The following is a 72,089-nucleotide window of genomic DNA, read 5'->3' on the forward strand; positions in this document are numbered from 1 at the left end:
TTTAAAAAATATTTATTTATTTATTTGGCTGTGCTGGGTCTTAGTTTCAGTATGCAGGATATTTAGTTGTGGCATGTAGGATCTGGTTCCCTGACTAGAGATCTAACCCAGGCTCCCTGCATTGGGAGGTCAGACTCTTAGCTGCTGGACCACCAGGGAAGTCCCTGTCTCACTTTTTAAAGAACACATTTCTTCAGACTTAGGCCCTACCCAGATAATCCAGGATAAGTTCTCCTCTCAAAATCTTTATGAATATTTTTGGCTTAATATATACTGCAATATTCACAGATTTCAGGGATTAGAAGGTGGAAATAGCTTTCAGGGTCTACCATTCAGCCCACTGCAGTTGCATTGTCTAAATCTCTTGATATTCTCTGAACCACAACATGTAGGGTTTGCTCTACTTTCCGTGCCTTTTATAAAGCATGAAATTAAGAGGCCTGAGAAAAGGAAAAAGAAATCCAAAATTCCCAAAAAGCAGTTAGGGTTTCAGTCCTCTAATCTGAGACCCCTCCTTTTTTTCCTTTTTGAATTATCTATTTATCCTTTTTCCTAGAAGACAAACTAATGGGGAAAAATGTATATCAGAGCCAATTCTGATAATGCCAATTACCAAAGTTTTAGACAAAATATCTATAATGATTGAGTCTACTTTCATCAAAAACAGTAAATGTTACATCTGATTTACAAAAAAAAATAGAAACAATTTTTATAGAGGAAAAAACTGAAAGATAAATAATAATAGATATGATGTACGTTCTACACCATGAATATACTAAACATACAGGAAGAATATATATTTACAAAATATCAAGAATACCAACTAGTTCCTGATCTTAGAGGAAATGCTTTTAGGTTTTCACTGTTGAGAATGATATTACTTGAGTCAGTTGGAGTAAGGTTGATGAACCTAGATTCTGTTTTACAGAGTGAAGAAGTCAGAAAGAGAAAAACAAATACCATATATTAATGCATGCATATGGAATCCAGAAAAACAGTACTGTTGAAACTATTTACAGAGAAGAAATGGAGACACAGACGTAGATAACAGACTCGTGGGCACAGCGAGGGAAAGGGAGGTTAGGACAAATTGAGAAAGGAGCACTGACATATATACACTATCACGTGTAAAATACATAAGTAGTGGGAAGCTGCTGTATAACACAAGGAGCCCAGCTTGGTGCTCTGTGACAACCTAGAAGGGTAGAATTGGGGGGTGGGGCGGCGCTCAAGTGGGAAGGGATATATATATATATATACGACTGACTCACACTGTTGTATGGCAGAGACCAACACAACATTGTACAGAAATTATCCTCCAATAAAAAAAAAAAGAATACCAACTAAAGAAATTCAGTAAATCTGGAGCAGGTACAACAAAACCTATATTTTAATGGAACTCCATAGGTTAAGTCTGATACACATCCTCACTTAAAAGCCACAGGCCTTGCAGATGCTAGATTCAAATTAATAAGAAGTAAGGTTGTGGCCAAGAAAAGGTTTACAATAATAACTAAAATTATAACCGATAATGCTAAACTGCTTTTGCCTAATATTCTCAGGCAAAGTACCACCAGAACTCTGATAAATAGAAATATCATGGAGACCAAGAGCCTTGAGAAATCTCTAGATATTTTCCATTTAGGATACAATTTCTGACATTTTTATGTTACTAATATTTTGCCCATACAAATGTAACTTAGGGGAAAGTGAGCATCTCTTCTAATTAGACAACTCTTCCTGTGCATCTCATCAATAACAACACTAAATAAACATAATAGTTTCTAGCACTTTTTTCTAAGGTAAAAGAAAGAACAAATCTTTGACTGACTGAGGGCCCTTTGGAAAATATCAAAGATACCTTTAGGTGAAAAATATATCCTGAAAATTATTTTATTTCATTTTACATTTAGGATTCAACCTTAGGAAGGAAACAAAATCAAAAGTCAAGAAATTTGAATACTTAAAATAGGATAGTTGGTGAAAAGAAACAGTATTTGGCTATTCATATGAAGGGAACAATAAAGCATTTAAAAATAAACACAGAAGGTAACATGACTCTCAAGAACCTTAGCTACTTCAAAAGTGAGGAAGCTTTGTTTCCTTAAATAATCAAGGACATGATTAAAGTCAACACAAAGCACAGAAATTATTCTGGTAAAACATGAAATTTTTTTTATTTGGAAGATTACATAAAATAACCCTTCACATTGTAGGTGAAGAAAATAATAAATAGTGTCATGTACTATGCTAGGCCCTTGAAATACAAAATAAATGTGACATACTGTAAACCGTCCAAGATTTTACAGCCTAGGTAAGGAAACAGGTATGATTTTTTTTTTAAGTGAAAGAATGTGACAGAGATTGCTAGCTAGCTGTTTATCCCTTTCTCCCCATTATTTCTAAGTGATAAAATCTGATTTTCTTGGGTGGGAGGGTGTGGCTATGTACCCAAATAGGAAAAAAAAATGTAATTTCTCAGCCTTTCTTCGGAGAAGGCAATGGTAAGCCACTCCAGTACTCTTGCCTAGAAAATCACATGGACGGGGGAGCCTGGTGGGCTGCAGTCCATGGGGTCTCTACTAGTCGGACACGACTGAGCGACTTCACTTTCACTTTTCACTTTCACACATTGGAGAAGGAAATGGCAACCCACTCCAGTGTTCTTGCCCGGAGAATCCCAGGGACGGCGGAGCCTGGTCGGCTGCCGTCTGTGGGGTCGCACAGAGTCGGACACGACTGAGGCGACTTGGCGGCGGCTGCGGCGGCAGCCTTTCTTTCAAATAGGTGAGCCCATGTGACTAAACATAGGTCAATGGTATGTAGGTGGAAGTTGTTGGGTGGGGCCTCCTAGAAAGTTTCAAAATTTTGTCCGTGTGTATGTGTATGTGCACATACATGCACTGGGGTAGGGGAGGAGGAGTGAGGGTGCTTATGAAGTTGTTAAGCTGGAAGGCCATTTTGCATTACCTTTTTACTCATTCTTGCCTAGGACATGGGTGTGATGGCTGGAGCTACAGCAACTATAATGTTATATCGAGGAAATTGAGCTAGGAAGGCAGAGCTTGAGCTTGAAAAATAAAGCATAAAGATGAAAGGAGAAGCTGTAACAATATTGAACTGCCTACTTCTGGATTTCTTTTATATAATAGAATAATAATGGGTTTCTTAATGACATGCAAAAACAATTGTTAACTTATGCAACATATAATTATAATACAGTGAGATGCAAGGTCTAAAAGAGGTATGTATAAAGACCTATGAGTGCACATTTAAGGAAAGGATGCCTAGGAAAAAGGAGACTGGGAAGGTCTTCACAGAGGGAGTGACATTTGGCTTGGGATTTTAGAATATGCGTATCTGTCCACTAGGCCAGAAAAGATGGGCATTGTGTATCAACAGTGACACTGAAATTCCATACCATTTCTATGGTGAAACTGGTAAATGTTGCAAGATAGATGGAGGACTTAGAAAATGTTTTTATTAGAAATGGATAATGTGGTAGTTAATCATTTACAATCTTAGAAACCTTTAAGGGTTGATAGAAAATTTTTGAGAAATACCAACAGAGGGTACTGTTATAATAAAAATTAATTTCTACTCTCATACAATTTTCTTATTATTTCTGAAAATAAGTTATATTATTCTTCTGTATAATTCTATCCATTCCAATGCTTTAGTACTTCAAAATTTTTAATGAGTAATTCACCATTCTTTAATTGTTCTTACCAAGACTTCATTTAACAATGATTACAGATAAGTTAGGAAAGTGATTTCTTCTCTTCAATATACCTGGGTTAAGCAAGTTAACACAGTATTCTTTCCTATGCTATATTGACAATCTTGTACAGAACTAAAATACTGAACAAGTTCTATAAACATTGAGTTTTATTTGACGAATGTAGAAAGGACTTTTCAGAAATAACCAATAGTTTTCAGATCGGTATAAATTTTCAAATAATGATATTTTCCTCTTATGAAATAGGAAATGTTTATTTCAGTTACCAAATCAAAAACCACCACTTAAAAGACTTTCCATAATCTAATTTTTTCAAGGGAGGATAAAATCAATATATTTAGCAAAATAACAAGTAAAAAGGAATTGAAAGGGATCGAACCCAGGTCTACCACATTGCAGGTGGATTCTTTACCAGCTGAGCCACAGGGAAGCCCAAAATAATAAATAATAACATAGAATATACAAATGAATACATGTAAATAATAAATGAAAGGGAATTAATGATCAGAGGTCACACTAAAAGGAATATATTAAAATACACAGAGAAATAAGTTTTCAGATATGTTTGGGTCTTAATTTAGATGGAAGTTAACTGAAGGGATAATCCCAGTGAAAAAAATTGCCTTGGCTCTTTTAAGCCAGAAGAGTGGATTTAGCCAGCCATTTTGGTATGGTGCTTCTTCCAGCCCAGCGTTCCTCATGATGCACTCTGCATATAAGTTAAATAAGCAAGGTGACAATATACAGCCTTGATGTACTCCTTTTCCTATTTGAAATCAGTCTGTTGTTCCATGTACAGTTCTGACTGTTACTTCCTGACCTGCATACAGGTTTCTCAAGAGGCAGGTCAGGTGGTCTGGTATTCCCATCTCTTTCAGAATTTTCCACAGTTTACTGTGATCCACACAGTCAAAGGCTTTGGCATAGTCAATGAAGCAGAAATAGATGTTTTTCTGGAACTCTCTTGCTTTCTCCATGATCCAGAGGATGTTGGCAATTTGATCTCTGGTGCCTCTGCCTTTTCTAAAACCTGCTTGAACCTCTGGGAGTTCACGGTTCACATATTGCTGAAGCCTGGCTTGGAGAATTTTGAGCATGACTTTACTAGCGTGTGAGATGAGTGCAATTGTGCGGTAGTTTGAGCATTCTTTGGCATTGCCTTTCTTTGGGATTGGAATGAAGACTGACCTTTTCCAGTCCTGTGGCCACTGCTGAGTTTTCCAAATTTGCTGGCATATTGAGTGCAGCACTTTCACAGCATCATCTTTCAAGATTTGAAATAGCTCAACTGGAATTCCATTACCTCCACTAGCTTTATTCGTAGTGATGCTTTCTAAGGCCCACTTGACTTCACATTCCAAGATGTCTGGCTCTAGGTCAGTGAACACGTTATCATCACTATCTTGATCGTGAAGATCTGGGCTGGAAGAAGCACAAGCTGGAATCAAGATTGCTGGGAGAAATATCAATAAGCTCAGATATGCAGATGACACTACCCTTATGGCAGAAAGTGAAGAAGAACTCAAAAGCCTCTTGATGAAAGTGAAAGAGGAGAGTGAAAAGGTTGGCTTGAAGCTCAACATTCAGAAAACAAAGATCATGGCATCTGGTCCCATCACTTCATGGGAAATAGATGGAAAAACAGTGGAAACAGTGTCAGACTTTATTTTTCTGGGCTCCAAAATCACTGCAGATGCTGATTGCAGCCATGAAATTAAAAGACGCTTGCTCCTTGGAAGGAAAGTTATGACCAACCTAGATAGTATATTAAAAAGCAGAGACATTACTTTGCCAACCCAGGTCCGTCTAGTCAAGGTTATGGTTTTTCCCGTGGTCATGTATGGATGTGAGAGTTGGACTGTGAAGAAAGCTGATCGCCGAAGAATTGATGCTTTTGAACTGTGGTGCTGGAGAAGACTCTTGAGAGTCCCTTGGACTGCAAGGAGATCCAACCAGTCCATTCTAAAGGAGATCAATCCTGGGTGTTCATTGGAAGGACTGATGCTAAAGCTGCAACTCCAATACTTTGGCCACCTCATGCAACGAGTTGACTCACTGGAAAAGACTCTGATGCTGGGAAAGGTTGGGGGCGGGAGGAGAAGGGGACGACAGAGAATGAGATGGCTGGATGGCATCACCGACTCTGTGGACATGAGTTTGAGTGAACTCCGGGAGTTGGTGATGGACAGCGAGGCCTGGTGTGCTGTGATTCATGGGGTCGCGGAGAGTCGGACGTGACTAAGCGACTGAACTGAACTGAACTGAACTTTGGTATGGTGGTTTTATAAAGGCTCTATAATAGGATTTATGTGTTGGAGGAAGAAACTGAATGTGATGCCAGAAGCTAAGGATTTTGTATGTCTGCAAATGTAAATTTAAAAATCTAATGATTTTTAATCTGAACACTTTTTCAACCTGAACCCTATTCAACCAATACATACACACTTCTACAATATTATGATCAAGGTTTATAATAATGATCCCAATATGTCTTCTGAATTATACCAGAATTATTTTAGGATATGTTTTTATTATTTGCAAATTGGTAGTCTTGTCTGTTTTTTTTTTTTAACATTTCTAGATTAATCAGTGTATCCTTATCAGATACACAACCTTGGGCTTGTTCTTGGCCATGTTCAGTAACAGCTTACAGAAAACAGAAATGAAATAGCCACCAACTGATCAATTTAAGATTCATGCTATTAGAGCAGGAATATCTATCACAAAATAATTATAATCTAACCAAAATTTTAACAAGTCTCAAATAGCTTTTTCTAACGATTTTAAGTTTTTCCCCCATAGTTTGTAGTGAAAAAGAACTACAATGAAGCATGAATGAATTTACTTTCTAATTTGAGAGAATGTGGTCTGTTGATGTCAGCAAGACAAGAGAAGTTAGGAATAGGCTGGGCCTCATTTTCATTTGTTAGGTTGCAGGGGTGTGTGGGGAGCATGAGTCTTGTAACAGTACTGAAGCTTTTATTCTGCAGAGTACAATTATCCAGAAAAGGAAGCAGCTGTAGTTAGCTGCTAATACCCACAGCTGCTGGGGGAATCAGTCCATCTGATTTGTAAAGGGAGTGTGAACTGCTTCCCAGCAGTGTGTGTACCCTACAGTATAGAAACACTGTCATATGTGTATTAGGACCCCAGATGAGCCCTTAAAAACACATAACTGAAAAATACCACAGAAAGTACAGCAGAATTTGAACACAAACTACATATGACAGTTTCTAAAATTATGTTATGAGAACATCTGGGATGAGATACTGGGAACACATCTCCCTTTCTAAAACTGGGTTTAGGAATAAGGGATCTCCTCTCCCCTTACCTACTCTCTTTGCAAAGCAATAGCAGCTGGTGGTGGCTTCTGTGATCAGGGCAAGTTGCCCAGCAGTCAAAGAACCAGACTGGTAAGAATTTGAGGCAGATGAAGTCTCTGGAATGGGAATATGGGGTTTAGGATGAAAGGAGCTATAAGTGTAGGGTCTCTTTTTTATGTCTGAGATCTGCACCCAACCTCTCTACTTTATTTATACTGGCCCGAGAGACACCCCTGTCTGCTTGTTTTCCTTCTGTCAACACTTATGCTTTGTGCCAGGGAAGATTTCCTGACTTACGGAACTGGACTTCTCTCAGCTTTACCCCTATGCTGACACTTTCTAATAGTCTGACACTAGAAATAATGAGGGAAATTAAGATAAAAACTTTCTCATCCTATCTCTCTCCTTTATCTTTTTAAACTTAGCCACTGGACAATTCCACGGACAGAGGAACCTGGAGGGCTACAGTCCATTGGGTCGCATGACTGAGTGACTTACACACACACACACACACACAGACACACTTCTAAAAAAATTTTATAGGAGCATGTGCTGTGTGCTCAGTTGCTTAGTTGTGTCCAACTCTTTTCAACTACAAGGACTCTAGCCCACCAGGCTCCTCTGACCATGGGATTTCCCAGGCAAGAATACTGGCATAGTTGACCCACAATGTTGTGTCAGTGTGATGGCCTATATGGGAGAAGAATCTAAGCTTAGCCATTTTGAGTAGAAGACCAAGCCCAGGGACTTACTTGGCAGTCCAGTTATTAAGACGTCATCTTCCAATGCAGAGAGTACGAGTTCGATTCCCAGTGGGGAGGTGAGATCCCACATGTCTCATGACCAAAAAACCAAAAACATAAAACTGAAGCAGGGACTTCTCTGGTGATCCAGTGGCTAAGATTCCACACTCCAAATGCAGGGGGCTTGGGTTCAATCCCCAGTCAGGGAACTAGATCCTACATGCCATAGCTAAAAAAATCCTTGTGCCCAAGATTAAAGATTCTATGTGCCGAAACTAAGACCCAATACAGCCAAATAAATACATATTTCAAAAAATGCTGTAAAAAATTCAATAAAAACTTTTAAAAAATGGTCCACATTAAACACACACACACACACACACACACACACACACACACACACACACGTGCTATCGTTGAGAGTTGTGAAGAAAAAAAAGACAAGTTGATTCTTTGGCAATTCAAGCCCAAAGGCTTTCCTGGGTGTGCAGGGTAATGAGTTCTGAAGTACCAAAAGGGAGTAAAGCAGGTCAGGGAGCTACAAAATGGGTACAGGGGGTAGGGACAAAGCAGTACTTGGTTTACCTTCAGCAAACTTGGAGATTTATATTCTCTTTCCTTACCAGTCCCTTTACCATCAGCAGCCTTTCTCCTGGGGGGGAAAAAAAACATTGTGAACTGCCTGAGCATCAGTTGGGAAGTGGGAGTAGGTACGTGTGGAGCGAGAATAACAAGACCCTGGTACTGTAGGATCTGAGGGAAAAGAGGGGATTTCTTTTTTGTTTTTATCCAGGAAAGAGGAGATTTCCCTGTGCTCTGGGGCTGAGGTAGAAATACCTGATTCTACCTTCTGCTAATGTGGAAATTACTACCACTTTGGCTGGAGTCAGAATAGTATATTAAAAAGTCTATAGGTGCCATCCTAAACAAGCAAAATCTTTTATAATATCCAAGCTTTAGAGAATGATAAGGTGAGGTGGGGATCCTGGACCTTTTATCTCCAGTGGTCTTAGGAAGTATGGGCAGTAATAGGGCCTGTGTGGCACAGTGGGGCATAATAATTGAGTTCATTATGACTTAATATTTTAGTCATCTTTGCAGCCAGCCTTCAGGGGACAGACCCTTGCTTTATTGTCTGCCTCTGAAGAGAACTTAGCCTTCCTGACCTGCACGGATATTGAGGGGGCTCTTATGGAAAAGAAGAGCACTCACAAAGAATTTATAGGCATTTTCTCAGTGATATTTGAGAAGAGTCAGTCATATCTAAAAGGCCTTCCCTGGTAGCTCAGATGGTAAAGAATCTGCCTGCAACGCAGGAGACCTGGGTTTGATCCCTGGGTAGGGAAGATCCCCTGGAGTAGGGGATGGCGACCCACTCCAGTATTTTTGCCTGGAGAATTCCATGGACAGAGGAGCCTTGTGGGCTATGGTCCACAGAATCAGAAAGAGTCAGACACGACTGAGCAACTAACGCACATGAGACAAATCAGAGTTTTAAGTCTCGGTTCTATTTGTTAGTAGCTCTGAGTTACCTGCAGTCTCACAGTCCTGAATTTTCTTAGTCACTTAGAAAGACAAAGGAGGGGAGAGAAGAATAATACAACTACTATGAAGAGGAACTCAAAAGCCTCTTGATGAAAGTGAAAGAGGAGAGTGAAAAGGTTGGCTTGAAGCTCAACATTCAGAAAACAAAGATCATGGCATCTGGTCCCATCACTTCATGGGAAATAGATGGAAAAACAGTGGAAACAGTGTCAGACTTTATTTTTCTGGGCTCCAAAATCACTGCAGATGCTGATTGCAGCCATGAAATTAAAAGACGCTTGCTCCTTGGAAGGAAAGTTATGACCAACCTTGATAGTATATTAAAAAGCAGAGACATTACTTTGCCAACCAAGGTCTGTCTAGTCAAGGCTATGGTTTTTCCCGTGGTCATGTATGGATGTGAGAGTTGGACTGTGAAGAAGGCTGATCGCCGAAGAATCGATGCTTTTGAACTGTGGTGTTGGAGAAGACTCTTGAGAGTCCCTTATACTGCAAGGAGATCCAACCAGTCCATTCTAAGGGAGATCAATCCTGGATGTTCATTGGAGGGACTGATGCTAAAGCTGAAACTGCAATACTTTGGCCACCTCATGCGACGAGTTGACTCACTGGAAAAGACTCTGATGTTGGGAAAGGTTGGGGGCGGGAGGAGAAGGGGACGACGGAGAATGAGATGGCTGGATGGCATCACCGACTCTGTGGACATGAGTTTGAGTGTACTCCGGGAGTTGGTGATGGACAGGGAGGCCTGGCGTTCTGTGATTCATGGGGTCGCGGAGAGTCGGACACGACTGAGCGACTGAACTGAACTGAACTAATGATCATGAGGATTAAACAACAGAAACGGATGTAAAGCACTTAACAAAGTACCTGGTCCACAGATAATCAAATGTTAACCATGATTATCATTTACTATTTATCAGCTAGAAAGTCTTAACTGAGAAGACATATCCATCAACGTCAATAATTGTAATTTCTATTCCAATATACCACTTAACTCTTTGCTAGGCAATGTTCTAGGTGCTGCTTGCATATGACTTTTAAAATTCTCACTACAACTCTAGAGGTAGATCTTACTATTATACCCATTTTACAGATGAGGAAGTCAAGGAATAGCGTGATTAAATCCTTTAACCAAGATTCCATGGTTGGATAAATGGTAGAGTGGAGATTCAAACCCCAAAAGCCCGGTTTACAAAATCGGTACCCTTAACCATTGAGGCATGCGGTTAAATAGTCAGACAAGAACCAAAAGGAGATGGGAAATGGAGGATAGAAAATGCACAGGATCAAGGTGAACAGTCAAAAACAGCAAATTTAAAGTGTCAGTTGGTTCAGAAACTTAAAGGCATCATTGTGAACTGTTCATGTTGTCAACTTAACAAGTATATTAAGGTCTTATTTATAAATGAGTAGGTAAGCTTACCAGAGAAGGCAATGGCAAGCCACTCCAGTACTCTTGCCTGTAAAATCCTATGGATGTAGAAGCCTGGTAGGCTGCAGTCCATGGGGTCGCTAAGAGTCCGGTACGACTGAGCGACTTCACTTTCACTTTTCACTTTAATGCATTGGAGAAGGAAATGGCAACCCACTCCAGTGTTCTTGCCTGGAGAATCCCAGGGACAGGGGAGGCTGGTGGGCTGCCATCTCCGGGGTCGCACAGAGTCGGACACGACTAAAGTGACTTAGAAGCAGCAGTAGCAGATAAGCTTACAAGCCAATTTACAAGTAAGTTGCAAAAACGAGATAACTATAACTGAGGGACCTGCTCGCGTGCTAAATCGGGTCGGACTCTGTGCAACGCTACAGATTACAGCATGCCAGATTATTGGAGTGGGTTGCCATTCCTAGGGATCGACCCTGCGTTTCTTATGTTCCTGCATTAGCAGGCAGGTTCTCTACCACTAGTGCCACCTGGGACGCCTATAACTAGGGGTCCCGACTTTCACGTCTTTTACTACGTTTAAGTGTCGGGAATCTCCCCATAACGCAATCTGCGTGCCAGGGGTCATCGATAGGCCAATAAACATGGACGTGAAGGGGTTAATGCCGGAGCTTGGGGGTGGAACAAGCGGAAGCAAAGAGGATTGTGGGAGCTCCGTTGTACGTTGCCCCAGGGCATCCGGGAAATATGCAGTGCTCTTCTCTATTATGACCGATCATAAGTAAGGGCCACCGGCTGAGTCTGGCCACTGCCGGCACAGCTTTTCTCCGAGGCTGGAAAGCAAGGGCCGTCGGCCGGCATCAGGAGAGCAGAGGAGGCGGAAGTTTGTTTGTTTGGTCTTTTTTTTTTTTTTTTTGAGGCGGAAGTTTGTAACACTTGTTTTGGGCTGAAGGGGTAGGCACGTCCTGGCCTCCAGTCGCGCTGGAACAGGGGAACTGAAGTGAAAGGGGGTGAGGAGTCGGGGGAACTGATAGCCTGACGGACCCGGCGGCGAGACGTGATGACAAGGGTGTCGGAAGAGGGTATGTAATTATATGGTGTAGGTGATGAGTGTGTGAATCTTCTTTGTAGTGTTTGGAGATAGGGGAGGTGGCGAACAGATGAATGGAAGGTAAAATCAGCAGAGTGAAAAAACATTTTGTTGGCGGGGCACCGGTACATGCGAATTGTACCTATATCGAATGATTTTATTGGAGTGATTTTATTAAGCCCCTGGTTTCAGATTCTACTTTGGACGAGTTGACTCCCTTTTAACAAATTACCAAGCACTTGCGCTGTTTTGGGTGCTGCACTGGAAGCTCTGTATGAGGAAAGGAATTAACCTTTTTCTTCGACAATTACAGCCTGTCAGTTACAGTATGCATTTGGAGACAGGCAGTTACATTACAAGGAGATAAAGTGTTTTGAAAATCTATCGGGGGCTACAAACGCTCCAGAGGGTGCCATCTGGGATGATTTTTGATGTGATAATTTGACATATATTTTAAAGATAAAATAAACAGGGCAAAACCATGTGCAGTTTTCTCCAAGCACATTCCCTTCCTGGTTAGCTCAGCTATCTGGAGAGTGACTGAGTACCACGTAAGGCCCAAAACTCGTTTATACCTGGTGAGAGAATTTATCCATCACAGTGGCACTTCCAGGACCCCTGCTGGAGAGTCAGTCTTACCAGAGAGCAAGACCTCACTTTACGTGCATAGCCTGCAAGCTCTGCTGCTGCTGCTGCTAAGTCGCTTCAGTCGTGTCCGACTCTGTGCGACCCCATAGACGGAAGCCCAACAGGCTCCCTGTCCCTGGGATTCTCCAGGCAAGAACACTGGAGTGGGTTGCCATTTCCTGCTCCAATGCATGAAAGTGAAAAATGAAAGGGCAGTCGCTCAGTTGTGTTCGACTCTTAGCGACCCCATGGACTGCAGCCTACCAGGCTCCTCCATCCATAGGATTTTGCAGGCAAGAGTACTTGAGTGGGTTGCCATTGCCTTCCTCGAGCTCTGGGTAGGACTAAAATGGCAGAACTCAAGGGCTCTCTGGTCTAAACATTTGAAACGCTTCTGTGCCAGCTCTTTGGTTTTCTAGCAAACTCAGTTCACAGCTGGGAATTGTGGATTTACTTGAAATTCTAAGCAATCTTTTAAAACGTTTGAATCATCATACCTGCTGCTTTGTTTGCCAGAGAAACAGCAGTATAGCAGACAGTCCAAGTCAGTGCTTCTCAAACGTTCCTGTGCATCATAATCAGCTGGAGGACTTGCTAAAGCTCAGATTGCTGAATTCCACCAAAGAGTTGCTGATTCAGTGGGTCTGGCATTGGCCCCAAAATTTACCTTTCCTACAAGTTCACAGGAGTTGCTGATACTGCTCAATCTGGGTGTTCTGGGAGCACACTTAGAGAAGTACTAGTCTAAACAGAACTAAGATTAGTAACCAGAAAGGACATGTCTAGGGGAGAGTAAGCATATTCCTAAAGGTTAAACAAATCTGAATTAAACCATGGTAGATATGAAATAAAACAGATGTGTTTTGGTTGTTCATTTGTGTGTTTTAAATGGATGAGCAGAGATGAATCTTCTTGAACTAAACAAAGTAAGATTTGCATCAGTTTTTTTTTCACTCTTGGGGATCAGAGTTTCTTAAATCATTTAAAAAACACAATAGTTATTTTCTTTTCAGATCCCTTTCTGAGTTATGTTCAAATAGGTAGTTATTTGTGCTCCTCGGGTGGCTCTAGTGATAAAGAACTCTCCTGCCAATGCAGGAGACATAAGAGATATGGGTTCAAACACTGGGTTGGGAAGATTCTCTGGATGAGGGCATGGCAATCCATTCCAGTGTTCTTGCCTGGAGAATCCCATGGACAGAGGAGCCTGGTGGGGTACAGTCCATGGAGTCACAAAGAGGCAGACATTGATTGAAGCTACTTAGCACACAGGCACACACACAGCTAGTTATTTATAGAACTCCCACTTGTGTCATCACCAAAAAAAATGAGGTGTTCTAACTTCTGGTAATTATGTTTGAAGTTAAAAACTGAAAGGACAGTTGGGACAATCTAATCAACACAGAAATAGTTGTATAAGGAGCCAGAATTGAGATAGTGTGATAAGAAGTTTATTTTTTATTTTTTCACCCTCAATGAAATCCCTCCCTCTTCAGAAGAAATAATCAGTTTATTCACTCTAAAGCACAAAGGGAACCAGAAACCTTACTGTGCCAGAGATTAACATGAAACCTTCCTTTATAGATTGACCTAAACAGCCTACTGGAGGGTTGCTGTTGTTGTTAGGCACTAAATCATGTCCAACTCTTTTGTGACCCCATGGACTATAGCCCACCAGGCTCCTCTGTCCATGGGATTCCTCAGGCAAGAATACTGAAGTGGGTTGCCGTTTCCTTCTCCAGGGGGTCTTCCTTATTAGGGATGGAACCCAGGTCTCCTGCATTGGCAGGTAGATGCTTTCCTACTGTGTCACCAGGAAGTGGCAGTCCCTAGTTCTGTCTACCCTCCAAACTCTTCTATGGGCCTGAAAAAGATCAGGACACATTTTCAGAAATGTCACTCATTCTAGACCTGTTAGTGTTGGCTCCCAAATCTCTCCTCAGGCAAGTTATGAAGCAAAACAAAACCTCAAGACCAATCATGCAGACACACATAAAATGCACACAAAAAAGTCCAAATAAACTGGCTTAGGTCTCTGTGAGCTTTTTCAGTGACCAGCAAGATGCTAGGATGACGAGTGATCTGGATGTTTCAGAAGTCTGAAGGTCTTCCATTAAAAGGGAATCATCAGGACACTGCAGGGGTAGGAAAAAGTTTTCCTCTACTTTCTCAAGGTCCCTGGCTGGGTCTGAAAATTAAACTGACAAAGACAGATTAACAAGAGAGAAGCATGCAAATGTATTTAATGTAAGTTTTACATGACATGGGAGCTGTCACAGGGAAATAAAGACCCAGAGAAACTGAGTTCGGTATTTTATGCTGGCTTCCCAGGTGACATGACTTAGTGGCTAAACAAACAACAGAATTTTATGCTAGGTTTGACAAAGAGTGGGAAATCATGGAGAAATAAGACAAATTAAGGAGTACAAGGGAAGTATAGTAAACTGGGGGAGACTTAGCAAGTCCTGTTTGTTAGGATTTTCTCTGCATCCCTTTGTATTTGGAGAGAAAAAATATCCTCTCTGGATATAAGGAGGGAACCTCTCACATGAGGATTTTATGACCTGTTTCAGGAGAGAAGAGGGGTGAAGAGGTCAAGTGACCTTGTTTCTGCCATTTACTCAAACTCCTTCAGCTTTAAACTATTCAGTATGCCATGGCACCATATTTTGGGGTAGCATGTTCTGAACGCCATCAGTAATCACACACATGACTCTTGAATATCAATTAAATTTCACGTAGGGTTGCTGAGTTGTACACTGATTCCTCCCCTCCTCACCAGTCTTCATCTCTACCTAATTCACACTTAGTCTTATAGACAGTATAGTTTTCAATGGAATGTGAGGGGATAAAAAGGAATAAAAGAAACCTGTGTTAGTTTGAACTATGCATCACTGTGTCCTAAGTGATTCCTAAGTAGGAATGATTTAATTTTGTTGCTCGAACACTCAGTAGCTTATGGATCCTGAGAGCAGACCGATGGATGCTAAAGGGAATTTACGGCCAGGTGTGTCAGAGCAGCAAACACATGATCACTCCTGAATTCAGATTCAGACAAGATTTATTCTAATCCAGATTCCTGCTTGTTACAGCTGATTCCCTAAACAACTTTATTTTTTATTTTTGGCTGTGCTGGTTCTTCATTGTGACACGTGGGCTTCTCTAGTTGCAGCATGCAGGTTTAGTTGCCTTATGACATGTGGGATCCTAATTCCCCAACCAAGGATAAAACCCATGTCCCCTTCATTGGAAGGTAGATTCTTAACCACTGGACTGCCAGGAAGTCCCTAACTTTAAATCAGTATGTATCTCTAACCTGAAGTGGAGTGAGGTTTTCAATCCGGCACTTAACCACAAGGCTATGGATGTCATTGTTTTCTTTGGAATGTTTTTTCTGAGGATGAGAATTCTTACATCAAGTGAATGAGAACTATAAAGTAGAGGGGAGAAGGATAATTATCATAGTTAATGTCATATTGTTTCTTTGAAAAATAAGATTAGAAAAAACAAAGGAGGAAGAGGAGACACAAATATATTCTAGAATCTGGAATCTGCAACTGATGAGCCAGTTGCTAGATGTATAACTTACTGCTTTTCCCACAGTAGAGGCCTAAACAACCATGTGCCTGCAGCCAGGTTGCCCTTAGATCCTGTGACCTGTTGGAGACAGGAGAGTTATTGCTACTATGTATCATGATGACTTTTCTGTACTTGATAATATGGTGAAGAAACCCTGAGAACCTACTCTCATACACACACACATACATATATATAGTATCTATGGGAGCATTTTAATAGCGTTCAGAGATCCAAAGAACTCATATAATTGCCTTCCAAAACTGCATGTAAAAGTCTTACTGAAAGCTGGAGATCAGAAGATCAGAAATGGCCTTGCCAGAAATGTGTTTTCTAATTTCACAGTCCTTAGAGGAGTCACCAGTGCGCTACAGCTGAAGACCATCAGGAACATACCTGTGGTTGAGCAAGTCTGTTGCTTACTTAGTGAGTTGAAGCAGAATGCACACCACGGGGAGCTGGTGGAATATCTCAGAGGGTGTTAGAAAGAACTTATTATAGGATTTGGACTTGTATTAGGTGATTTGGGGAAGAATTTAAAGAAGTGAGGCTTCATTTTGAATTGCATTCTGTTACGAAGTAACAGCGGAGAAGGAAATGGCAACCCACTCCAGTATTCTTGCCTAGAGAATTCCGTGGACAGAGGAGCCTGGTGGGCTGCTGTCCATGGGGTCGCACAGAGTCAGACATGACTGAAGTGACTTAGCATGAATGCATGCATTGGAGAAGGAAATGGCAACCCACTCCAGTGTTCTTGCCTGGAGAATCCCAGCCTGGTGGGCTGCCGTCTATGGGGTCGCACAGAGTCGCACACAACTGAAGTGACTTAGCAGCAGCAGCAGCAGGAAGTAACAGATTATACATAGGGATAATTCCATGATTTGGTATCTTAATTAATCTTCTCTAGGAGAATAGACTATTGGAGAAGGAAATGGCAACCCACTCCAGTGTTCTTGCCTGGAGAATCCCAGGGACGGGGGAGCCTGGTGGGCTGCAGTCCACGGGGTCGCACAGAGTCAGACAAGACTGAAGTGACTTAGCAGCAGCAGCAGCAGGAGAATAGACTGGAAAGAGGCTCATTGGTAAAGTGGCAGCTATTAGCCAGGATAGGAGGGTGTTTTGGCCATTTTGTGGTTTGATCAAAGTTGGTGTTTTGTCTCTTTTCAGACATGGATGCAGTAGTCTTGATTTTGTCACAGAGTGGCCTTGTTTGATGTTTATGGTCTGTGAAATTGGTTACATTACACTTATCAGGGGAACACCAAGACCTAGCTGAGGGCCAGGACAGCTCCCATGAGTCAGTGGCTGATTTTCTCCTCAGAGTGATTAGTGCCAAGTCCAGCAGCCTATAGGAGACCAAATTTCCTTTCTGCCAGGAGCTTTATATAGCAGAGAAATGGTTATATGTGTTGAATAGGAAAGAGTTACCCTCTATCAGAACTTAGGAGCCTCAGTGAGAAATAGCAGTCTTCTAAGGTGGTTTTCCTAAAAAAAAAAAAAAATCATCGGAGTATACTTCAGCAAGATAAGTGGATGGGAGGGAAAACATTGTCTTTTTTGGAGATGGCCAGAACAGTATGTCTCATCCCACGCTCTCTTCTATAATGTGACCCTGCCCCTCTTCCATTGAGAAGTAGGGTTAACGTCCCCTCTACTTTAAATCTGGACAGACTTCTGTTGTCTAAATCAACAGAATAGGAAGAAATGAGACTCTGACTTCTGAGGCCATAAGAGGCAGCATGGCTTGTGACTTATCTTCAGGGACATTGATCTTTAGAGTCCTAAGCTGCCATGTAAGACATCTGGCTTCCTTGAGGCTGCCTTGTTTTGAGGAAGCCTAAGCCTATGGTGCGTAGAAGGCAATGGCAAGCCACTCCAGTACTCTTGCCTAGAAAATCCCATGGACAGAGGAGCCTGGTGGCCTACAGTCCATGGGGTCGCTACTAGTCGGACACGACTGAGCAACTTCACTTTCACTTTTCACTTTCATGCATTGGAGAAGGAAATGGCAACCCACTCCAGTGTTGTTGCCTGGAGAATCCCAGGGATGGCGGAGCCTGGTGGGCTTCAGTCTGTGGGGTCGCACAGAGTCGGACACAACTGAAGCGACTTAGCAGCAGCAGCAGCAAGCCTGTGGTGAGGCCACCTACAGGTCCTCTGGTCAACAGCCTCAGCTGACGTCCCAGCTAATAGCAAACATCAACCAGAAGACTAGATAACGAAGATACCTCTAGATGATTAGAGTCCCCCAGCTGCTGCGTCTTCCCAGCTGAGACTCCAGACATCATGGAGTAGAAGCAAGACATCCTGCCATATCCCGAGTTCCCAAACAGAATCTGAGAGCAAATTAAAAAGATCATTTTGCACCATTGAATTTTGGATTGGTTTATCACAAAGCAGCAATAATCCAAACATGGGTAGAAATGTTGGTTAACACCCAAGGAATGCAGTGAAAGGAGCAAGGAAGGCAAGTAATTGTAAGAGGGAAAACAGGCTAGTGACAAAACATTTTGCTTTGCAGTTGCTGCTGCTGCTGCTGCTGGGCTCTTTGATTTCAGAGACCCCAGAGCGGACAGAAGATGGAAGAGTTTCATTCTAAATGAAACTTCTGTAGATAATTGCATCTTCTTTTAAAATAAGATCTGGAACTATTTAGTTATTTCTTTAATTGAACATCTTGATTAAAACTAACAGATGTGGAGTTTTTCCACCTCATGCGACGAGTTGACTCACTGGAAAAGACTCTGATGCTGGGAGGGATTGGGGGCAGGAGGAGACAGCGATGACAGAGAATGAGATGGATGGATGGCATCACCAACTCGATGGACATGAGTTTGAGTGAACTCCGGGAGCTGGTAATGGACAGGGAGGCCTGGCGTGCTATAATTCATGGGGTCGCAAAAAGTCAGACACGACTGAGCGACTGAACTGAACTGAACTGAAGGAAACAAATAGTAACATTGATTACCAGTACTTGTAACCATGGGGCTTCCTTGGTGGCTCAGTCCCTAAAGAATCTGCCTGCAATGCAGAAAATGTGGATTCAATCCCTGGGTTTGGAAGATACCCTGGAGAAGGAAGTGGCAACCCACTCTAGTATATTTCCTGGGAAATCCCATGGACAGAGGAGCCTGGCAGGCTTCAGTCCATGGGGTCACACAGAGTCAGACACGACTGAGCAACTAAACCACCACCACTTAGTAACCAGAGGATGAGAGATGCTGGTCTCCTCTGTATCACTGCACGGGGCTGAAGGAAACCACAGTGTTATTTCCAATGACATGTATAGATGTTTTATTCTTTTAATCTGACAGAATATGGTTCACTTTTAAAGCTTCTGTATTTGTCTATATTTTATATCCACTGCGTAAGTCATTTAACCTGTAAGTTAGAAGTCCTAGTATTTTGTTGGAATTGTGTAATTGGTGAGCCCTCAATGATATTGGTTGTAAATGTTGAGTAAAACCATCAACTGACCTCATGGTTATGGGTCGAGAGCAGAATGTCTCAGTATCTTGGTTCCTTGTAAAAATGCATGTGAATTTGGTGTTTGACTCTTTCAATGTGTTCCAGTCACACTGAACACCCTTACTGGAACCTTGATCATCCATTTACTACTACTTGTTCTGCTTACTCCCTCTGTACATTCTTTCTTGAAATCTTTTGTAATACTAAAGGCCCAAGTCAGACAGTGCCACTTGTTTGGAAACCTAGATCTCGTGTTCTCTTGGTCACCTTTCCCTGTTTCACTTTTCTGTCACTTTCAGTTTTGCATTGTAGTTATCTGGAACTGTGTCTGACCTTCCTACTAGTCTGTGAGCCCCTGGAAAACAGAATCTATATTAGATTGATTTAGGAGTTCCCCACAACTCCAAAATGGATGTTTTGTTCATCTTTAGGGACTGAAGAGAGGACACCTGGGCCTGGACATGCTAATGAAGATCATACATCTAATTTGTAGCAGAGCTAGGGCCAGAACTCAGGTTTCCTAATGCACAGCTTGATGTTCTTTACTAGATGAAGAAGGAAAAGTGGGGAGAGGAAAAGAGGGACGAAGTGGTATGCTTCATGAGCACAAACCTTTGTATCTGTTTCATTCACTGCTGTATCCCCACTGCGTAGAACAGTGCCTGGCATGTAGTGCACACTCAAAAAATATTTACTGAAATAATAAGTGATTGGGGTAAATAGGCATTCAGCTACAGGGATGATGTGCAATGACCTTAGGGGGCATAGGTATTGTTTACTTATCACAAGTTCTTATCTCATGTGTTGTCCTGATGCGGGAAAGAAGAAACAGAAAGCCCCCAAAATCCAGCTTTTGCTGCACTGGTATTTTTCCACTGCTCTCTTGTACTACTTATCTTTCCCCAGTAGCAATTCTGAAGACTGTCAGACAGCTCCTACTGAGCTCTTTCATCAGTGTTCTGATAAAAAAAAATATGATGTACTGGGCACAAAATGTCTTCATTTTATGTAAAAACCTTCTTGGGAAAGTTAATATTTCTTTAAAAGAAAAAAAGGGCATAGCTCATTACTAATGGCTGCCTTTTATTGGGCTTGCTGGGGACATCCCAATGGGACAATGTGGCTGGAGTCTAGAGTTGCCCAAGAGGTCCTACTCTCTCAGTAGAGATGACCCCAGGTGATGGAGGCCATAGGTGTGGCTGAAAGACAAAGAGGATGGATAAAACACAGACCTTTTAGTCCCCTGTACTCGCTGTCCTGTGGTCATCATCCTGGTAACTCCTACTTCAAATCTCACTAAAGAAAATTCCCTGCTGTCCCCTCCCAATCTGATTTCTTCCTCCTTGTCTTTGCTTATTGTGTTCTGAAAAAGGTATCTTTTCCTTAGCTCTATTCTAATCTTTATTCTTAATTCTCACCCCCATGGCGAAAGTGATTTTCTACAAATTTATATAGGAAAATCATCTCCTTGTCAGTGTGATACCTGAAAGTACAGTTTCTAAGATATAAAATCTAAGGCAGGGATTTCCCTGGTGGTCCAGTGGCTAAGACTCCATGCTCTCAATGCAGAGGGCCTGGGTTCGATCCCTCATCAGGAAACAATTAATAGACCCCACAGGCCACAACCAAGAGTTCACATGCCACAACTAAAGATCCTATGTGCCACGGCTAAGACCTGGCACAGCCAAATAAATGAATTAATTAAAATAAAATTTTAAAGTGACTAAAATCCGGGGTGGAGGGAGTGGAACTAGGAAATGCACTTTGGCCTCAATTCAGTTCAGTCGCTCAGTAGTGTCTGACTCTTTGCAACCCCATGAATCACAGCACGCCAGGCCTCCCTGTCCATCACCAACTCCTGGAGTTCACTCAAACTCATGTCCATCGAGTTGGTGATGTCATCTAGCCATGTCATTCTCTGTCGTCCCCTTCTCCTCCTGCACTCAATCCCTCCCAGCATCAGAGTCTTTTCCAGTGAGTCAGCTCGTTGCATGAGGTGGCCAAAGTATTGGAGTTTCAGCTTCAGCATCAGTCCTTCCAATGAACACCCAGGATTGATCTCCTTTAGAATGGACTGGTTGGATCTCCTTGCAGTACAAGGGACTCTCAAGAGTCTTCTTCAGCACCAACAGTTCAAAAGCATCAATTCTTCGGTGATCAGCTTTCTTCATAGTCCAACTCTCACATCCATACATGACCACGGGAAAAACCATAGCCTCAACTAAACAGACCTGGGTTGGCAAAGTAATGTCTCTGCTTTTTAATATACTATCTAGGTTGGTCATAACTTTCCTCCCAAGGAGTAAGCGTCTTTTAATTTCATGGCTGCAATCACCATCTGCAGTGATTTTGGAGCCCCAAAAAATAAAGTCTGACACTGTTTCCACTGTTTCCCCATCTATTTCCCATGAAGTGATGGGACCAGATGCCATGATCTTTGTTTTCTGAATGTTGAGCTTCAAGCCAATTTTTTCACTCTCCTCTTTCACTTCCATCAAGAGGCTTTTGAGTTCCTCTTCACTTTCTGCCATAAGGGTGGTGTCATCTGCATATCTGAGGTTATTGATGTTTCTTCCGGCAATCTTGATTCCAGCTTGTGCTTCTTCCAGCCCAGCGTTCCTCATGATGTACTCTGCATATAAGTTAAATAAGCAGGGTGACAATATACAACCTTGACGTACTCCTTTTCCTATTTGGAACCAGTCTGTTGTTCCATGTCCAGTTCTAACTGTTGCTTCCTGACCTGCATACAGGTTTCTCAAGAGGCAGGTCAGGTGGTCTGGTATTCCCATCTCTTTCAGAATTTTCCACAGTTTATTGTGATCCACACAGTCAAAGGATTTGGCATAGTCAATGAAGCAGCTCAGTCTAGTCCAAAGCCACATGGTTTATAAGAACCCTCCATCTGAGGAGTTAAGGGCACTTGCTCTGATGAATAGCACAGCCTCTGGGGGAAGACTGCCTGTGTTGTAGTTTGGGCTCCATGCTCTGTAGGCTTTGGTGACTCTGGGCAAGTTATTCAACCTGTCTGTGCTGTAGTTTTCTTATCTGTGAAATAGAGATGTGTTAGGGGGATTTGCACAGAGAAGGCAATGGCAAGCCACTCCAGTACTCTTGCCTGGAAAATCCCATGGATGGAGGAGCCTGGTAGGCTGCAGTCCGTGGGGTCACTAAGGGTCGGACACGACTGAGCGACTTCACTTTCACTTTCACACATTGGAGAAGGAAATGGCAACCCACACCAGTGTTCTTGCCTGGAGAATCCCAGGGACGGGGGAGCCTGGTGGGCTTCCGTCTATGGGGTCACACAGAGTCGGACACGACTAAAGTGACTTAGCAGCAGCAGCAGCAGCAGGGGGATTTGCAGAGTTAATATAGGTGAAGCATTTAGGATGGTGCCTGGCAAACAGTAAGTGCTATTTATTTATTTTTAAATATTAGATTATAGTTGATTTGCAATACTGTGTTGGTTTTGGGTGTACAGCAAAGTGATTCAGTTATACATATACATATATCCATTGTTTTTCAGATTCTTTTCCCATATAGATTATTACAGAATATTGAGTAGGGTTCCCTGTGCTATACAGGTGGTCCTTGTTGATATCTATTTTATATATAGTGTGTATATGTTAATGCCAAACTCCTAATTTATCCCTCCCTGACCTTTCTCCTCTGGTAACCATAAGTATGTTTTTGAAGTCTGTGAATCGGTTTTGTTTTGAGTTGTTTGTTTGTTTGGTTTTGGCCACACTGTGTGGCATGCAAGACCTTAGTTCCCTGACTGGGAATCAAACCTGTGCCCCCTGCAGTGGAAGCACAGTCCTCACCACTAGACCACCAGGGAATTCCCCTGTTTCTGTTCTGAAATAAGTTCGTTTGTATCATTTCTTTTAGATTCCACATATTAGTGATAACATATGATATTTGTCTTTCTCTTTCTGATGTATTTCACTTAGTATGATAATCTATAGATTCATCCATGTTTAAACAATAAGTATTGTTTAAATGTTAGGTGTTATATCTGTCATTATTATTATCATTAAACTTATTAAAAGAGACTTTTGTGTGTATGTGCCATCAGGAGCTTAAGGGAAGATGTAAGTGGCACCCCACATGTAATAAATAAGTGTTGAAAGTGAAAGTGTTGTGTAGTTCAGTCGTGTCCAACTCTGTGACCCATGACCTGTAGCCCACAGGCTCCCCTGTCCATGGGATTTTCCAGCCAAGAATGCTGGAGTGTGCTGCCATTTCCTTCTCCAGGGGATCTTCCCCACTCAGGGATCGAACCCAGGTCTCCTGCATTGCAGGCAGATAGGTGTTAGAGAAGCCAAAAATGCTGAACAGACCTAAAGAATTAAGAAATTCTATCTAAGGAAGTTTTCAGGAGTTTTAATCTTTTACCAAAAACAAATCTCAGTTACAAGCCATTGCTTGTGATTTTGGAGTTATTCAAGACACAGTTGCCTAATCTAAGATTGGGAAGATTGACACCTGTGTTTTCCTCTAGTTTTATAATTTGATCTCTTATATTTAGGCCTTTGATCAATTTGGAGTTACTTTTTATATACAACATGAAGTGGGAGTCCAACTTCATTCTTTTACATGTTAATATCTAGTTGTTCCAGCGCCATCTGTTGAAAAGGCTATTCTTTCTTGAGTGGTCTTGGCACCCTTGTTGAAAATCAATCACTGTAAAAGTCTGAATTTATTTCTGGACCCTCAGTTCTATTTCTCTGATCTCTCTGTTTAACCTCCCCCAGTACCAGTCTTAATTACTATAGCTTTGGGGTATTTTTTGAAATCATGAACTATGAGTCATCTTCTTTTCATTTTTCCAAGATTGCTTTGGTTGTTCTGGACCCTTTGAATTTTCACGTGATTTTACGATCATCTCATCTGTTTCTGCAAGACAGCTAGAATTTTGATAGGGATTGCAGTGGATGTGTAGAAAAATTTATGGAGTATTGTCATATTAACAAATGGCAACCCACTCCAGTGTTTTTGCCTGGAGAATCCCAGCAATGGGGGAGCCTGGTGGGCTGCCATCTATGGGGTCGCACAGAGTCGGACACGACTGAAGCGACTTAGCAGCAGCAGCAGCAGCCATATTAACAATATTAAGCCTTCTGATTAATGGGCACAGGATTCTTTATATTTGGGGTCACAAAGAGTCAGGCATGACTGAGCGACTTTCCCTTTCATACTTTCTTACATATACAAGTCTTGCACATCTTTTGTTAAGTTGAAAGTGAAAGTCGGTCATGTCCAACTCTTTGCGACCCCATGGATGATACAGTCCATGGACCAGCTGAGCCACCAGGGAAGCTCAGAAATAGTGAAGTGGGTAGCCTATCCCTTCTCTAGCATATCTTCCTGACCCAGGAATCAAACTGGGGTCTCCTGCATTGCAGGCAGATTCTTTACCAGCTGAACTACCAAGGAAGCCCCTTTGTTAAATTAGTTCCTAAGTAATTTTTATGCTATTATAAATGGAATTGTTTCATTAATGCCCTGTTTGGAGTGTTCATTGCTAGTACAGTTGAATTTTGTATGTTGACCTGAAACCTTGCTGATTTTATTAATTATAATTGTATTTTTATGATTCCTTTGGATTTTATGTGTAAAAGATCATGCCACCTATAAATACTTCTTCTTTTCCAACATAGATGTTCTTTATATCTTTTTCTCCCTTCATTGCCCTGGCTAGAACCTCCAACACAATGTGAAATAGAAGTGTCAAGGATGGAAATCCTTGTCTTGTTTCTGGTTTTATGATGTGTCTAGGTGTGATTTTCTTTGAGTTTATCTTGGAATTTGTTGAGCTTCACAGATGTATAGATTCATGTTTTTCATCAGTTTTGGAGAATTTCAGGCATGTTTTCTTCAAATATACTTTCTGTCCCTTTCTCTTTCTCTCCTAGGACTCATTATGTATATGTTGGTATGCTCATAGGTCTCTGAAGCTCTGTGATTTTTTCTTTATTCTTTTTTCTTTCTGTTCCTCACTTGGGTCAATCTCAATTGACCTGTCTTCAATTTTGATGATTCTTTTTTCTGCCAGCTCAAATCTGATGTTAAACTCCTCCAATAAATGTTTATTATATATTTCAACTCCAGAATTTCTGTTTGGGTCTTTTTAAAAATAATTTGTCTATTTATTGGTATGACCTAAATTCAATTCCTTACGATTATACAGTGGAAGTGACAAATAGATTTAAGGGACTAGATCTGATAGACAGAGGGCCTGATGAATTATGGACGGAGGTTCATGACATTGTACAGGAGACAGGGATCAAGACCATCCTCAAGAAATAGAAATGCAAAAAAGGAAAATGGCTGTCTGAGGAGGCCTTACAAATAGCTGTGAAAAGAAGGGAAATGAAAAGCAAAGGGGAAAAGGAAAGATACATGCATTTGAATGCAGAATTCCAAAGAACAGCAAGGAGAGATAAGAAAGCCTTCCTCAGTGATCAGTGCAAAGAAAGAGAGGAAAACAGTAGAATGGGAAAGACTAGAGATCTCTTCAAGAAAGTTAGAGATACCAAGGGAACATTTCATGCAAAGATGGGCTCAATAAAGGACAGAAATGGTATGGACCTAAACAGGAGCAGAAGATATTAAGAAGAGGTAGCAAGAATACACAGAACTGTACAAAAAAAATCTTCATGACCCAGATAATCACGATGGTGATCACTCACCTACAGCCAGACATCCTGGAATGTGAAGTCAAGTGGGCCTTATGGAAGCATCACTACGAACAAAACTAGTGGAGGTGATGGAATTCCAATTGAGCTATTTCACATCCTAAAAGATGATGCTATGAAAGTGCTGCTCTCAATATGCCAGCAAATTGGGAGGATTCAGCAGTGGCCACGGAACTGGAAAAGGTCAGTTTTCATTCCAAACCCAAAGAAAGGCAATGCCAAAGAATGTTTAAAACTACCGTACAGTTGCACTCATCTCACACACTAGTAAAGTAATGCTCAAAATTCTCCAATCCAGGCTTCAACAATACGTGAACCATGAACTTGCAGATGTTCAAGCTGGTTTTAGAAAAGGCAGAGGAACCAGAGATCAAATTGCCAACATCCACTGGATCATGGAAAAAGCAAGAGAGTTCCAGAAAAATATCTATTTCTGCTTCAATGACTATGCCAAAGCCTTTGACTGTGTGGATCACAATAAACTGTGGAAAATTCTGAAAGAGATGGGAATACCAGACCACCTGACCTGCTTCTTGAGAAATCTGTATGCAGGTCAGGAAGCAACAGTTAGACTGGACATGGAACAACAGACTGGTTCCAGATAGGAAAAGGAGTACGTCAAGGTTGTATTTTGTAACCCTGCTTATTTAACTTATATGCAGAGTACATCATGAGAAACACTGGGCTGAGGAAGCACAAGCTGGAATCAAGATTGCTGGGAGAAATATCAATAACCTCAGATATGCAGATGACACCACCCTTATGCAAGAAAGTGAAGAAGAACTAAAGAGCCTCTTGATGAAAGTGAAGGAGGAGAGTGAAAAAGTTGGCTTAAAGCTCAACATTCAGAAAACTAAGATCATGGCATCCGGTCCCATGAGTTCATGGCAAATAGATGGGGAAACAGTGGCTGACTTTATTTTTTGGGCTCCAAAATAACTGCAGATAGTGACTGCAGCCATGAAAAGATGCTTGCTCCTTGGAAGAAAAGCTATGGTAAACCTAGATAGCATATTAAAAATCAGAGACATTACTTTGCCAACAGAGGTCTGTCTAGTCAAAGCTATGGTTTTTCCAGTAGTCATGTATGGATGTGAGAGCTGGACCATAAAGAAAGCTGAGCGCTGAAGAATTGATGCTTTTGAACTGTGGTGTTGGAGAAGACTCTTGAGAGTCCCTTGGACTGCAAAGAGATCCAACCAGTCTATCCCAAAGGAAATCAGTTCTGAATATTCATTGGAATGACTGATGCTGAACCTGAAACTCCAATACTTTGGCCACCTGATGCGAAGAACTGACTCAATGGAAAAGACCCTGATGCTGGGAAAGATTGAAGGCAGGAGGAGAAGGGGACGACAGAGGATGAGATGGTTGGATGGTATCACTGAGTTGATGGACATGAGTTTGAGTAAGCTCCAGGAGTTGGTGATGGGCAAGGAAGACTGGCCAGCTGCAGTCCATGGGGTCACAAAGAGTCAGACACAACTGAGCAACTGAACTGAACTGAATTTCTGTAAATTCTGTTTTTCCTGTTGTGTGTAGCCACTGAAGTCTTGCCCAGATACATTACTAAGCTTGTAGCTTAGCTGTCAGCTAAAAATTGGTGGGAGTTTTTCCACAGTGTCTTGAACCAATAACCCTCCCACTTATTACAGACCAGCTCTGCGTGTATTGTGGTACACTCTCAGTGCTCTGGTAAAGTGAAAGTGAAAGTGTTAATTACTCAGTCATGTCTGACTCTTTGACACCCTGTAAAGAGTAAAGACCCTGTAAAGACTCTTTGCGACCCTATAAAGAGCCTATAGTCTGCTAGGCTCCTCTATCCATGGGGCTCTCTAGGCAAGAGTACTGGAGTGGGTTGATATTCCCTTCTGTAGGGGATTGTCCCAACCCAGGTATTAAACACAGGTATTCTTCTTTGCAGGCAGATTATTTACCATCTGAGCCACCAGGGAATCCCCCAAGTGCTCTGGTAAGCAGTTTACAATTCTGTCTTAGCTTTCACTTTGTGTTTTCACAGACTCAAGGTTAGCCAGAGGTGAGAGATGGGAGCCTTCTATGTCTTTCTTGGGCAGGTACATAGCCCTTGACATGTGTGACTTTTAGATCCTTAGGAATGTATTGTGGCTTTTCAAAGACCTTTTTGGATATCTCATTCCCAAAATCTTAAGTTTTTTAATCAGTCTCTTATTTTCCCACCAGGTGGTGCTAGTGAAAAGAACACGCCTGCTAATGCAGGAGGCATAAGAAACGTGGGTTCAATCCCTGGGTCAGGAAGATTCCCTGGAGGAGGGCAAGGCAGCCCACTCCAGTGTTCTTGCCTGGATAATCCCCTGGACAGAGGAGTATGGTCCATAGTGTTGCAAAGAGTTGGACACAGCTTAAGTGACTTAGCACATTTTTCCCAACAGGTATCATGGTTTAGGCAGCTGTGATGTTAAACAATTGCCACTGAAACTTTTTGGCAAATGTCCCCGTAGATGGGGCTTTTCCCACTATCTCACGTTGTGCTGAGTCATGTTAAATAACTGCAAGCCATGGGAAGGAGATTTTTCATTGGGAGCTTACAGATCAAACAGTGATAGTGCTCTGAGGATGGGAGTTTTTCAGGTTGTTTTGAGACAGTAAAGCATCTGCCTGCAATGCAGGAGACCTAGGTTCGATCCCTGGGTCGGGAAGATCCCCTGGAGAAGGAAATGGCAAACCACTCCAGTATTCTTGCCTGGAAAATCCCATGGATGGAGGAGCCTGGTAGGTTACAGTTCTTGGGGTCGCAAAGAGTCTGACATGACTAAGCAACTTCACTTCACTTCACTCACTCTGCCCCCACCAGTGACTGTTAGGCTACTGGCTTTCATGGCCTTTACCATGGGTGTTGAGACTGCTGATTTTCAAGACTACCACTGGTCAAGAGAGAGGGGGGTTGAAATAGGGCAAGTTAAATGGCCTCAAAGATCAGTGTTTTTAACAAGACTCAGTAATTTTCTTTCTTTCTTTCTTTTTTTTTAGCCAAACCTCACAGCTTGAGGGATGTTAGTTCCCTGAGCAGGGTTTGAACCAGCACGCTCAGCAGTGAAAGAGCAGAGTCCTAACCACCAGAATTCCCAAAACTCAGTGGTTTTCTTGAATAAATGCTCCTCAGATTGGTGTCTGCAAACTTTTGAATCATTTCCAGAGTTCCCAAAACATTGACTTTAACACTTTTTGCAAGTGTTCTCATTGCTGTTTTGCAGAAGTGGATTTCCAGAGGTTCCTACGATGCCATTCTGAAAGCTCCTACTCATAGATTTTTATTCTCTTTAGGGTACAATTGGATCTCCATCTAAGGAAGTGTTAGTCACTCAGTTAGTCACTCGACTCTTTGCGACCCAATGGACTGTATCCCACCAGGCTCCTCTGTCCATGGGATTTCCCAGGCGAGAATTCTGGAGTGGGTTGGCATTTCTTTCTCCAAGGGATCTTCCTGACCCAGGGATTGGAGCCAGGGATTGAACCTGTGTCTCCTGCATTGCAGGCATATTCTTTACCATCTCAGCCACCAGGAAAGCCCTATCTTCATCTAAAATAACAATCTTATGTGGATGTTTGTGTCAGAACTTCTTAGCAGTAGACAAGATTTGGACGAACAATGACAATGCTGAAGATGGCCTCTTCCTGTGTCTTGAGAACTCTAAAAGTCTGTTCTGGACTGAGGCTGGGCTGTGGTCATGAGTAGGCCAGTGGGTGAAAACTGTGGGTAGCCAGTGGAGCTGATGTTGTCTTTTGTCCAACTAAGTCGTTTCATTCTGTGCTCATAGGCACTTGAAAACCTGGAGGTATATTTGAGCCAAACTTCTCCACAGATGGGCCACCACTTCCGCTTTACTGTTCTCCATATTTTCCAGAAAGTTTATTGGACATGGACCATTCCTTTAGAAGGAATTTGGGAGAGAATGATGTTAAAGGGGGCGAAACAAATGCTTACTGGATGAACCAATGAGTAGTGGGCTGGAGAAATCAGGGAAGGCTTCCTGCAGGAGGCATGGGTTTGATCTTATCCTGCAAGAATTGGTGCATGTTGGTTAGTTGAAAAAAATGTGTGGTGAGTAGGAAAGCAGTTAAATTTAATGCAACCAACTGAAATATATAATTAATTCCCCTCACTGAGCCACTGTAGGAATATACCTCAGGCTTATCCCTGGGGGAAAGCCAGAGACTAGGCAATGATAAAAAAATAAAATAAAATAATGAGGGAGGCAGTATGTCCTAGTGGTTAGGAATTCAGTTACTGATGTTAGACTGCTTAAGTTCAAGTCCCAGGCTTTCTGCTTATCTGCTTATTAGCTATGTGATCCTGGACAGTTTAATCTCTCTGGCCCTATTATCTTTATCTGTGACACAGGAATATCTTCCTGCCTCACAGGTTTGGTGAGAAGATTAAATGGGATAATGTATCAGTAATGCAAAATACAATGCCTTGTGCAGAGTAACTGCTCAGCAAAGGGCAGCAATATATTTTTTCTTACAGTTTTGAATATAATTGCAATAAAGTTTAAGGTATACAGTATGATATGATTTATGTATATCATGAAGTGATTATCGTAATGTTTAGTGAACATCCATCATCTCATATAGGTACAGAATTAAATTTAAAAAAATTTCCTTGTGATGAGAAAACTTAGGATTTACTCTCTTAACAACTTTTATATGTAACATATAGCAGTATTAATTGTATTTATCATGTTGTACATATATCAATAAGGCAGGCAGATTTTTAAAAATATTTATTTGGCTGCACTCGGTCTTATTAATAGTTGCAGCACTCAAGATCTTCAGTCTTTGTTGTGGCATGAAGGATCTTTTGATTGCAGCATGCGGGAGCTTTAGTTTTGGAATGAGAACTCTCAGTTGTGGCATGTGGGATCCAGTTCCCTGACTAGGGATCGAACCCTGCATTGGGAGCATGGAGTCTTAGCCACTGGACCACCAGGGAAGCCTGGAAGGTGAGATTTTTAATTCTGTGTTTACACATTTAACTGTTTAAATACTGAATTAGTTTTGTTCACTTTTGTGTCTCCCGTGCCTTAAACAAATTTGTTGGGTGAATGAATGCCCGCTGGTAAACAATCCTAATACAGCGAGAAGTGCTATAACAGTGATTGAATACAAGGTACTTTTCAGTACATGAGGGATAGGGTATGTTATGCTTAACTCTGAGCAGTTCAGGGAACATTTGGTTGAGAGGGGCTGTTCCCTTCTAGAATTTTCAGTGCAGTCAGATCTATCAGAGTCAACTGCATCCCGGAACTAGGTAAAGCGATGCTATGGAGCCACCAGGTGGCACTACTACACAGGGATTCAACCAGCAGAGGAGCCCTTTCCAGCCAAGCGTTCATGTTTCCGTCTGACGCAGTTTTTCTCTCCTCTCCACAGAAACTCAAGCTATGACTTCTTCCGTCTTGTTCTGCTGGTTTTGGAGCACTGCCATTCCTACCCAAGGCTCAGTTCAGTCACTCAGTCGTGTCCGATTGTTTGCGACTCCATAGACTGCAGCTGGCCAGGCTTCCCTGTCCATCACCAACTCCCAGAGCTTGCTCAAACTCATGTCCAAACCCAAGGCTACTTGGGAGCCATCTGATGCTTACGCTACTCTGTCTTTATCAGGCGAGAGGAGAGAGAGAGAGACAATGCTGAGTATATTTCCAGTTCTTTGCATTTTGAATTTCTAACTCCCATACCATTGCCTTGTTTCTCCTGCTCTGCCCTGGATGAAACTAAAACAGTAAGGGGAGAAGCAAAACTACCCTTTTTTGAAACAGCAGGCACTGTATCAGAAATGTTATATAGTCACATTGTTGAATGGCAATAGAACCCTGAGAGATTAATTTTGTCGTTTATTTTGTCCCTTATCTTGCTTCAGCAGTTATTAACATAGACGCTGCCAGTCTTATTTCTGCGATATCCCCCACCCAACACCACTGAATTATTTTCAGGCAAATCCCAGATAATTTTTCATTGCATAATTTCATTTTTAAATGCTTTCTTACATTTCTCTAAAAAATAAGGACTTTTAAACATCACAGTATCATTTATAACACTTTAAAAACCCCAAGAAATAATACCCTAATATTATCAAATATATACCTACTGTTCAAATTTACAGATGTATCATTTTAAAAACTGCATTTGGTTAATTCAAATCAGGATTCCAACAGAGTTCATACATTTAATTCATTTGATATGTGAGCTATGAACCATTTTACATAGAGGGAAACTTAGGACCAAGAGATAATCTGTTGAGTACTCAAAAACAATTCTCTATTGAATCAGACCTGGTACCAGTTGTTGGGGATGCAAAGATAAGAAAGAACCAAGTCTCTGCTTTAAGGAACTCAGCCTTATGCTCCTATGATGCTCTGTGAATGTATCTATCACAAGACTTAGTATGTTATTAGTGTGTGGCTTTTTTCTGTCATACCAGATAAGTGGCAGAAGACAGGGACCAGTTTGTGGTCAACATTGTATTCTTAATACCAAGTATAGTCCCTGGTACATAGTAGGTGTTTAACAACTATGAGGAAAGGAATAATTTCGTCGGAGTGGGCAGGGGGAACCAGTGAAGAGTTTCAAGCAGGGCAGCAGCATGTTAAGACTATCACTGTAGGTTGGTGGCACATGTCATCATTTGGATTGAAGGCATGAGAGACTGGAGGCAGAGAAGGGACCTTTGCTGGAGAGCCAGACTAAAGCAATAGTGGTGAGTATAGATAGGAAAACACAGACTGGAGAGTTACTGGGGATGTGAGTTTGGCGGTATTTGGTAATTTGTTAGATGTAGAGAATGAGTGTTTTTGGCTTTGATGATGGTGATGCCACAAATAGATTCACAGCAAAGAGGAGAAGCAAGTGGGGTGGAAGATGAGTTCCATTTTGGAGATGCTAAGTTGTGTCTGTGTGATCTTCAGGAGAATGTGTGAGACCAGAGCCCAGGTTGGAGGTCAGGAAAGAAGATCAGGGGAACACAGCGTTAAGGTTGAGCTTGAAAGCCTGATGGTGGGTGCCCTCACTGGCAAGAAGACATGCAGGGAGTAGACTCAGGAGGGAACTCTGGCACTTACCAAGGGAGTGGAGAATGAGAAGCCCATGAGAAGGATGAAAAAGGAACAGCCAGGGAGATTGGAAGAAAATCAGGAGAGTGTGTGGTGTCACAGAAGCCAAAAGAGGAAAAAGTTCAGGAGAGAGGGAGTGAGAGTGGTTGACACTCTTGAGGTAGGTAAACAGGTGGTGACAGAAGACAGCTCAGTGCTGTGGCCAGAGTGTGATCAGTCGTGAAGGAGTAGCAGGTGGTGGGCATCAAAAGGCCAGTTGGTCCCTCATCCAAAAGGGCCTTGGTTACCCACCTATGGAGTTACGCCTTCATTCTGTAGATAATGGAGAGTCATCAAGAGGTTTCAAAAATGAGTGACCTGGTCAGATTGGAGTGTTCCAGAAAAATCGGCTGAGGCAGGATGCTGCAGAGGATGTTGTGGAGGAATAGGATCTTTAGCAGGTAAAATTGGCAGGCACTGAAAATGGTAGCTAACACTCATTGAGCCCTTATGAGCCAGGCACTGCTCTCAGTGCTTATATGAATTATCTCACGTCATCTCACAACCCATCTATGGGGTAGGTAACGTTGTTGACCTCATTTTATGGCTGAGAAAGCTGAGGTACAGAGAGAGAAAACAATTTGCAGGTGATCAGAGAGCTGGTAAATGATAGAGCCTATATTCAAGTCCAGGTGGTTGGTTCTAATCCACTCTAACCTGTTTCACTGCATGCCAATCTTTTAGATTGGTTTGCCTTGATTAGATGTGAGGAGTGAGGGGGTTAGAATTCAGTTCAGTTCAGTCGCTCAGTAGTGTCCGACTCTTTGCGACCCCATGAATCAGAGCATGCCAGGCCTCCCTGTCCATCACCAACTCCCAGAGTTCATTCAAACTCACCTCCAACGATTCGGTGATGCCATCCAGCCATCTCATTCTCTGTCGTCCCCTTCTCCTCCTGCCCCCATTCCCTCCCAGCATCAGAGTCTTTTCCAGTGAGTCAACTCTTCGCATGAGGTGGCCAAAGTATTGGAGATTCAGCTTTAGCATCAGTCTTTCCAATGAACACCCAGGACTGATCTCCTTTAGAATGGACTAGTTGGATCTCCTTGCAGTCCAAGGGACTCTCAAGAGTCTTCTCCAACACCACACTTCAAAAGCATCAATTCTTTGGCGATCAGCTTTCTTCACAGTCCAATTCTCACATCCATACATGACCACTGGAAAAACCATAGACTTGACCAGACAGACCTGGGTTGGCAAAGTAATGTCTCTGCTTTTTAATATACTAACTAGGTTGGTCATAACTTTCCTTCCAAGGAGTAAGCGTCTTTTAATTTCATGGCTACAATCAGCATCTGCAGTGATTTTGGAGCCCCCCAAAATAAAGTCTGACACTGTTTCCACTGTTTCCCCATCTATTTCCCATTAAGTGATGGGACCAGATGCCATGATCTTTGTTTTCTGAATGTTGAGCTTCAAGCCAACATTTTCACTCTCCTCTTTCACTTTAATCAAGAGGCTTTTTAGTTCCTCTTCACTTTCTGTCATCAGGGTGGTGTCACCTGCATATCTGAGCTTATTGATATTTCTCCCAGCAGTCTTGATTCCAGCTTTTGCTTCTTCCAGCCCAGACTTCCTCATGATGTACTCTGCATATAAGTTAAATAAGCAGGGTGACAATATACAACCTTGACATATTCCTTTTCCTATTTGGAACCAGTCTGTTGTTCCATGTCCAGTTCTAACTGTTTCTTCCTGACCTGCATACAGGTTTCTCAAGAAGCAGGTCAGGTGGTCTGGGATTCCCATCTCTTTCAGAATTTTCCACAGTTTGTTGTGATCCACACAGTCAAAGGCTTTGGCATAGTCAATGAAGCAGAGATAGATGGTTTACTGGAACTCTCTTGCTTTCTCCATGATCCAGCAGATGTTGGCAATTTGATCTCTGGTTCCTCTGCCTTTTCTAAAACCAACTTGAATATCTGGAAGTTCACGGTTTACGTATTGTTGAAGCCTGGCTTGGAGAATTTTGAGCATGACTTTACTAGCATGTGAGATGATTGCAATTGTGTGGTAGTTTGAGCATTCTTTGGCATTGCCCTTCTTTGGGATTGGAATGAAGACTGACCTTTTCTACTCCTGTGGCCACTGCTGAGTTTTCCAAATTTGCTGGCATATTGAGTGCAGCACTTTCACAGCATCATCTTTCAGGAATTGAAATAGCTCAACTGAAATTCCATCACCTCCACTAGCTTTGTTCATAGTGATGCTTTTAAGGCCCACTTGACTTCACATTCCAAGATGTCTGGCTCTAGGTGAGTGATCACACCATCGTGATTATCTTGGTCGTGAAGATCTTTTTTGTACAGTTCTTCTGTGTATTCTTGCCACCTCTTCTTAATATCTTCTGCTCCTGTTTAGGTCCATACCATTTCTGTCCTTTATCGAGCCCATCTTTGCATGAAGTATTCTCTTGGTATCTCTAATTTTCTTGAGGAGATCTCTTGTCTTTCCTGTTCCTGTTGTTTTCCTTTATTTCTTTGCATTGATCACTGAAGAAGGCTTTCTTAACTCTCCTTGCTATTCTTCAGAACTCTGCGTTCATATGCTTATATCTTTCGTTTTCTCCTTTGCTTTTCGCTTCTCGTCTTTTCACAGCTATTTGTAAGGCCTCCTCAGACAGCCATTTTGCTTTTTTGTATTTCTTTTCCATGGGGATGGTCTTGGTCCCTGTCTCCTGTACAATGTCACGAACCTCCATCCATAGTTCATCAGGCACTCTATCAGATCTAGTCCCTTAAATCTATTTCTCACTTCCACTGTATAATCATAAGGAATTTGATTTAGGTCATATCTGAGTGGTCTAGTGGTTTTCCCTACTTTCTTCAATTTAAGTCTGAATTTGGCAATAAGGAGTTCATGATCTGAGCCACAGTCAGCTCCTGGTCTTGTTTTTGCTAACTGTATAGAACTTCTCCATCTTTGGCTGCAAAGAATATAATCAGTCTGGTTTTGGTGTTGACCATCTGGTGATGTCCACGTGTAGAGTCTTCTCTTGTGTTGTTGGAAGAGGGTGTTTGCTATGACCAGTGTGTTCTCTTGGCAAAACTCTATTAGCCTTTGCCCTGCTTCATTCCATGTTCCAAGGCCAAATTTACCTGTTACTCCAGGTGTTTCTTGACTTCCTCCTTTTGCATTCCAGTCCCCTATAATGAAAAGGACATCTTTTTTGGGTGTTGGTTCTATTTAGCTATGAGCTATCAGGCATCCAAAATAAGAACAGATTAAACAGGGTAGAGGGTTTCCGTGGTGGCTCAGTGGTAAAGAATCTGCCTGCCAAACAGGAGACATGAGTTTGATCCCTGGGTCAGGAAAATCCTCTGGAGAAGGAAATATTCTTCTTCAGCACATACTCTAGTATTCTTGACTGGGAAGTCTCCTCCCACAGAGGAGCCTGGTGGGCTATGGTCCATGGGGTTGCAAAGAGTTGGACACGACTGAGCAACTAAACAACACACAGGATAGAAATTCATTTCTCTTTCATTAAAGAAAGAAATTAATTAAACCCTAAAAGGCTTAATGGCCAGTCATCTCCACAATATGTCACTTGTCTCCATGGTACAGGATAGAGCTCCAGCCATCGTGTTCATGCTGTAAGCAGCAAAATGCCAGTTGGAGGGAAAGAAAGAACAGATACTGAGGACAACTGGCAGTCTGCTATAAGAGAAATTCCAGAACGCTGCCATGGGTGGTTGCAAGGAGGATGGAGTTACCAGCAGTGGAGGTAGAGAATACAGGAAACCTGTTAGGCCTGTACTATTTTTGTTTGCCAAGGTCTTTCCCCTCCCTTGGAAGCAAAACCCTCTGTTTTAGGGGAGTACTGCTCCTCTCCTGTCCAACAATGCCCGTTTTAGTTTGGGCTTCTAATCCAAGTACCCTATCATTTCCCTAGTCACAGTTGATCCGATGGGTTGATATACAGGCATGTGATCTCAGTCACAACAATCTGAATCCTTCTCTTCACTAACTTAAATGGGGGAAAATACTGTGTCCCACTTTTGTGGGACTGCTTGTAGATGTGTGGCCAGAGACTGTTGGTGGCCCTTTTACAACTACAAGGAGGAAGCGTGTCTGAGAGAATGCAATCAGCATGTAGAATGAACTGTAAATTCCTATTGGTGTTCAAGTTTCTGGTCTTGTCCTTGAGACCCATCTACATTCTTGCCCTTAGTATGATTAGGTAAGACTTCGGATAAATTCCCTCTTGTGCTCAAGTTAAAGCTGTATTTCTGTCAACTTGCACTCAGTAAAATCCTGATTAAAGCTGTGTTCTGAAAGTTAACTCTCGAATCAATGTAGATATGCTTAAGGTCTGTGTGTGTGTTTGGGGGTGGTGGTCCTAGTAAATAGCAACCAGAAGCAGAAAGATAATTTATGAGGCTGTTTTAATAGTCTATACAAGGAACAATGAGAATCTGAACTAAGGTGATATCAGTGGGTACTGTAGCTCCTGGCTGGGTTTGCCATGTCTCTTCTAGACCTTGAATCAGTTGCCCATATCTTCATACTGATCATCTCTACCTGAATGGATGGCATCACTAACCACTGGTTGGATGGCATCACCAACTCAATGGACATAAGTTTGAGCAAGTTCTGGGGGTTAGTGATGGACAGGGGAGCCCGGTGTGCTGTAGTCCAAGGGGTCGCAAAGAGACACGACTGAACTGAACTGAAACTGGATACAATGTAACATGTCCTTGTTCATTCTGAGGCTATTTTCCTCTATGTCTTTTGTTCTTCAGTCGCTGACTAGTGACCTACTGTTTGTAACCCCATGGCCAGCAGCACGCCAAGCCTTTCTGTACTTCACTATCTCCCAGAGTTTGCGCAAACTCTTGTCCATTGAATCAGTGATGCCATCCAACTGTCTCATCCTCTGTCATTCCCTTCTCCTCCTGCCCTCAGTGTTTCCCAGCATCAGAGTCTTTTCCAGTGAGTTAGCTCTTCACATCAGGTGGCCAGAGTATTGGAGCGTCAGCTTCAGCATCAGTCCTTCCAATGAATATTCAGGGTTGATTTCTTTTAGGATTGACTTGTTGGATCTCCTCGCAGTCCAAGGGGTTCTCAAGAGTCCTCTAAAACCACAGTTCAAAAGGATCAATTCTTCAGCACTCAGCCTTCTTTATGGTCCATCTCCATCCATACATGACTACTGGAAAAACCATAGCTTTGACAATACAGACCTTGTTGGCAAAGTCATGTTTCTGCTTTTTAATACGCTGCTTATGTTTTTCATAGCTTTTCTTCCAAGGAGCAAGCATCTTTTAATTTCATGGCTGCAGTCACCATCTGCAGTGATTTTGGAGCCCAAGAAAATAGTCTGTCTCTGTTTAGATTTCCCATCGATTTGCCATGAAATAAGGGAACCGGATGCCATAATCTTCATTTTTGAATGTTGAGATTTAAGCCAGCTTTTTATTTTCCTCTTTCACCTTCAAGAGGCTCTTTACTTCCTCTTCACTTTCTGCCATTAGGGTGGTGTCATCTGAATATCTGAGGTTATTGATGTTTCTCCCGACAATCTTGATCCCAGCTTGTGCTTCATCCAGCCCAGCATTTTGCATGATGTCCTCTGCATATAAGTTAAATAAGCAGGGTGACAATATACAGCCATGGCGTACTCCTTTCCAAATTTTAAACCAGTCCATTGTTCCATGTCTGGTTCTAACTGTTGCTTCTTGACCTCCATACAGGTTTCTCAGAAGGCAGGTAAGGTGGTCTGGTATTCCCATCTCTTTAAGAATTTTCCATAGTTTGTTGTGATCCACAGAGTCAAAGGCTTTAGCATAGTCAATGATGCATAAGTATATATTTTTATGGAATTCCCTTGCTTTTTCTATGATCCAGTGGATGTTGGCAATTTGATCTCTGGTTCTTCTGCCTTTTCTAAATCCAGCTTGTACTCTGGAAGTTCTCAGTTCATGTACTGCTGAAGTGTAGCATGAAGAATTTTGAGCATTACCTTGTTAACATGTGAAATGAGTGAAGTTATGCCGTAGTTTGAGTATTCTTTGGCATTGCCCTTCTTTGGGGTTGGAATGAAAACTGACCTTTTCCAGTTCTGTGGCCACTGCTGAGTATCCCAAATTTGCTGGCATATTGAGTGTAGCACTTTCATAGCATTATCTTTTAGGATTTGAAATAGCTCAGCTAGAATTACAACACTTCTACTAGCTTTATTCATAGTAAAAGTATCCTAAGTCTTCACACTCCAGGATGTCTGGCTCTAGGTGAGTGATCAAACCATCGTGGTTATCTGGGTTACTAAGACCGTTTTTGTACAGTTCTTCTGTATATTCTTGCTACCTCTTCTTAATATCTTCTGCTTCTTTTAGGTCCATATGGTTTCTGTCCTTTATTGTGCCCATCTTTGCATGAATGTTCCTTTAGTATCTCTAATTTTCTTGAACAGATCTCTAGTCTTTCCCATTCTATTGTTTTCCTCTACTTCTTTGCATTGTTCATTTAAGAAGGCTTTCTTATCTCTCCTTGCTATTCTCTGGAATTCTGCATTCAGATGCGTATATCTTTTCTTTTTGTCTTTGCCTTTCACTTCTTTTTTCAGCTATTTGAAAGGCCTCCTCTGACAACCATTTAGCCTTTTTGCATTTCTTTTTCTTGGGGATGGTTTTGATCACCATCTCCTACACAGTGTTACAAACCTCCATCCATAGTTCTTCAGGTACTCTATCAGATCTAATCCCTTGAATCTGTTTGTCCTTGGACATATGTGTAATCTCTGCTTAAAAACTCCTCTGTCTTAATTCTAACATCTAGATCTCTAGGGGCTGGTTTTCATTGATTACCTTTTTTTCTTCAGTATGGGTCACATTTATCTGTTTCCATATGCTCAGTCATTTGAATTTCTTGGAGGACATGTTGTAGAAAATCTGGATTCCATTGTGTCCCTCGGAAGAGTATTGATTTTTTTGTTTAGCAGGTAGTTAATGTGACAGAACTTAGATTCTATACTCAATTTCCCCTGCAGTAAGTAGCAGCAAAATTTCTATTCTGTTCTTTTAGTTTGAACCGTTGGGAAACTGCCCTGTGAGTGCATGGCCAAGTTTGAGGAACCTGTGGGACATCCAGTCTGAGTACATATGAGTCTGGATTAGTGGAGAGAGAGCTGGGATGGAGATGTATAATGCAGAATCTCTGGTGGCTAAGTGATAGATGAATCTATGGGTGTAGATGATATAACCAGATAATAGAGTAAGAAAACAATTGATAACAAGGCCCAATAGTTAAAGGAAAACCATAAGAAATGAGTCACTTTAGGAGACTAAGAAACAGCCAGAAAAATTCAAGGCACACAAGGAGACGTGGTATACAAAAAACAGGGGAGGAGAATTTCGTGAATGAGTTATTGGTCACTAGATTCCAGTTCAGCAGAAAAAGCAAGCAAAGCAGGTACTGAAAAGCAGGCATTGGATTTAACAACTAAGAGGTCTTCACCTCAGGGATCGCAGTTTCAGTAGCATGGGGCATTGCTACATTGCAGTTTGAGGAGTGTGAGTGTGTGGTAGACTTTATCCCATGTTCCCTGTTAACAGTTCCTCTCAGTAATCATACCCCTGTGTAGTCACCTGGTCTTGAATCTGGTGAGCTCTGTATATAAGTTTAACTGATAGAATGCAAGAAGTGATGCTGCTTGACTTACAATGTTGGGTCATAAGAAACCTTGCCACTTTCACTTTGGTCTTTTAGGGCTATGCGCAATCATTTAAGAAGTTTCATCACTTGTTAGAGAGACCATATGGAGAGATTGTGCGACAACATGGACAAAGCATGAAACTTAGCTGCACCCAGTGTTCCAGAAATCTCTACCAAGGCACCAGCCATAAAGGAAACCATCCTGGCTCCACCAGATCAACTTAGCCACCAGCTGGACATCACTAGGTGACTCCAGAGATGCCATATGGAGTGGGAAAATTGTCCAGTAAGACTTGCTCAAATTTCTCATCCACCCAGTCATGATAGTAATAGAATGCTTATTGTTTTCATTCCTGTGTTTGGGGGTGGCTTATTAAACAGCAGTGTATAACTGGAACATTGGACATTGAATCCCTGATAGCTCAGTTGGTAAAGAATCTGCCTGCAATGCAGGTGATCCTGGTTCGATTCCTGGGTCAGGAAGATCCACTGGAGGAGGGATGGGCTACCCACTCCTGTATTCTTGGGCTTCCCTTGTGGCTCAGCTGGTAAATCCACCTGCAATGGGGGAGATCTGGGTTCTATCCCTGGGTTGGGAAGATTCCCTGGAGAAGGAAATGGCTACCCACTCCAGTATTCTGGCCTGAAGAATTCCATGGACTGTACAGTCCATGGGGTCTCAAAGAGTCAGACATGACTGAGCGACTTTCACTTCACTTCACTTGGGCATTGAAATAATAGAGATTGTAAATGCATGTTATACTTCCAGTAAGCTTGGAAATGGAAAGATCAGATGGCAGCTAGAAGGTCTCATAAGATTGTGGGCAGATTTTTTTTTTAGGTAGTAGAGATTTGAGAATGCTTGCATGTTTTGGTGGAGGGAGCTAGGAGATGGAGAAAGTTGAAGATACAGAAGAGAGGGGAGATGATTGATGTGTGAGATTTTGAGAAGGGCAGGGATGAGATCCAAAACTCAAGTAGAGGAGCTGATGGCATAAGGGTATTTTAGTCTCTAAAATAAGAGATGTCTGCCCTCTTCTGGATGTTTAAAAATGTCAGGCTTTCCTATTACTGGAATTGAGAGAATATATGAATGTTAGTTAGACAGTAATGGATCTCCCAAGCATTGATGACTGTGGCACTTTCTTTGGCTTATTCACTTAACCTGGACCAGGAAGTGACTAGAATTTCCATCCTTAGCTCTATTTTTCCTGTTAACTAAGAGTTTTTTCTTTCTACTGAGAATGTTGTGAGCAGAAATAGGTATTGGGCTTGAGGATGGTAATGAAGATTTAGAAGAGCTGTCTTGAGAAGTGAGAGCAGGAACTGACTAAAATTTTGTGGATTGTGCCTGGTGGATTTCCATGCATTATTGGATTGAAAAGCTCAAAAATGAGAGAGTGCTGATCATTATACCTATGATATTTTCTTTAAGGATACACACACTGCAGCCCGCTAGGCTCCTTTGTCCATTGGATTTTCCAGGCAAGAATACTGGAGTGGATTGCCATGCTCTCCTCCAAGGGATCTTCCCTACCCAGGAATTGAACCTGAATCTCCTGTGTCTCCTGTGTTGGCAGGCACAGTCTTTATCACTGAGCCACCTGGGAAGCCTGATATTTTCTCTCAATTCTTAAAGTCATGGCATAAAGAGAAAAGACTATCCTTGCATGGATTCAGAGCTGATGTCTTAGGTGCAGGTTTGGTGAGAGTATTGGTCAGAGAGGTTAAAATGATTGATTATAAGACATAAAGTAAAAAATAAGGAAATGATAAGCCATACTGGGAGAAAAATGAAGGGATCAAGGAGGTCTTGATAAGGTTGAAGAATTAGTGCAGTGTGAATAAGAGAGAGAATGAGCTGGAGAGACAGAAGTAGACTAAACTGTTTCAAGGATAAAGAATTATAGGTGATCACAAAGTTCAGGGTATGAACATGGAAGAAAGTCATTGGAGACAGACAAGAAAATCAAGAGAATGAAAGGCCAGAGTACTGCATGAGTGAAAACATGGAACTTGAAATTACTTTAGGTAATGGGAAAACTTGAGGGTGGAAAAGAAGACATTAGTTGGGATGCCATATCCCTCAATGAAGGTAAGGGAGTGAACAGAGTTTAGAAGCTGACATAATAAGACTGTGATGTGGTTTACAGAGAAAAATGCATGTATTAGATAAGCTTCCTTCAGGCATGAGTTACGGTGATGTTGGTTGTGAGTTCAGTTTCTTGATTTAACAATAAGGTACATCCAGAAAAGGGAAGAGGAAATTTGCTGACCTATATGTAACACCATCCAGAAATCACTAAAATACTATCTGTTGTGTGCAATGAAACTATGGAAAAGTTTCATAGCTAGCTAAATTTGTGGATTCGTAAGATGGCAACCAAACTTTACAAAGCATAATAAACAACATTGTTTTGAGGCTGAGAGCCAAAGAAATTTAAGATCTTGTTACTGAGATCAGGAAAATGTTAGACTCTTCTCAGTATGATAAAGGAATGTTGCTGCTACTGCTGCTCCTTAGTCACTCCAGTTGTGTCCGACTCTTAGCAACCCCATGGACTGCAGCCTACCAGGCTCCGCCATCCATGAGATTTTCCAGGCAAGAGTACTGGAGTGGGGTGCCATTGCCTTCTCTGATGATAAAGGAATAGTGCATATATAATTCATTATTTTAAGAATTATAAAATGAGATGTCTTTATAAACAGAAACACAAGTGTACCTATGGCTAATTCTTATTCATGATTGACAGTAAACCACAAAACTCTGTAAAGCAATTATCCTTCAGTTTAAATAAATAAAGTGGCAAAAAAAGATTATATATTGATTGGTTGATGAGAATGTGACCAGGGGTTTGCAGGAACGTCACCCTATATGTTCACTAGGAGCAGTGGCTCAGTATTTGCTAGTTCACTGCTCAAGGTAATTTTATTGGACATAACTACCTCATATAATGAGAATTGATGTGTGTGTGTGTTGAAGTATTTTAATGCAAATTTCAGACATCCTAACATTTCCTTTGTAAATATTTCAGTATGTATCTCCAGCACAGTGATTCTCCAAGTGTGGTCTGAGGACCCTGGAGACACCTGACACCTGAAATCCGTTCAAAGTGCCTGGGAACTCCTCCTTTTTCCCACTATATATCTCCATAAGGTTACATTTTCTTCATATATGTCAACCAAAATAAGCACAACCATACCACAGTGATGAAGCAAGTAAGAGAGTCTAGCTGTCTTATATTAAGGCAAACATTACAGAGCTTTTCAAAATAGAAAACATTTCTAAATTATTTTTGTACTTTGGAAAATAGTTATTTTAATAAAATATGTTGTTTATGTTAACATGTAGTGGATTTATTGTTATTTTAATGAATTAATAAATATTTTGTATATTAATAAATTAATAAATGTATTATATTTATTAATATATTAATAAAGATGTATAAATAAATATATTTATAAATATATAAATTATATATTAATCTATATATTAATAGATATTTTCAGTTTTTATTTTGAATATAGTAAATATTAGTAGATTTGTAACCTATATAAGTGAAAGTCTTTAGGATCCAAGAAAATAGTAGTGATCTCTTTTTACTGTGCTCACATTTTAAACTATATTATAATAATCAGAATTTTTAAAAAGAAGCACTCGTGTACTTCCTTTGAACAGGTTTGCAAAACTTGCCAGAAGGAAGAGGAAGTTTTAAACTATTCCAGCTATGTATGAAAAGGAACTAGCACGGAATGATTCTAGTGATTAAAGTTACCAAGGCTACTTTCTGAAACTCTGGAAATCACACAACTTTTAAAAAAAAACCATTTTGTTTTTAAATAATTATGGCCTCACAGGAAGTTGCAAAAGCAGTGCTTAGAGGTCCATGTGCTTGTCATCAGGTTTCCCGAATGATGGTATCTTATGTAACTGTAAAATGTCAAGTCCAGGAAATTGATATTGGTACAGTATTGTTAATTAGATTATAGACCTTATTCAGTTGTCATCACTTTTTATGTACTTTCATTTTTGTGCGTGCATGTAGCTCTATATAGTTTTACCCCATGTATAGATTTGTATAACCACCACCACAGTCAATATATAAAACTGTTCAGTTATCTCAGTTATTCCTCTGGTGGCTCAGATGGTAAAGAATTTGCCTGCAATGTAGGAGACCCGAGTAAGATCTCTGGATCAGGAAGATCCCCTGGAGAAGGGAATGACGACCCACTTCAGCGTGGAGAATTTCATGGCAGAGGAACCTGGCAGGCTACAGTCCATGGGGGTCTCAAAGGGTCAAATAGGACTGAGTGACTAACACTTTCAGTTATCTCAAAAGTGTTCCCTTGTGCTACCCCTTTATATTCTCAGCCCGCAGCTCCATCCTTATAGCCTGGCAACAATTAATCTCTTTTCAGTCTCTATAGTTTGGCATTTATATAAATTGAATCCTATAATATGTAACCTTTGGGGATTGACTTTTTTCACTAAGTGAAATGCCCTGGGAGGTCCATCCTAGTCGCTATATTAATAGTTTGTCCCTTTTTATTGCTGAGTAGTATTCCACTGGATGGATGTACCAGAGTTTATTTATCCAGTCGCTAATTGAAGGGCATTTTGATTGTTTCCTGCTTTTGCTATTATGAATAAAGCTGCTCCGATTATTCATATACAGGATTTTTTGATCTTTTATTTTTAATTGGAGGGTAATTACAATATTTTGATGGTTTCTGCCATACATCAACATGAATCAGCCATAGCTATGTGTATGTCTCCTCCCTCTTTAACCTCTCTCCCACCTCCCTCCCCACCCCACCCCTTTAGGTTGTCACAGAGCACCTGATTTGAGCTCCCTGCATCATACAGCAAAATCCCACTGGCTATCTACTTTACATGTGGTAATATATATGTTTCAATGCTACTTTCTCAAATCATTCCCCTTCTCTCTCCCTCACTGTGTCCAAAAGTTTATTCTCTATGTCTGCATCTCCATTGCTGCCCTGTAGATAGGTTTATCCATACCATATTTCTAGATTTCATATATATGTATTAATACATGATATTTGTCTTTCTCCTCCTTACTTACTTCACTTTGCATAATAGGTTCTAAGTTCATCCACCTCATTAGAACAGACGCAAGTGCATTCTTTTTTATAGCTGAGTGATATTGCATTGTGTATATGCACCACAGCTTCTTCTCATTTCTCTGGGATAGATGCTCAAGAGTTTACTTGTGGGGTCATATGGTAAATGCATGTTTAGTTTTATAAGAAACTGCTAGGATGTTTCCTAGAGCCTTACTATTTTATATTCCTAGAAGTATTGTATAGAAGATCATATTTTCCACAGCTTTGCCACCATTTGGTATTACTATTTTATATTTTACCCATTCTACTGAGTACATAATCGTAGCTTATTGTGGTTTTTATTTGCATTAATCTAATTAGGTAATGATGTTGAACATCTTTTCATGTGCTTCTTTGCCATCCGTATGTCTTCTTTGGTGAGATTCTGTTCATGTATTTTGCTCATTATCATTTGTTTTTTACTGTTGAGTTGTGAGAATTTGTTATATATTCTAGATACCAATTATTTTTTGGATATGAGGTTTGCAGATATTTTCTCCAAATCTGTTGCTTGTCTTTTCATCCTCTTAACAGGCTGTATTACAGCACAAGAATTCTTAATTTTGGTGAAATCCAATTAATAATGTTTTTCCTTTGTTGTTCAGTCACTCAGTCATGTCCAGCTCTTTGTGACCCCATGGACTGCAGCATGCCAGGCTTCCCTGTACTTCACTGTCTCGCAGAGTTTGTTCAAACTCATGTCTGTTGAGTCAGTGATGCATCCAACCATCTTATCCTCTGTTTCCCCCTTCTCCTCCTGCCCTCAATCTTTCCCAGCATCAGGATTCTTTTCCAATGAGTCAGCTCTTTGCATCAGGTGGCCAGTGTTGTAGCTTCAGCTTTAACCTCAGTCCTTCCAATGGAATATTCAGGGTTGAATTCCTTTAGGATTAACTGGTTTGATCTCCAGGGAACTCTCAAGAGTCTTCTCCAGCACTACAGTTCAAAAGCATCAATTCTTCAGTGCTCAGCCTTCTTTATGGTCCAACTCTCAAATCCATACATGACTACTGGAAAAGCTATAGCTTTGCTATTCGGACATTTGTCGGCAGAGTGATGTCTCTGCTTTTTAGAACACTGTCTAGGTTTGTCATAGCTTTTCTTCTGAGGACCAGACATCTTTTAATTTCATGGCTGCAGTCACCATTGGCAGTGATTTTGGAGCCCAAGAAAATAAAATCTGCTACTGTTTCCATTTTTTCCCTATCTGTTTGCCATGAAGTGATGGGACCAGATGCCATGATCTTAGTTTTTTGAATATTGACTTTTAAGCCAGCTTTTTCACTCTCCTCTGTGACCTTCACCAGGAGGCTCTTTAGTTCCTCTTTGCTTTGTGCCATTAAAGTGGTATCATCTGCATATCTGAGGTTATTGATGTTTCTCCTGGCAATCTTGATTCAAGCTTGTGCTTTGTCCAGCCTGGCATTTTGCATGATACACTCTGCATATAAGTTAAATAAGCAGGATGACAGGATACAGCCTTGATGTACTCAAGTCTATTTTTCCATGTCCAGTTCTAACTGTTGCTTCTTGACCTGCATACAGGTTTCTCAGGAGACAGGCAAGGTGATTTGCTATTCCCATCTCTTTAAGAATTTTCCACAGTTTGTTGTGATGTATGTTATGGTTTTTGGTGTCTAGTCTTAGATCTTTTCAGCAAGATCGAGGTCCCAAAGATTTTCATGTTTTCCTACTAAAAGTTTTCCTACTGAAAGTTTTATAGTTTTATACCTAAGTCCATGTTTCATTTTTAGTTAGTTTTTGCATCTGATATGAGGTTCAGGTTGAAGTTTTTTTTATTTTTTTTGCCTGTGGATGTTCCATTGTTCAAGCACCATTTTTTAAACAGGTATTCTTCTATTGAAATTTTTACACCTTTGTCAAAATTCAGTTGGGTATATTTGTGTTGGTCTGTTTCTGGGTTCTTTCTTTGTTTCCTCTGACCTGTGTCTCCCATTCCTCTAATATCTCAAATATTAATGGTATAGCAAATGTCTCAATTTGCTATATCTATATAATAAATCTTATCATTAGGTAGAGTGATTCTTCTCAGTTTATTCTTTTTCAAAATTGTTTTAGCTATCATAGTTCCTATGAATTTCCTCACAAAGTTTAGAATAAGCTTCTCTATATCTATGAAAAATCTTCCTGGGTGTATGTGTGTGTGTACTCAGTCATATCCAACTCTTTGTGACCCCATGGACTGTAGTCTACTAGACTCCTCTGTCCATGAGATTTCCCAGGCAAGAATACTGGAGTAGGTTGTCATTTCCTATTCCAGGGGACCTTCCCAACCCAGGGATTAAGCCCACATCTCCTGAGACTCCTTCATGGGCAGGCAGATTCTTTACCACTCAGCCAACTGGGAAGCCCTGTAAATGCTTTGCTGCTAAGTCACTTCAGTCGTGTCCGACTCTGTGCGACCCCACAGACAGAAGCCCACCAGGCTCCCCCATCCCTGGGATTCTCCAGGCAAGAACACTGGAGTGGGTTGCCATTTCCTTCTCCAATGTGTGAAAGTGAAAAGTGAAAGTGAAGGCGCTCAGTCGTGTCCGACCCTTAGCGACCCCATGGACTGCAGCCTACCAGGCTCCTCCATCCATGGGATTTTCTAGGCAATAGTACTGGAGTGGCTTGCCATTGCCTTCTCCGGTAAATGCTTTACAGGTGTTTAATATTCTAATGAGTGCACTGTTGTTGTTTATTGACTAAGTCGTGTCTGACTCTTTGTGACCCCATGGACTGTAGCCCGCCAGGCTCCTCTGTCCGTGGGATTTCCCAGGCAAGAATACTGCAGTGGGTTTCCATTTCCTTCTCTAGAGGATCTTCATGACCCAGGGATGGAACCCACATCTCCTGCATTTCCTGCCTTGGCAGGCAGATTCTTTACCACTAAACCACTTGTACTAATTGTTTTAAACCTAGAGATCACTTTTGGGAGAATTGATGTCTTTACTATATTAAGTCTTCCAGTCAGTGAATACTGCATGTCTCTCTGAAAGGTGGCTGCTGAACCACAAAAGACGCCAAGATTCTTGGCCTCTGGAGGAGAAGAATTCAATCTGGGGCTAGAGATGAGGCTTGATCACTCAAAGCTTTTGTGTAATAAAGTTTTATTAAAGTATAAATGAGATAGAGAAAGCTGCTGACATAGACATCAGAAGGGGGCAGAAAGAATGCCCTGCTGCTAGTCTTTAGCTGGATATTATATAGCTACTAGCAGTCTGCTAATTAGAGAAAGGAAATGTCTCAAAACTCAGAGAATGTCACCAGGGTCCTCACCCACAACATGTACTGAGATAACATTGGCACCAGGTGAGTCATCCTGGACCATGAAACAATTGACATAAATCTTGAAGAAAGGCAGATTTCCAAACAAATATGTAGTTTCATTAACATAGATTAGGAGAACAATGTATGAGTATAACATACTAGTTTTCAAGTCAGTTCTGAGCCTTTCAGTTCAGTTCAGTCGCTCAGTCATGTCTGACTCTGCGACCCCATGAATCACAGCACGCCAGGCCTCCCTGTCCATCACCAACACCCGGAGTTCACTCAAACTCATGTCCACAGAGTCGGTGATGCCATCCAGCCATCTCATTCTCTGTCGTCCCCGACTCCTCCCACCCCCAATCCCTCCTAGCATCAGAGTCTTTTCCAGTGAGTCAACTCGTCACATGAGGTGGCCAAAGTATTGCAGTTTCAGCTTTAGCATCAGTCCTTCCAATGAACACCCAGGATTGATCTCCTTTAGAATGGACTGGTTGGATCTCCTTGCAGTACAAGGGACTCTCAAGAGTCTTCTCCAACACCACACTTCAAAAGCATCAATTCTTCGGTGATCAGCTTTCTTCACAGTCCAACTCTCACATCCATACATGACCACGGGAAAAACCATAGCCTTGACTAGACGGACCTTGGTTGGCAAAGTAATGTCTCTGCTTTTTAATACACTACCCAGGTTGGTCATAACCTTCCTTCCAAGGAGTAAGCGTCTTTTAATTTCATGGCTGCAATCAGCATCTGCAGTGATTTTGGAGCCTGAAAAAAATAAAGTATGACACTGTTTCCACTGTTTCCCCATCTATTTCCCATGAAGTGATAAGACCAGATGCCATGATCTTTGTTTTCTGAATGTTGAGCTTCAAGCCAACCTTTTCATTCTCTTCTTTCACTTTCATCAAGAGACTTTTGAGTTCCTCTTCACTTTCTGCCACAAGGGTGGTGTCCTCTGTATATCTGAGGTTATTGATATTTCTCCCGGCAATCTTGATTCCAGCTTGTGCTTCTTCCAGCCCAGCGTTCCTCATGATGTACTCTGCATATAAGTTAAATAAGCAGGGTGACAATATACAACCTTGACGTACTCCTTTCCTATTTGGAACCAGTCTGTTGTTCCATGTCCAGTTCTGACTGTTGCTTCCTGACCTGCATACAGGTTTCTCAAGAGGCAGGTCAGGTGGTCTGGTATTCCCATCTCTTTCAGAATGTTCCACAGTTTATTGTGATCCACACAGTCAAAGGCTTTGGCATAGTCAATAAAGCAGAAATAGATGTTTTTCTGGAACTCTCTTGCTTTCTCCATGATCCAGCGGATGTTGGCAATTTGATCTCTGGTGCCTCTGCCTTTTCTAAAACCTGCTTGAACATCTGGAAGTTCACGGTTCACATATTGCTGAAGCCTGGCTTGGAGAATTTTGAGCATGACTTTACTAGCATGTGAGATGAGTGCAATTGTGCGGTAGTTTGAGCATTCTTTGGCATTGCCTTTCTTTGGGATTGGAATGAAGACTGCCCTTTTCCAGTCCTGTGGCCACTGCTGAGTTTTCCAAATTTGCTGGCATATTGAGTGCAGCATTTTCACAGCATCATCTTTTAGGATTTGAAATAGCTCAATTGGAATTCCATCACATCCACTAACTTTGTTCGTAGTGATGCTCTCTAAGGCCCACTTGACTTCACATTCCTAGATGTCTGGCTCCAGGTGAGTGATCACACCATCGTGATTATCTTGATCGTGAAGATTTTTGTACAGTTCTTCTGTGTATTCTTGCCACCTCTTCTTAATATCTTCTGCTTCTGTTAGGTCCATGCCATTTCTGTCCTTTATTGAGCCCATCTTTGCATGAAATGTTCCCTTGTTATCTCTGATTTTCTTGAAGAGATCTCTTGTCTTTCCTATTCTGCTGTTTTCCTCTATTTCTTTGCATTGATCACTGAGGAAGGCTTTCTTATCTCTCCTTGCTATTCTTTGGAACTCTACATTCACATGCTTATATCTCCTTTTCTCCTTTGCTTTTCTCCTTTGCTTTTCACTTCTCGTCTTTTCACAGCTATTTGTAAGGCCTCCTCAGACAGCCATTTTGCTTTTTTGCATTTCTTTTCCATGGGGATGGTGTTGGTCCCTATCTCCTGTACAATCTCTTGAACCTCCATCCATAGTTCATCAGGAACTCTTATCTATCAGATCTAGTCCCTTAAATCTATTTTGTTACTTCCACTGTATAATCATGAGGGATTTGATTTAGGTCATATCTGAATGGTCTTTAGGTGGAACCAAATTGAAGACAGAGTCTAGGATAAATACATTGTACATTAACATAGCTTAAGACAAACATTTCCATAAGAAAAATGCATTGGTTAAGTCAAGGTTTGAGAAAAGTTAAGTTCAGGTGGAACCAGGTGTCATTATGGCAACACAGAATTTTAAGAGAAACCTCTTTTTAAATTTGTATAAAGAAGGGGAAAAGATACAACACTAGTTTGTTTCCTCCTGCCTTTTAAGAGAGAGAAAATGTCTGACACTTGCAGCTTATTTCCTCCGTTTGGAGACCCCTGGCCTTCCTGTTATCCTCTCATTTCCATTCATTTAAATCTTTGCTTTTTTGCTTGCTTGCTTTCATCAGTTTGGGAAGGGATATAGTTACAAAACTTCTAGGTTCTTGGTGGCTTAAGCTCTGTAAACTCTGGAGCCTTAGTTGCCTCCTTTGTGGTGACAGCTCCCTCATAAGAACGTGATGAGGATTTAAAGAGACACTGCAGGTGTAAGTCCTGCCTCTGACATGTTTATTTTCCTTCTTATTGATCCTGTTTTTAGCTTTTGGGCCTCTCACACCCTGTCTGTGAACCCACATGGCAATAATAGTGGGACTGACTTCCAAAGGGTTGTTGTGAGAAACTAATGTGAAAATTGAAGTAAAACACTGAAGGGACTGCCAGATACAGAGTAAGGGCACCATGAGCAGTGGCTATGTTAGTATTATATGAATGTAGGGAGGTAAAACTGTAATTTCTCCCTGATAGTTTCACTGAAAGAAACTGTTGACAGAAATCAAATATCTAGTCCAAAGACCTGCCAGCACAAGGCAGGTTGCAGGATCTTGCTGATGGTTTGGGAGAGTGTAGGAAGTTCATCTCAACACAGCAGACAACATGAAAGAAATTCTCAGAGCCAAGTGCCTGCTATGACCTGATATTTATATATTTGTTTTTGTGTAAAAGCAGATCTGGAAGAACATAACCAGACTAGACTGTGGGGAATCAGATTAGCTTTCACTTTTACTTTGTTCCTTTCTGTATTTGAAAGCTATTTTATTTTAATTGAGCATATGCTACACTGAACAATGTTAAAACAAATTATTTAAAGGCCAGCCAATAAATTAGCCAATCAGCAAATTACCCAAATGAATCTCAGGGCAGTTTCACTCACACTTCTCTTCCATTCAGCTTCCTGCCTGGCTCTTGAACTCCTGGCCTCCATGGCTTAGCAGCTCCCATTTCCCAGAGTTCCTTCTGCAGAGAAGTAAAGCTGCTATCTTCGTCTAGATGCAGGCCATCTCAGCTGGATCCAGAGAGCCTCACTCCCTTCCCCAGCTAAACAAGTATCCCTGCAGGTGTGTTCCTAAGCAAAGACAGTTCCTGTTCCAAGAGGAACTATTTGGTTAGCTCTTAAAGGAGTTTTATTCTCACCCTCTTCTACATGGATAAAGGAGCCTAAGTCTACTGAGTTTAATAAAGTTCCCTGTGAAGAGGCTGAGAAGGAGGGCTTAGGTAATCCATCTACAAGCCTGTTAAGAAAGTTTGGAGAGAAGCGTTTGATGCAGTTGTAATGGTATTCTGTGGCACAGTGCACTGGGTACTCTAAAGCTTTGCAAATGCTCACACATTTAATTCTTACCACAACCCTTTGAGGGATTTCCTGTTATTATTCCTGTTTAGCAATGAGGAAGGTGAAGCACAGAGCACAAATTCATACAGTTTGTAACGAAAAGAGCCAGGGTTTCAAGACTGTGCAAATCATGTCCCTCCTCTCTTGATCAAACTGCCCAACCCCTCCATAGGGAACCTGACTGGCCACTTTTATACAAAGTACAATATTCATATTGGAATCACAGTATCACTACTCAAAGAGTTCAGACAGTGCCCAATAACCCAGCCAGTACCCAATTCCCAAAAGCTAGATTCAAGAATATGGTTTAGTCAGTACAGTGTAGCAACATGTCCTACTTGAAACTAAATTTCTGATTATCTTTTTCATCCATATGTTCTTGAGGGTAGTTGCATTTTCAGAAAAGGAGGACGTAGGGTAGCCAAACAAAAAAACCAAACAAATTTCTCATTCCAGAAAATGCAAGTGAGATCATCCTTTTTTTTTAGTTCAGTACCTCAAGATGTGATATTTCGCTAAGGTGATGGTAAAATGGTTGGAACTTGTGGATCTAGAAGTCTACAGAAACCTGTGACTGTCTTGAGGCTGCATTCTGCCATTGGTCTTCAGCCAGAGAAGTGCCTGAAACTGCTGGAAATGGATAATTAAACATGTAGAACTGAATGATAATTAAAGATCTGAGTTTCAGCCAAGCTTGTAGAATACACCTCAAACAATATTCAAAAGCAAATTTAAAGCCAAAGAGTGTATATTTTAAATGAAGACTGCAAAAGAGACTGAAAATATATGCAGAATATGTCCAATAATTTAGTTAAGGTATAAGGGAACATGTAAAGATAAGAGTAGAAATCAATGAAGTGGAAAATAAACAATAGAAAAGTCAGCTAAACCAAATTTGTCCAAAAGACTAGTAAACTTCTGGAAAAATCTACTGAGAATAAAGAGAAAATTTTAAAAAACGTATTCCAAATGCCACTAGATTGTACACTTAAAATGGGAGATTTTATGTTATATGAATTTTACCCCAATAAAAAATATTCAGAATGGAAAAAAGGGAAGTATAAGTATGGATAGAGTACAGAAGAATCATACCATTTGATATGATATTTAGTAAGTGCTGTAAAAATAACCCATTAAAAATATGAGGAATTATAGATGAATCAAGATGCAAAAATGTTGATAAATCTTGAAGCTGGGTGATGGGAAATGGGGGTTCATTATACCATTCGCTACATCTTTGTGTGTATTTGAAAAGTTCCATGAAAAAAGTTTAGCTACAACTCCCCAAACTATTTGAAAATTTAGGTAATTTTGTGATTTCTTAGAGCTAATTTGCCTTTAAATATTACATGTTAAAGTCTATAGTAGCTCAGGGTTAAAGTGTCTTACAGGCACATTAAGAAATGAGGAAGGTTGATGATTAAGATTCCCAAAACATCACACTATTACTTCACCACCAACTAGTCAGAAGCAAGTCACTGAGCTGTAGGCCTTACCCCAAGTGTTGCCTTTAACCATTCCCTGCAGGCCACTGGGAAGTTCAGTCTTTGAGGATGAGCTGCCCGTTTTCCTTGCTTGGTGCCCTGCAATAAACACTGTACTTGTATCACAATCAGTGTTGGTAGATTGGCCTTGCTGAGTGAGTGAATGGTGCAGGAGTTTGGTATCATTAGTTCTAAATGTTAAAAAAAAAATGTTGGAGATTCATATTTGAGTTGTAAAGCTCTAAAGAAAAACCATAAAATAATAATTAATAATAAAAGTCATAGCTATAACTATCATGAGAGTGGTTTCCTTTAGGGGAAAGTCAACAGGTTGCAATTTTACAGTGGCTCAAAGGGATTTCAGGAGTTCTGGTAATGTTTTATTTCTTGATCTTTGTGGTGGTTTGCTGTACAATAATTTATTAAGGTGTATATTTACATGTTATGCTTTCTGTTTTTCTCCCTCTTAAATAAAAATGTTTTAGAACCTGGAGATAATATTAGGATCTATATCGGTTTATTATGAGAATGAAATGAAACCATGTTGAGCTCTTAGAATATGCCTGGTACTGTGTAAGACCTTAGTAAATGTTCAGTTCAGTTCAGTCGCTTAGTCGTGTCCAACTCTTTGCGACCCCATGAACCACAGCACTCCAGGCCTCCCTGTCCATCACTAACTCCCGGAGTTCACTCAAACTCATGCCCATCGAGTCGGTGATGCCATTCAGCCATCTCATTCTCTGCCGTCCCTGTCTCCTCCTACCCCCAATCCCTCCTAGCATCAGACTCTTTTCCAGTGAGTCAACTCATCACATGAGGTGGCCAAAGTATTGGAGTTTCAGCTTTAGCATAAGTCCTTCCAATGAACACCCAGGATTGATCTCTTTTAGAATGGACTGGTTGGATTTCCTTGCAGTCCAATGGACTCTCAAGAGTCTTCTCCAGAACCACAGTTCAAAAGCTATCTACAATAAAAGTTTGCTATTATTATTGTTTTATTATTTGTTGCTAATATTTCTCAGCTTGCTGTTAGTCTTTTATTTCTGACAATGCTATCTTTTGTTATTGGCCTTTACTGTATAATTTCTTTCATCACTCCTAACCATAGAAAGTCTTCTGCAGTCCAGAGATTTAATAAATATTTATTTTCTTACAGTTTTAAATGGTGTTAGTTTTGAACATTTGATTCTGTTCATTCCCTTCTTAACAACAATATATTATTAAAAATTAGTGCATACATGCATAAAATCTGCATTTATTTCTCAAATTTATCTGGAATTCATATTTAATGTCGTGATAGAAAGTAAACAGATCGTTTTTGCAGTCAGGTAATTAAGTCCCCCAAGCACCACTAATTGAACAATTCATCTCTCCCCCACTGACTTCTGTGGCTTTCACCTCTTGCATATGTTAAATTTACAACCATTTGCACTTAAAACATAGAAATGGTATGTGACAGTACAACTGAAGGAGGGGGAGGGGATGTTGCCAGGCAACTGCAACCTGGAGAGAAAGAGAAAGAAAGGTACAAAAGTCTTTTTTTGTGTGTCAAAGAAAGGTTCCTTAAAGATTCCATCCCTGAGTGTGACACACAAGCCACTTACTCTTATGACGTTTGGCTAATCACTTCCTGTGCGTAGACCTCAGTCTCCTCATGTGTCATGCACAGATAGTGACAGCATCTACATCATACAGGACGGAGCCTGAGAGCTAACCTGAGTAAGCTATGGAGTCAGTCAGCCAGCCAGGAGTGTCATCCACAGTTCATCATGAACTAGGTGCATGATCCTAGGTCATTTCCTACCTTTCTGGCTTGTTTCCTCATCTGAAATATGTGATGTGCATGCATGCTCAGTTGCTCAGTTGTGTCCAACTCATTGTGACCCCATGGACTGTAGTCCGCCAGGTTCCTCTGTCGATGGGATTATCCAGGCAAGAATACAGGAATGGGTTGTCATTTCCTTCTCCAGAAATATGTGGCAGTTAATAGTAATTAAATTAATATTAATAGTAAATTAGAAATAGTAATAGCTACCCTCTGAGGTTGCTATGAAGATTAAAGAGCTATATTCCGTTAAAGGGCTTAGAACAGGAGTTCTGACACATAATACGCTTTTAGTAAGTCACAGTTGTGGTGATTTTAATTTCTGTCACTATTATTATGGAACAGTCAGGAAGAGAAAGAAGTTGGACAAAGAAGACTGAGAGGCATCAAAAACATCTTAGAAGGGGAAACTATGAGACTGGGGTGTCAGAGAAGATTTTATCTAGAAGGAGGGAAATAATGCAAAAGAAGGTCATTCAAAGACTAGCTTCTTCTGACAAAAGACTCATTTCATCTCTCAGCATCTAATAAGATTAGGGAGAAAGAAAGGAAGAAAACCCATAATCTTAAATGAAACCTATCAGACAAAAAATTATCTAAAAGCTTTCTTTTGGCTATTAGCCTCAGTCTGATCTGAATGCTGATGTCTCCCATGTCTTCCAAACAGGGAAAATACATACTTCCTACATTAAAAAAAAGCCAGCGTCATGTGAAATGAAATAAACTCACAGATTTGCATCATTTTGTAGAAATAAAACTTTAGACATCTAATTTCAAGTTTAAATGACATAGAAGAGGATAGAGACTGGAAGAAAAGAGGGATGAATTAGAGGTTATCAAAGAAGTGGTCTATGCTGAATCCCCAAGCTAACTCCAGTGTAAAGGAGGGCACTGGTTGGTGTAGCATTTATTTATTTTTCTTTATACTCTGTCTGGTCCCAGAGAGAAATTATGACGGCATAAATTTAATTTGTGTAAATCAGTCAACAAGTGATTATGGACTAAAATTGAGAAAAGGTGAGTAGAAAGAGGAGTGATATTTTAATCTAGGATAAACAGGGGCAGATTCTTTCCAAGGGCAGATTTAGAGGATAGAATGGAGGCTATAAGCCTATAAAAGTCTGAGAATGTTGGGCTCCCCTGTGGCTTTGGGGGCCTGATTGGAGCTACATCCTGCCCTGTGGTGGGGGAGGGGTCCCCTGTATTTTCACGTGCCCTGGCATCCAGATTGTTTTTCATCTTTCCCCAGTGATTTCTATTTCTTGGGTCAGAGGGAGGTTTGCTGGGAGTTCTTGGGCTTCTGGTGTCCCCTAGCATGAAGCCAGGGACGTCCCAAGCCTCCTGGTACTGAACTCTAATGAGCAGCTGCTTTCTCTGTAGTTGAGGGGGAGGCAGAGAGTAGTGTCAACCCAAAGGGTAGTCTTGTTGCTACGGGGTGTTGTTCAGAAGCATTAGTAGTAGCAATTTAAGGAATCTGCTCAGAGAAGGGAACACCGCCCCTTCCCAAAGTGAACAGGAATGGAGCCCCTGAAATACCCATTTCCTATTATTGCCCCCTCTCCTGGCTGTCAGCAAATTTCTCAAGATGTATTAGCTAAGAAAGCACTGGGGCATTATTTTAAAATATATATTTATTTATTTATTTATTTGGTTGTGCAAGGTCTTAGTTGCAGCACACAGGATCTTTTAGTTGAGGCATGTGAACTCTTCGTTGTGGCATATAGGATATAGTTCCCTGACCAGGAATTGAAACCCAGGCCCCCTGCATTGGGAGCACAGAGTCTAAGCCACTGGACCACCAGGTAAGTCCAATGGACACAGATTTAGTTCAATGCCATAGGTCAGTTGTGATAGGGGACTCTTTGGGAGATAGCTCCTTTCAGCTTCCGTTTTCCTCATCTGTAAATGAGGTTGATAAAACTCCACCTCACAGTATGAGTTCTCCCATTTATAGCTTCTGTATTTAGTTTTCTTATTATTTTCCTTCTGTATTCCTAAAAGTAATATCACACAGAGACAGCAAACTTGATGCTTATAAATTGACATAGAAGTCCACAACATATATTGTCTGGTGAAAAAATACACAGCATAGAATAACACTTATATTTGATCACTTTTATCTGTATATAATATCTATCTTGGTACACAGGAATAGGGAGATACCTAGAAGGCCATTCATCCAAGGACTGACAACGGTTTTGCAAGGGTGGGGAGTTTCAGGTAATTTGCACTTCAGTTTTTGTAGTTTCCTTCAGTCTTTGAAGGTTTAACAGTAACTTGTATTCCTTTCACAAAAGGAACAAAATCATCAAGGAAATAGACACACACATAGATCCTTAGGCAGATGGAGGGAGAAGCAGGGACAGAGGTCAGGCTGTCTTCTTCATTTTACTGGTATCCACAACTTCTTCCCCAAAGAAAGCCACTTTGTGGATTAATTCATGCACATAGAAGCCTCCCCCAGCCTACTCTAGTTTTCCCCATCAGCAGTCTCTGAATACAGTTAAGGGTCCACTTAGGGCTGGGTCTAGCACCTTACTGTGGCTCAGAGACGTCAGTGTGTTTGTCTGGGATCTCTTTTGATGTCTCCTCTGTATGTGTCAGCTCTTGCAGGCTGATGATCAGATTCTCAAAACACCTGGGCCTTGTTGCTCTTACTGTCACTGGTTCCCTTTGAGTGGCCCTTCTCACCACAGTATGAACAGTGGATTGTATATTTTCTCTTCCTGGATCTACGTATATCCCCAGGACCATTATTCTTATATGCAGAACCACCACTGGTAGAAGGAGATTGAGTCTGAGAATTGTTAAGGGAATCAATGACCAGTATTTGATCCTGAAGTCTGGCCCTGGCCCTGACCCTGAGGGGAGGGGCACCTATGGATGTAAGTGGAGGGTTCTGAGACTCCACCAGGATCACATCCTCATGTGAGTCATTAAGGGTATCATCTACTTCTATCACATCGCAATCAGCAGTGCTGATGGCTGTTGACTGGGTGCCCTGAAATGCCAAGGGGCTTGCTGCCCTCTCCATGATTAACTCAGATCTTTTGGCCTGCTTCTGTTTCATAGAAGTGTCATTCCAATCCTCTTCCTCCCTTATCATTCTGATTAACTCCAGGAAATTGGGGAGACACCACTGCTCATTTGCATACACCCTGAGAAGATTCTTCAGCCTGAAGCACAGCTCAGTTCCTAAAAGGAGCTGGTGCAGGTGTGTCTGATTTGCATCTTTCTCAGCTATGATCCCAGCCTGAATAGCATTCTGTAGCTGCGCCTCTAAACGGATCACATAAAGGGAGGCTTTCTCCCCTTGTGCCTGCAATGTATTAAAAAATTTGCCATGGGCAGTGACACTGCTTTCAGAATCCTCAAACACCAACTTCATGGCACACAAGAAATTTGCCACACTGAAGTTGGGGTTGGCTGCCCTCAGTAAACGCATCACCTCCTGTGCGAGGCCCCTCAGGGTTTTCATCAAGCGCTCGAGCTTTTCCTATTCAGACATATTCCAATCTGGCAGGGCCCCATTGACTTGTTCCAGCCATTTTCAAAGGTTTCTTCCTCCTGGGCTGGCACCACCCTCCCGGAGAATTTCATCTTTCCTTCTGCCATGTTGACCCTTGAAGGACCAAGACTCCCCTCCCGCTCTGGGACCTCAACATGGAATGGGTCCAGGGTGGCAAGGCTGTATTCTGCCGCCAGTTGTTACCCACACGTGCAATGATCCTGGCCATGACTGACGATGATCATCTATATGAATGTAACAAAATGCTCAGGCTTTCTAGAAAAGCCTAATCTGCAGGAGAAACCCCCAAATCAACGTTCCTGGGCTCAATCTTCCTTGTATCTCAGTAGGATCTGTAAAGAAAAGGAGGGGGGGGAAGGTTAGTAAGGTAGTAAACTGCATGGAAGCAGTTTGCAGTCACTTCCTTTACGTTCCTGAACACCCTGCGGGTTTGGGCTGCTGCTGCTGCTGCTAAGTCACTTCAGTCGTGTCCGACTCTGTGTGACCCCATAGACGGAAGCCCACCAGGCTCCCCCGTCCCTGGGATTCTCCAGGCAAGAACACTGGAGTGGGTTGCCATTTCCTTCTCCAATGTGTGAAAGTGAAAAGTGAAAGTGAAGTCACTCAGTCGTGTCCGACCCTTAGCGACCCCACGGACTGCAGCCTACCAGGCTCCTCCATCCATGGGATTTTCTAGGCAAGAGTACTGGAGTGGCTTGCCATTGCCTTCTCCGCGGGTTTGGGCTACTGCCCTGAAAATATCCTGCAGGAAACTGGCAATTACAACCTTCAGGAGTTAATGGGTGTTCCCGTGCCAGTAAGGTGCTTTTCAGATCTACAACTATCCTCTCTCGAGAATCCTCCAGGAAGGAAGGCAACTGCGGCTTAGAATTCTAGGTGAAATAGTGCGTCTCAAAATAGAGGGCAGTGGTCTAAGTCTCACAGATTTGTGGTAGCAAATAAGATCTCTATGAAACTGATGGTTTCAGGCCTCAACCACACCCCCTTCTCAAAGTTTCCCGCATTATTTCTCAGATTCCTATATGAGCTTGGAAACAAGTGCGCACCTTTATTTCACGATCTGTTTCTGCAACAAGTGCTTGCGTTAGAAAGCTGGATTCCGAGGTAGGTTGGCCTCTGCCCACGCGAGATTGCAGATCCCAGTCTTCAGGCCATGGCGGCGGCCAAAGCAGGGCAGAGAAGGGAAGGGTTAGGAGTCTCATCCCTCATCTCGCACCCTCCACAGTAGCCAGACGGAGAATTCCCTCTCCCACCTTGTGAATACAAGCCAAAGCGACCCCCTATTACATACCCCCTAACCCACTCTGGGAAATCGTTGTCCTACCAGCTCCGCGATCAGCCTCACAGAAATCGAGTTCGAATTCAACTTTGGCGGCCTGCCACGGAGAGAGGGAATGGGAGTTGGACACACACACCCACATATGCTTCACCAGGAACGGACCAGGAGGTGCAAAGGGGTTTCAAGGCAGACAGCTTGCGATCCCCCCTGCTTCCCAACCCCCTGACTATACCCCTGAAAACGCCCTCCCGTCAGTCTAGGCAAATCCTACCCATATGGCATCATTCAGTGGAACCCACCTCTGGCCTCTGCGCAGCCGGGCCGCGGGAGTGCTCCTTCGGCTGCCTTTCAGTCCTCGCGATTCGGTAAACAGAGAGCCTCCCAATCCTGATGGAGCTCTTCCCTCCTCTCTCCGGGCCAGGCAATCGCACCCTTTTACCTGTGCTCGGCCGGTGGACAGAGAATGCTCCGGCGTGGACAGTGTGGATGCCGCCTTCCGTTCTCCGTGGCCATACAGGGAAAAAGGATGACGCCTCCTCTACCGCTAAGCAACTCGGAACCGCCAGACGGAGCCTCTTCGCCCAGCTTTGGGTAGCTGAGTCGAGGCAGCTCGGTTCCCAAGGCAGCAGCGGCCGCCCCCGCCCACTCGCTGGGCGCTCCCAGCAGCCGCCGCTTCTTTTAACCTCTGCTGGTTGAGACAAAAGAGCATGAGGAGTCGGCTGACGAGGCCAATCAGCGGGGCGAGGGGGCGGCCTCCCCGCGCAGCCTCCTGCTCAGGGCCATTGCTAGCAAAAAGGAGTAGCTGGCCGGCGGGGGCTGCAGCACACAGGCGCGGGAGCCGGTGCGGTGTCAAGTGCAGCTCGGACTCTCGGACCCTGCCGACTGGCATTTTACCGTGAGTTTGCTGCTTGCCCCTAGCTTTCTTTCTCTTTCACCTCTTCCACCTCTGCTGTGCTCCACGCTTTGAGACCGTGTGTCTTCAACACGAGGTGGGACAGACATCAAGCGAACAGTAAAAGTTCCTCACCTTTGTACAGAGGGAAGGGGGGACAAGCATTTACCGAGCGCTTTCTACGTGCAAATGGGCTTGCACGGACAACTCGTTTATTCTTCTCAACACCCTTGCAAAGGAAGTAGCAATATGCCCATTTAACAGAGAGGGGACTTAAGCACCCAGTCATTATGCTTAGGAAGTGCAGAGGTAAGAGCTCACACTCAAGTCTACAAGTCTGATTTCAAAGGCTGCCCCCTACTCCTCTCTACTCTCAGATAGAGGGTTAGTTGAGAAAAGCCAAAGCCAAAGTGGAGATGGGAAGGCCCATTTGGAACTATATAGAATTAGTGAGCAACGACTATTATCTTCATTTTACAGATGAGGAAACAGGCACAAGGTTAGGGGGCTTGCCCCACATCACACAGCAAATAAATATCAGCATCCGGTTTTATTCTGTTGTTTTCCAAATACCAACTCTTTGCCCATCTGAGCTGCCTAGAGGGCATTTTTTTTACATGAGTGGTCTTAAACCAGCTCAGCTGCAGTCTTAGTGTGCTGGTAGTTCTGAGGGAGGGCTTAGAGAGGCAACGCAAAGAAGGATAGGGGAAGAGGTAGGAAACTTGTATGGTACCCATTGTACAGAAGAAGAAAACTGAGGCTTTTTTCATTCTCTGTTTTACACTACAACAAGCTGCTTGCTTTTTCTTTCAGTAAAACATTATTTTTACAGCTTATGACCTGAAAGGAGACAAGACTCAGAGAGGTAAAATGACTTGCCTGAAATTAAAAAGTGAAACCAGAACTTGTATCGTATCTCTCTGACACCAGAATCCATGCTATTAACCAAAGTATCGGTATGAAGCTGGTTGCCTCAGAATCATTTTTAAAAACTTGTTAAAAATACAGATTCCTAAGCTCTGCCTCTGGGGGATTCAGATTTACTAAGAACTAGGGCTGGGGAGGGTGATTTATATTTTTAACCAGTGCTGTAGTTAATTCTGAGGTATAGAGTGGTTTGTGAACCACTGCTGGAGACACTACATTATGCTTATGGCAATAAGTAAATGAAGATGTGGCCAATGTATCTCTCCATATAGTCGCTGTTGTGAAATGTAACTTGAGAGCAGAGGTTCCTACCTAAGGTCCTTCCTGAAATTGTTTGTGAAGAGTAGAATTTAACTATGTATATTCTTCTGTGTCCATAGCTTTGTAGATGTTCAAATGAGTCTGTGGCCCAGAAATGGTTAAGAACCACTCCCCTACAATCTTTCTTCTTAACATTTTCTCTTTCAACTTGTACTTGAGGAAGAAGTATGAGAAACGGAACCTAATTTGATCTAACCCCCTAAATACAGCTCTCTGCCGCTGATATAGCTCTTTCATTTCCTGGCTTGAGGACACGTTGCTAGGTTGCCCTTCTGTGAGCTCTTGAGGGGACCTCTCCTTTGCTGGATTTGGAATCACTGGCCACAGAGAAGGAGCAACTCCATGGTAACAGCATGCAGGGCTGTCCAGAGTGAATGGGCCGTGAAGCCCGTGACAGAGAAATCTGCACCATTTTCCATGACTTCTGGTTCTTGAACAGCAGGTCTTACTTCCTTTATGTAGATTGTGGTTAGGAGGCCCCCTTCCTGGCTTGTTCTTGACTCCTGATGCTTGGAAGCAAGTGAATAATCTGATGTCTTGTGATTGCTGTTGGGTTGTGTTCAATCTGCCAAGGAACTTTACCTATTTCTTTCTGCCTTCTCATTGACTACCTCAATACATAGAGTTCCTTGGAGTAAACAATGCAAATTTGGAGTTTAAGCACTTTCCATCTGAGGACTGTGGACTTTCTCATAGGTCTCATGGACTTTCTCAAGGGGATGGAGGGTGGAGGATGTAGGAAGTAAAGTGAAGCCCCACCTCACATAATCAGGGGTGATGCTGACACAGCTCTTGGATTTCCTTCAGACTCTTGCTCTGCTCCCTAATATCATGACACCTGACCCTGGGTCTCTTGCAGACTCTTATTCTGTGTTTAAATTGGCCTCACTGCCAAAGTAGGTGATCTACAGTTGGAGTTGGTGGGGGTGGAATCAAGTAGGACAAAGAATAGATTCTGTAGCTCTGACAAAAAATAGTGGAAAGAGAAAGATTGTATGCTGGTGCCTGGACTGGGCCCTTAGAACAAAGTGAAGGTCTCTTGTGCAAGGCTGGGAGGAGGATTTACTGAACTGGCTCCAGTTAGATAAAGGTATCCCTGATCTCTGGCATCAGTGTGTGGGAATACTTCCCAATTCATGGCTCTAATGAGACCACATTTTCCAAATGTAACAAAGAAACCTTAAAAGATTATGTGAAAGTAATGAAGGTAACGCTATTAGTTGAAACAATAATAGCTGCCCTTGGCTGCCTGCCTTCTTGGTGCCAGGGACTTTCCATTTGTTATCTTATTTAAGCTTCTCAGCAATGCTGAGACAGGCATTGTTATCCCATTTTGCAAACAGGAAAACTGAGTTTCAGGGAGGTTAACACATCTTGTAAATGGAGGCACTGGGATTCCAGTCTAGGGCTGTGTCAGACTCCAAAGCCCATGACAACTCTGTTGTCTTCCAAACAAACAATTTAAACAAAAAAATCCTTTCATTTTATTTTTAAAATCAATTTTAATTGCTATAGATTTTATTTACCATTTTGTGTTAATTTCTGCCATACAGCAAAATGATTGTTTTATATATGTACGTTCAGTTCAGTTCAGTCACTCAGTCGTGTCTGACTCTTTGCGACCCCGTGAATCACAGCACACCAGGCCTCCCTGTCCATCACCAACTCCTGGAGTTCACTCAAGCTCATATATATATATATATATATATATGTACACATATATGTATAAAGCTTCACAGGTGGCACTAGTAAAGAGCCCCCTGCTGATGCAGGAGACATAGGAGACACGGGTTTGATCCCTAGTTTGGGAAGATCCCCTGAAGGAAATGGCTACCCATTCCAGTATTCTTGAATACCATGGACAGAGGAGCCTGGTGAGCTACAGTCCATAGGGTCGCAAAGAGTTGGACGCGACTGAAGCGAGTTAGCATGCACATATGTTCAATTCAGTCGCTCAGGTGTGTACGACTCTTTGTGACCCCATGGACTGCAGCACGCCAGGCTTCCCTGTCCATCACCAACTCCTGCCCTCACTCCTCCATCTAACTAGAGCCTGCTAATGGGTTAAGAATCAAGTCAGATGCCCCCTCTCAGAGAAATTTTAGACTGCCCCCTATGCTCAGTCAGTTCAGTCGCTCAGTCATGTCCAACTCTTTGTGACTCCATGGTCTGCAGCACTCCAGGCTTCCCTGTCCATCACCAACTCCCAGAGCTTGCTCAAACTCATGTGCAGCAAGTCAGTGATGCCATCCAACCATCTCATCCTCTGACATCCCCTTCTTCTCCTGCCTTCAATCTTTCCCAGCATCAGGGTCTTTTCCAGTGAGTCAGTTCTTCGCATCAAAAGTATTGGAGCTTCAGCTTCAGCATCAGTCCTTCTGATGAATATTCAGGACTGGTTTCTTTTAGGATGGACTGCTTTGATCTCCTAGCAGTCTGAGGGACTCTCAAGAGTCTTCTCCAACACCACAGTTCAAAAGCATCAACTCTTCGGTGCTCAGCTTTCTTTATGGTTCAACATGACTACTGGAAAAGCCATAGCTTTTGACTATATGGGCCTTTGTCAGCAAAGTGATATCTCTGCTTTTTAATATGCTACCTAGGTCAGTCATAGCTTTTCTTCCAAGGAGAAAGCATCTTTTAATTTCATGGCTGCAGTCACCATCTGCAGTGATTTTGAAGCCCAAGAAAATAAAGTCTGTCACTGTTTCCCCATCTATTTGTCATGAAGTGTTGGGACTGGATGCCATGATCTTCATTTTTTTAATGTTGAGTTTTAACCCAGCTTTTCCACTGTCCTCTTTCACTTACATCAAGAGGCTTCCCTGATAGCTCAGTTGATAAAGAATCTTCCTGCAGTTCAGGAGACCCTGGTTTGATTCCTGGGTCAGAAAGATCCTCTGGAGAAGAGATAGGCTACCCACTCCAGTATTCTTGGACTTCCCTTGTGGCTCAGTTGGTAAAGAATCTGCCTGCAATTCAGGAGACCTGGGTTCAATCCCTGGGTTGGGAAGACCCCCTGGATATCTCCCTATGCTAGGTGAAATATATTGCTCTTATGTTCTGCTCTGTCCTTGATTAGCATAAGCTTTGTTTGGCCTTCCAGTATAGTTTAGCTCGTGGTTGACCTGTCTCCCCCACTAGATTCCCAAGCCCTCCAAGGCTGGTACCAAGTCCTATTCACCCCTGCTTAACAGTGACTTACCCACAGTGATTGATATGTGTTTGTGAGCAGACCAAAGGACTGGCAGAAGGATGCCTGGAATGAATGGACACATATATGGCTGGATCCTGGCGCGATCATGCAGGCTGTGCATCTGGGCTAGACTAACCAGGGGAGTCTGGAATCCTTTCCACTCACTTTCAGTTCAGTTCAGTCGCTCAGTCGTGTCCGACTCTTTGCAACCCCATGAATCACAGCACACCAGACCTCCCTGTCCATCACCAACTCCCGGAGTTCACTCAAACTCATGTCCATCGAGTCGGTGATGCCATCCAGCCATCTCATTCTCTGTCGTCCCCTTCTCCTTCTGCCCCAAATCCCTCCCAGCATCAGCGTCTTTTCCAGTGAGTCAACTCGTCGCATGAGGTGGCCAAAGAAGTTTCAGCTTCAGCATCAGTCCTTCCAATGAACACCCAGGCTTGATCTCCTTTAGGATGGACTGGTTAGATCTCCTTGCAGTCCAAGGGACTCTCAAGAGTCTTCTCCAACACCACAGTTCAAAAGCATCAACTCTTCGGTGCTCAGCTTTCTTCACAGTCCAACTCTCACGTCCATACATGACCACTGGGAAAACCATAGCCTTGACTAGACGGACCTTGGTTGGCAAAGTAATGTCTCTGCTTTTTAATATGCTATCTAGGTTGGTCATAACTTTCCTTCCAAGGAGTAAGCATCTTTTAATTTCATGGCTGCAATCACCATCTGCAGTGATTTTGGAGCCAAAAAAGATAAAGTCTGACACTGTTTCCACTGTTTCCCCATCTATTTCCCATGAAGTGATGGGACCAGATGGCATGATCTTAGTTTTCTGAATGTTGAGCTTTAAGCCAACTTTTTCACTCTTCTCCTTCACTTTCACAAGGTTGTAAACATAGGAGATGCATCGTAGGGCCCAGGGGGTAACTGGTCTAGGCTGACACCAGGCTTGTTCTGAGGCCCCTACTTTGGAATTCTTGTGTAAGGGGCCAGGCTGTCCAGGATTGCTTTTATAACACCTTTGCATTCACAGAAGAAAGATCTTCCTCACCTGCCATGTGAACACTGGATTTGTCCCACCATACCACTTTAAATGGTTCTGAGTGTGCTGCAGGAGCATGTGCAGCATCTGCATAGGTGAGAGGTGGGGAAACATCTTAAAAAAATACAGTTGACTGAGGCCACCATGCCATGGATGGTCAACCACTTTATCTCATTTTATTTTGTTATTCTTCACAATAACCTTTTGAGGGAGGTCTATTGTCCCTTGTCTGTAGCCACAGAAACTGAGACTGAGTGAAGTGTCTTGCCTAAGGTCATACAACTAAGCAAATGGTGGAGGCAGAATTCAGACTCAGGACTGTCTGCCCCCAAAGGCTGGCGTTTTAACAGGAAAACACATGGGAGAAAAATTGACTCCCTCTCCCCCATAAAACAGGATGTTATATTTATAATATTATGACAGATATTTCAGGTAAGGTGTTTCTAAATTATTGTTCACTTTTAATCCCTGAAAAAGATTGGGCAAAACAGAAGGAACCAGGGATGGAAAAGCACAATTCCTCTATCAAATATTGGCCTGAATTCCTCTCCATCAACCCCCTGCCACATGCACAGTATGAGGATGCCTAGAGAGCATCCCCCCACCCTACCCACCAGAGTCTGCTCATTTTATAACTGAGATGCTTGAGGCTCCAAGATGTCAATATATTTCTAAAGGTCACACAAGAAGTTGAAAAGAGAACTGGCACTGAGAATTCTGGTCTGCCAAGTTCTAGCCCAGTTTTCTTTCTGCTAAATCAGCCTGCCTTACAGCCAATCAACACATGTTTACAGGTTACTCAGGAAAATGTGGGGAGGAAGTGGAACATTACTGCATTCTGAAATAGAAGAGGGGCTAATGCTTCCCTCACCACCGTCCTTATGCAGGTGCAGATAAAACTTGGAGAGAAATCCTTGGGAGGACAAATGGGTAATTTTGGGCTCCTCTGTGGCTTCAGGGGCCTGATTGGAGCTCCCCTCCAAGGAGAGGTGTCCGCATTGGCTCCTGGGACATGGAGGGGGCTGCCATGGGCCCAGGAGTGCCCCGGAAGGATGCAAGGAGTGGGCCTCTTGAGCCTGTGCTCCTGGCAAGTTCTCAGCTAAAGGGTCCAAAGCAGAGGAGCCTTCCCAGCCTCCTGGCCATGAGGGTTAAGGAGGTGAGGCTTAAGGGCCTCCAAACTGCTGAGGGTAAGGGAGGGCTGGTGGCAGAGCACAGGAGGCTGAGCCTCTATCCCCTCCCCCTAGACAGACTGTGGCTTGAGATGGGTGGGGTTGTAAGGTGAGATAGTGGACTGTGGATGGAGCAGGAGCAAGAAGCCAGGGAGAAGCTTATAGGGGGTCATTCTGGAAAGAGAAGCACTTCAAGGCAAGTTCTTGAGTGCGGCAGCCCAGGGAAGGCTGCAGTGGGCTTCTTGCAGGGCCTGGCTTCTAGCCCACTCCCAGTTCCTCAGCCTGGTGACCCCTTTGCCCCTATCAGATGGGCTAGCATAACTAGAGCCCCAATAGCTCTCTCCTCTGGGGACTACACAGCCCAGGGTTCTGTGTGAAACCTCTGGGTCTGCAGTTTCTACCAGGCTTCCTGTCCATCTAGATGTGAGTCTGATGCCCAGTCATGGCACCCTGTGTTCCTGTCCCCCTCTCCTCCACCACACCACTTCCTATTCCTCTCCACACATTGTCCCCAAGCCGCCCACCCTGTCCTCTCACCCCTAGTTCCTTCCTGACAACTCCCTCAGGTTCTCAGATCTACACTGACCATTCATTTATTCTTGATCCCAAAATTCTTTCATGGGCCCTGGCTCCCCAGTTACCTTTCATACTACTCCATCTGCTCCCAGACTACTCCCAGGTAGGAGCAATAGCTTGGAATCTTTGCACAGCCCCTTCCCTCTAGTATAGTGTCTCTGAACCAGGGCAATTTTATCTTCTTTCCTCACCCCGAGGACATAAGGTAATGTCTTTAGATATTTTTGTTTGTTATAGCTGTGCTGTGCTGTGCTTAGTCACTCAGTCATGTCCGACTCTTTGCAACCCCGTGGACTGTAGCTCGCCAGGCTCTTCTGTCCATGGGGATTCTCCAGGCAAGAATACTGGAGTGGGTTGCCATGCCCTCCTCTTGCTATCACTGGGTAGGTCACAACTTGTGCCACAGGATACCACTAAACATCGTATGATGCACAGGGTGGGCACCTGTGATGAAGAATTATCTGGCCCCAAATGTCAATAGCCTGTACATTGAGAATACCTGCACTGTTATGCAACAACGGGTCTACAAGGTTAAGCTCAGAAACTGTCATGTATAGAGCCTTTTCTTGCTAAACTTCCAGGAATAGTTTCTCTTTCTGTTCCTCACTTGGGAGAGGGGAGCGGGGTGTTGCCATGAGACAGCTAGCACATCATCAAGAATCTACGAAAAAAGAGGCAAGGAGCTTCCCTGCTCCCTAAATTTACTACCATCTTTTAGAGGAAGTACTGGACTACAACCTTTGAATGCCTTTCTGCCTGTACAAGATAGTGCTACTTTTTGGAAAGGGAAGAGCAACTTATTATTTTAGCAGTTTATCAAATGCAAGGTTTCATATGGTGAATGCAGTAAGGATGGGGAGCCCTCCTTCACTAATTTTATTTTCTTCATTCTTCAACCTTCTTTGAATATGAGAATATTTGCTGTGTCAGAAAAAACACTGTAGGGGTGACTCTGTTCAGCAAAACTAACTGCCTTTGTTTTAATTTAAAGTGGAGGAATTCCTTCTTAAGAGTGTACATATTTCTCCGAAACTGGCCCAGAGAATTACTTGTTTCTTTAGAGCTGAGTTTCTTGAGCCTCTGTTTCTAACTAAGCAATGAAGATGCTTGCCAAAAGATTTCATTGGTCAGTCTAACCTCTTTTTCCACTCTTGCCAGTTTCTTCCGTCTACACCCAGGAATCTTCAGCATGGGGGAACAAAACCACTCTCCCGGGAAGGAGCTTCAGCACTGGACACAAAAAGAGGCTCCAGGAAAGAGAAGCTGGCACTCCCATGCCTACGCCCTTGGTGCCGTTTCCAACTTTATGTCTACTTTTCTGACCTTTCCGATCTATAAGGTTGTGTTCCGGCAACAGATCCATGCTGTGGCGGTGTCAGAGGCTGTGCGGCAGCTTTGGCATGAAGGCCCTCAATACTTCTACCGGGGAATCTACCCGCCTCTTCTCTCCAAGACACTGCAAGGGACTCTGCTGTTTGGGACTTACGATAGCATGCTGTGTTGTCTCTCCCCTGTTGGGCCACACTCCCTGGGGCACCGCTGGGCTGCGGGGCTCATGTCTGGTGTGGTGGAGGCTGTGGCACTCAGCCCCTTTGAGAGGGTGCAAAATGTGCTCCAGGATGGTCGCAAGCAAGCTCGCTTTCCCAGCACCTTCAGCATTCTCAAGGAATTTCACTCTTATGGGCTTTGGGGCCGGCTGTCACAGGGTTACTATCGTGGTTTCTGGCCTGTCCTTCTCAGGAACAGCCTAGGGAGTGCTCTGTATTTCTCCTTCAAGGATCCCATCCAGAATAGCTTGGCAGAGCAAGGCCTGCCCCACTGGGTTCCTGCATTGGTGTCTGGGAGTGTCAATGGAACAATCACCTGCCTAGTTCTGTATCCTCTGATTGTGCTGGTTGCCAATATGCAGTCCCACATTGGCTGGCAGAGCATGCCAAGCTTGTGGGCCTCTATCCAGGATATGTGGGACACTCGGGGCCGAAAGGTATTACTGATCTACCGGGGAGGTTCCCTGGTCATCCTAAGGTCCAGTGTAACCTGGGGCCTCACTACTGCTATCCATGACTTCCTGCAGAGGAGGTATCATCCCAGGAAACAGCTGAAAGACTGACTGGCTGCAGGCAGTGTAGTGTGGCCATGGCAACTTGTTATTCTAAGCTTTCCTGGGGTGGCTTAAATAACTTACTTCTTTGGCTTGGTCACCTAATACAACTATTCTTTAAAATCTTTCAACCGTCAGTGCACTCGAGAAGGTCCCAACTACCAGCCTGTTGTGTAAAGACAAAACCCAATAGGATTCCTTGGTTAGAAAAAGAAATTCACCCCAGTTTATCCACAGCCTCAAGCAGACCCAAGAGGGCTTTAAGTAACATGTCACCTGCATGAAATGTCATTCCTTTAAGGAATTTGCTGACGTTAAGAGGAAACTCTAAAAGATGACCTTAATCAGGCACTGTAAGTTCTGGGACCCCTCCAATTGTCTTCTGGGCCAAACTGAGTGGAGGACCAGGAATTCCAATTTCAGAGAACTAAGCTTGACTCTTGGTATGGGGATTCCAGAGACTTTTCAGAT

The 72,089-nt window shown here is 42.4% G+C and overlaps 2 protein-coding genes and 1 non-coding gene across 4 annotated transcripts in view; 2 read left to right on the top strand and 1 right to left on the bottom strand.

The window, feature by feature from the left end:
• The first annotated feature begins 11,478 nt into the window (after positions 1-11,478).
• Positions 11,479-47,103, top strand: LOC129564497 (uncharacterized). Of its 2 annotated transcripts, none has more exons than XR_008687495.2 (3): positions 11,479-11,816; positions 41,034-44,198; positions 44,659-47,103. It is a non-coding gene; the product is annotated as an uncharacterized LOC129564497 (transcript). The 2 variants fall into 2 exon arrangements; XR_016036897.1 differs by lacking the exon at positions 44,659-47,103 and having other exon boundaries at positions 41,034-41,265; positions 44,015-44,329.
• Positions 47,104-58,683: 11,580 nt separating this feature from the next.
• ZCCHC18 (zinc finger CCHC-type containing 18) lies at positions 58,684-61,829 on the bottom strand. The gene is given in 7 exon segments (XM_088833759.1): positions 58,684-59,217; positions 59,219-60,132; positions 60,135-60,222; positions 60,225-60,444; positions 61,159-61,256; positions 61,437-61,488; positions 61,691-61,829. Coding segments are annotated over 4 exon segments (1,197 nt in total). The 5' UTR covers positions 60,321-60,444; positions 61,159-61,256; positions 61,437-61,488; positions 61,691-61,829; the 3' UTR covers positions 58,684-59,118.
• A 121-nt stretch (positions 61,830-61,950) lies between these two features.
• The window catches only part of SLC25A53 (solute carrier family 25 member 53), an 11,481-nt gene continuing 1,342 nt past the window's right edge, over positions 61,951-72,089 (top strand). Inside the window, exons 1-2 of the mRNA XM_088833760.1 lie at positions 61,951-62,286; positions 70,676-72,089. The exon at positions 70,676-72,089 is cut by the window's right edge and continues 1,342 nt beyond it. Of these exons, the coding sequence (XP_088689886.1) occupies positions 62,099-62,286; positions 70,676-71,627 (1,140 nt within the window). The 5' untranslated portion in view covers positions 61,951-62,098 and the 3' untranslated portion in view covers positions 71,628-72,089. The remainder of the gene's footprint in view (positions 62,287-70,675) is intronic.

Source organism: Moschus berezovskii, chromosome X, assembly GCF_049115385.1.
Source record: "Moschus berezovskii isolate FMDL1 chromosome X, NW_MosBer_1.0, whole genome shotgun sequence".
In the NCBI taxonomy this organism is placed as follows: domain Eukaryota; kingdom Metazoa; phylum Chordata; class Mammalia; order Artiodactyla; family Moschidae; genus Moschus; species Moschus berezovskii.